The sequence below is a fragment of the Parasteatoda tepidariorum genome, chromosome 8 (assembly GCF_982258835.1).
Source record: "Parasteatoda tepidariorum strain Cologne lab strain chromosome 8, Ptep-v5.0, whole genome shotgun sequence".
NCBI lineage: Eukaryota > Metazoa > Arthropoda > Arachnida > Araneae > Theridiidae > Parasteatoda > Parasteatoda tepidariorum.
This window is the reverse complement of record NC_141762.1, coordinates 502,747-563,694: the sequence shown is the minus strand read 5'-3', so window position 1 is coordinate 563,694 and position 60,948 is coordinate 502,747. Positions and strand designations below refer to the sequence as shown.

The window sequence follows — 60,948 nt, the reverse complement described above, 5'->3', positions numbered from 1 at the left end:
GACATTGTACTTTCTCCGAATAATAATACCTTTTCACCCCCTTCTTTTTATGGATATGCATTTTTGACAGATTGGGGAGAAGCTACAGTGTGGAAATTATTAGCCGGATAGTTTAGGCAGGGAATGATCAAACGTTTGGACCTCTGGTGTTAATTTAACTCTTTGTGTATTTTACCGAAAATAATAACTAATTATTAAAAATTATTTTTTACTTAGAATTTTGCATCTCTTTCATTGGGTCTAATTCGAATCTGAATAATTCTCTATGTTCCATGAGACAATTTGGTATGCAAATTAATTTTACTTTAATAATTAATGTGCGTCTGCATTCTAAACTAAATATTACTAACTAAATTAACTTAACTGACTTTTATGTGCATCATATCTTATTATATATGCTAATGTTACCGTACTTTAAAAATGGTGGCAACTACTTGACACAAAAATAAGCGTAAAGGAACATTTCTACCAGCATTTCGCCACTCCAAGATCGAATTATGTTGAATATACCATATCTGGTGTTCTGGTAGTTACCACAAGTTTGGTATTAAGATACACTAAAATTTTTACAATGTATGAAATGAATTATTCTAAAGCACTGTACTCTCTGTGTCTTTAGCTTCACAAATTATAAAGATATTAAAAGTCGACTTGTTTCGCCCTCACAAAACTAGACGCCCTTTCAGAAGACTCACTGGAAGTGAATAAAGAAAACATAACAGTTTTGAAAAAGTATTAAATGGAAGTTCTTCATTTAATACTTATATCATTTAATATTCTAAAAGGAAAATACTACATTATTTGATGAACAAATTAAGACTCATATTAACTAAAATATTTAATTAAAAAAAGTAGTCTCATTTTTCTAAAAAAAAACATGCGTTATGCATGTTTAAAATCAATACTTAACTATATAGTTAACTATATAGGTAACTATATAGTTCCACATATGGAATTACAATAAGGGGAGGGGATAGATTATTAAAATTGTATTCGCTGTTTAATCGAAATCCAAAACAAATTTATTAAAATGTTTTTAAACATGAAAATTTATCGCTGTTTCTAGACTTTTCCATTAAGACATCTATTTGCTTATAAATTACTAATTTATTTAAAAAAAATTTCTGTTATCTTAGAACAACTGATAGTGTATCTATTTCATTCGCTAAAGAAATTCAACATAAAATCTTTTTATATTTAGGACTTGTACAATGAAAGCAGAAACCTCTATTTTAAATTACAGGAAATTATTATTATCAAGAATAATAAAATTCGTTTATCAAAGGATAGTTCCGTGCAAAAAATAACTTTTAATAAATATTTATTATTTTTCATTATTTTATTTAATAATGGTTGAAAAAATTTGAATAGTAAAGTGTAAAATTTTTTACATCAAAGTATACTTTGATGTAAATGTATGACATATATGTAATTTTACATGGTAAAATTCAAAATTTGAGCAAAATGGGTCAAATAGTTTCTGAGAAGTCAAATTTTTAAATATCTGATTTATTTAAGATTTAATTTCTCTAAAGCTTTTCAATCGATTTTGCTCAAATTTTACATTTTGCCCTGTAGAATTATGTTCTTTATGATGCTGCCTAAAAATTGTATACCTTGCAATTTAAAATTTTTTCGAACATTATTAAATGAAATAATACAAAAAATAACTAACAATATAGAAGTTAGTTTTTGCATGGAATTATCTTTGGATAAGCGAATTTTATAATTGTATGCTAATTTTTTTTGAAAACACGAATAAAATGTTCTTGAGATACAGCGATATACGTAAAAAGTAAAATTAACATTTTGGGGGCCAATTACATAAAGTGAGAATAATGACTTTTAAAATATCATGTTTATTTAATCTGACGTCACTTTAAGGGTCTTCATTAAAATGAAAAATTATAGAAACTTGTTTGTGGCAACATATTTTATTGTGGTGCTGGTTTTAGAATCGGGCAGAAGCGAACAGCTCACAGCGTTTAAGAGTTTAAATAGTGGTGGTTTTATTTCTCTCAATTATTAAAAATTTAAGTTTCGTAATATAATTTGTTGTTATAAGTATTAAAGTTATGACTGATTTTAATCCAAATGTTCTTGAAACTTTTATTAAAAGCTTTTCTTGTTCAGACCAAAATTTGGAAGAATTCGAGCATAGAGTTTTCTCTTTCATAGAAGGGCAGGTACAGCAAATATGCACTGAAATAGTATTATTTATCTTTTAAATTTTGTTAGACTTCTAGTCTATGAACTTTACATTCTTGTTGAATCTTTGGGGAGATTTCCGTATCGTGATCTGTGGGAATTATAAATCGACTATGTCAACCTTCATTTTATCATGAGGTACCTTTTCATAGATGAAGGTTGACATAGTCGATTTATAATTCCCCTCATTGGCGTCCTCCGGATGTGATAGCACTTGCCAATATTGATGGATGATCCACATTAAATAAAGAAAAAAGAACTGTTGATTTGCTTAAAAGTGTACTGCTCAAAGAAAAACAAAAAACCCTGTGAAGTAAATAAAGTCTCAGTCAATAAACAAAAAAAATATGAAGGGAAAAAAATAATGAACAAAATACTTCTAAGAAAAAGGAAGAAAAAATTATAATGAGCAAAATTGATATGAATAAAGATATAGCATGAATCAACTAATGGAATCTGTTCATCGAATTCTATCACAGATAAAATTCTGAAAGGGGAGTAATGTGGCTTAACTACCACTATAAATATTGAATACCAATTCACTAGTATATAAGACATGTTGTCTTATTCTATCTTGAGGTACTTTATGATAGATGAAGGTTGACATAGTCGATTTATAATACCCCTCACCCGAATTAGAAAATTTTTTTAAGCGTAACTTCACTTATTTTGAGTTGCTAATTTTATTGATAAACTGATGAGTTTTCTCCTAAAATTTTCAGTTTATATAATATTAAAGAGAACTAATATGTTGATGTTACTGCTGAATACTTATTTATTTTTTTAATTTTTAGTCGTTATAAAAGTTTATTGTGAAAATGATATGGTGTTATTTTTTCCTTTAAAGTTTTATAAAACTTAAATTATTTTCTTTTGACTTGAGAAACGTAGTTTTGAAAATTTTTATTCATTCTGTAATTTTCACCTTTTTTGTATATGTTAGAGAAGATTCATTGTAAGTCTATTTTTTCTTTCTGTCTTTAAACACAGCCAAAGATGCTTAATTTTGGCCCTGAATGTACAGTGGCACTCACGGAAATATAATACTGGGTTGCCACTGGCGACTAGTTGCAACTATTTTCGGCTTGAAGCGATTTTGGCAATTTTTTTGTCTGACAAGGCTGTAAAAGCAACTATTTTCAGGAAAAGGAGCCTATTGACACACTTTTTATGCTCCTAATGATGTTTTTTTTTATAAATCATAAATTGGGTTGACAACCTGCAGCTTGTGAGAGTTTCTGAACACTATGAATTTTTTTTTCCTTCAAGGATTAAAAAATGTTGAAAATTTTGAAGTGCTAAGAGTCATCACTTTTTAATGCGCTCAATTTGCGCAGATTCCATTGTAAGTCTATTTTTTCTCTTGACCGCCTTTTCAACGGTTATTGCTACAAAATTCTGCATGATTACGATGCGTACATTTTGAATTTAAATAATTACTTTTCACTATATATATATATATATATATATATATACATACACACACACACACACATATATATATATATATATATATATAATTGCTAAATAAATTTTTTTTAGAAAAAATATGTTTTTTAATAAAGTATTTTTTGAATGAATTCTAGTAATTAAAAGTATTTAATTTTCTGCAAATACAAAAATTTTTTGATATAAAAATTTAGTGCTAGGACACTAACATTATTATAAAAATTATCATATTTGCCACCAACTTGACTAAAGGATCATGGTATATAACAATTTAGTCATTTAATAAAATTTTAGTCATATTATTGAAATTTTTCTTCTTATTTAGGCAACTATTTTCTTGCTTTAGGCCACTAAAAGCAACTATTTTGTTCTTTTTTTTCTCTGTCAACCCTGAAAACATCTCAGAAGGTGATCAATCCAAAACGAATAATTTATAGCCACACTCAAATTAACCCTTATATAATTTTAAAAAAAATATTACAAAAATAAAAACTATTTGGCATCTCGACGATGGTAGTTTGTTTGAACCATACCGATATCATAATATCCTTATTTGTTTTAGAAAATAATAATAAAATTTCTAAGAAGATAAGTTTTATTAGACATTATAAATTCTGTCTGTATCTATTAAGAATCTATAGAAGCTTGCATTCCGGGTAGGGTTGGCATGTTATTTATTTACAATGTAAGGTTTTTACCCTCTTGGGGAAAAGCCTGTTTTTTCTGCAGTTTTTACCATCAATAAAAATGTTTCACCTATTGTTATATTGTTTCGTACCACGAAACATAATCCTTTTTTCCATCTTTGCCTTATTTCTGTGAATGTCTTAAAAAATTGCACATTTTAAGCAGTATTGAAACAAGAACTTGGAACATTTTAAAAATAATTTTATAAACGTTCAGGTTCAATATGTGATCATTTTAAGAAGTAATGTTCAAAATTTTTTTCCAAGACTCATTGTAGGCCTAATTTATATTATATAATATGTAATCAGGGTGCGTAGCGTTTGTAAAAAGTACTTAAAGGTGCTTTTTTGGGGATTTCGTTTTTAAAAGCTTTTAAAGGTGCTTTTTTTTCCGAATAATTTTTTTTCTTCCCTTCAGTGATATCTGGTGGATCCCATGCATTTCACAAAAAATGGGGAGTTTGGTACGTAATCATTCACGCGGACTTCTTTTCATACCCACGTTATGACTTGCGCATGCACGCACTTTTGAAACCGAAACCCGAGTGCTCCAATTCGGATAGAGAATATCAGATCCTTATGAAATGTTTTTCTTTTTAATTTATTTTAATTTTGTTCTTGTTTATTTTATTTTACTTTTTAACACTTTTTTTGACGTAAGGTGTAAGGGTACTTTAGTTCTGAGTTCAGGGTCAAGTTGAATTCACTCTGTGATGTGGGAAAGTACTGATTGTTTCGATTTACGCCCCTTTCTTTTTTCTTTTTTTTTTTTAACGCTAAAACTGTTTATAAAAAGTTTTTGTTTTTCAATAATATCATTGATTGAATATGAATTTTTTGAGTGCTTGAAAATTTTTGTTAAGTGCTTGAAAAGTTTTTAAAAAGTGCTTATTTTTGATTCAAAGATTTGGCTACGCACCCTGGTAATATTTTTTCCTATCAGGTATAAATAATAAACCACTACCTACCAATAAATATCATGTTTAAACAGTATTTACCCATTAAAAACCCAACTCGGTTAGAGAAACTTGTATTGGGATCAATGCCAAAATAATTGCCAAGTCTTTTTGACAGTAGGTCGCGAGAAACTATTAAAAAAAAAAACATCCCAGAAGAGAATCAATTTGAAGGGTATAACTCGTATCCAATGTCTGAATGTCTACATGTAAATTCGCAATCTTAAAATAAATTTGGCGTCTTAGCAATTGTTGTTGACATGACAAATTACCATACGAAAGTATCCTACATTGGAGCTATTTCTATTTCATTACCTAGTTTTCACCAGTTGAAATAACCATGAAAAAAATTATAAAAATGTAGTTAAAACAACAATAAATAATAGTTTAATACTAGACAAAATTATCTTGGGCTGTTAGTGCTAATTTTTTTTTGTTTTTGTTTCATTTTTCTGTTTTTACTTAAAATTTTTTTTTTACCATATTCAAACTTAAATGTTAAATTTACTTTTATTGTCTGCAAAGCATAAGTATAGAATATTTAATTCATTTAAATGAATTTATTTTTATAGAAATGGGTGTCCCGTCCCCTTGTTTTGTCACCTCTAATTTGTGCCCAATATGGTTGGAAGTGTGTGAATCCTAATCTTCTTGAATGTATTGCTTGTGGTGCTAAACTTTGCACACAAGAACCGAAAATAGAAATTTATGATGCTTGTAAGTATTTTTAAATGTTTTTATTATAGAACTTGTTTCATTTTTATATTATTTGTTTTTCCGTTTTAAGACAGATTGTTTTAGCTACTTGTTATTATCATACTTTTATAATGATTTTGAATATTGAAAATTATTATTGCCTATAATTGTTATTGCCTACAGCCTATTAGAGTGATTGTTTTCTGGGTATACCATAGAAATACTAGAAGTGTAATTTTTCAGAAAATCTCAAGACCATTGGTTCAATAACTTCAGAGAATCAAGAAACCTATAATTTGGCAAAATTTTCACGTAGTTCTGCAATCTAAAATAAAAATTTTTTCTGAATATCATTAACAAGACGTTTACACCCTAGCAGCAAAATAACTTCATTAGGCCAATATTCACGAATCTTGGCTATATAAGGAATCAAATTGCTGCTTATTTTCCGATATTGGCCCTAAATAAAATTTTCCGATTCATCCGATATTTTACAGCCACTTTTTAACCAATTTCACTCCCATATAGTCATTGGAGATGATCTCAGATGTATTGTCAAATTGATCTGATATTTTATATCTATTATTTAGCCAATGTAGGCCATTCTAGAATCAATATTAAAAAATCTAGGCATCCCGATATGGGTCACTCAGTGCATGTTCATATAGGACCTATGTTGAGCAGATATTGAGTATTTGAAACTGCACCAAAATCCTCTATTGTTATTCATAATCAAGCTATTTTATTATCATAAATTTTTGTATTCATCTGATTTGAAAGTTACACTTTGCTGTTCATATTGACGGGATTTAGAAATCCAATATTGCGATTTTTGTTCATGCCTTTGTAACATCGATTTTGATATTCATTTGTGATTTAACCGTTTGAGGCCGGTGGGATCCTTCTTAAGTATTTTTTTAAACTCCTTACAAGCAAATATATTTTAGTGTTTTTTAATTATAAAAAACAGTCTAATGGCTACTAAATTCTTTTTAGATTGTCTGAATTATATTTGTAAAGTATAAACTCCTAAAAAAGTAAATAAAATGATTTTTCATGCATATTCAAACATTTATCAATAACTGATTTTGTTAATTAAATTTCCATGATGAATAACTGTTTTTCTTAAATCTTCTTGTGTATTTTTGATGCTTTATGGGATGAAACCTAAATCATCTTAATAGGATTAATCATAATTTATATGCACCTGGGAAAACCTTAATGACGCCTGGTGGCTGAGCGGTAGCGCTTTGCGCTGTCGTGCCACAGGTCCCTGGTATGATCCTTGGGCCGGGCAAGGTTGACTCAGCCTTTCATCTCTTCAGTGGGCCGATAAATGAGTACCAAACATGCTTGGGAACTGAACACTGGGGGTTCCGAGTTCGGCTGACCACCTGACCGGAACATCTGCTTCTGCACATCAGAGCCCAAGGTCAAGAAAACTGAGATGAGCACAGTAGGCCGTGGCCATCTATGAACTGTCTCGCCGCTGAGTTTTTAGAGAAGGGAAAACCTTAAAATCTCAAGCTTACAAAATCAGGGAAAAGGAAAGTCTTTGTCTAAACTTTGGATGAAAAAAAGCTACAAATTATGAAGAAAAAAAAATTAAAACTTTTCAAGCTTTTTTTTATATTTTCTGGGAAGTAATTTTAAAGATCCTTTGAAACATAAGTTCTTTGGAGGCTACCAGATACTTGCTCGTTTGTGGTAGAAAATGCTTTAATTAGTGATTTTGTTTTAACTTTAATTTTTAAGAGTTTATAAAAATGTTTTATGCACCGATTATATTATGTTTTCTTTATGATGCATTTATTGCCTGTTGCTTTGGAGAGTCAGGGAATGACCCTGGTAAGGATTCTTTAGATATACATTGAGGATGGTGATTTTCTTTTTGTAATTTAAAATTATTTAACTTTACAGAAGGTTAATTTCAAATAAGTTAAAATGTGAAACTTATCCCACCCTTTTTTTTAAATAGATAAATCATGTTTAGACAAGATTGTAGCTGACTTAAAAGATGGTCATAAAGATGACTGTCCTTGGCCATTAGCACCCTCTCCAGGTATGTTATGAATATTCATGTCAATGTAATTGATATTTATGAGCTCTGAACTTTTTCCTTTTAGTTACCATTTAATTTTGATACTTGTTTGTAAACACAGCCTTTGATTTGAACTTCTGTCCTGTGATTTTTTTTTATACATATACCTTCATATTTTTATTATTTGAAGATTTTTTTTTAATATTATACATAATGTTAAAAAATTTTTCTTCTCTCTGATACTTTTTTTTTAATAACTCTAATTTTTTTCTTCTTATTTGTAATTTGCTTCTTAATCACCATTCCGTTTCTATATATTTGTGAAGTATTTGTTGTTGCTATATTGTTAAAGAGAGCAACAATACAGGTTGCTGTATTATTTAAATGTTAATAGTTTGCTTCTTAATCACCATTCAGTTTTAAATACAGTAAAACCTCGCTACAACAATATTTTGTGGACCAAATAAGAATATTGTTGTAGAGGGATATATTGTTATATCAAGGGCCCACATAATTCTGGGACGCAATAAGATTTTTCGAAATTTAATGTTATATATTCATTAACTATAAATATATTTATATATTATTGAAAAAATTAATTTGCAAAGTGTTTATTACGGTTAAGCATTAAAAACAATGGATATAAATACAGAAAATAAGATTGTAAACTTACCTTCAAAAAACATTTTTATTGAAAAAAATTGGATATTTTTGTTTGTTTATTCATTTTTCTGACTGTTAAGTCAACCAACAAAGTATGCATTGAGTCCAATGCCCGAAAGTAATTTTCATTTGTGAATAGAAGACTTGAGAAAAATGTCTTTTGAGATTTTACAGATTGAAGAGCTTCATGGGGTGACAATACGGACTGTGATACACATGGATCATCATCACCATCTTCTTCCTCATCATTATTTTCCATTTCATCTGTAATTTCAGAGAGAATCTCTTCATTAGTAACTCCTGCAAAAATCGTGAGATCGTCATCTGCAGTTAAATAGTCCTCCACGTTAACACCATATGTTTTGCCCATTTTCTCCTCAAGTTGGGATAAAGATTTTTGAAGATTCAAAACAAATTCTTGATCATCTGAAAGATCACTGTCTGTGGAATTTTCTTCACTATTAGAAACAATTTTATCTTCCAAGACACATAAACCGGCCTTTTTCCAACAATTTTGAATGGTTTTTTCTGTTACCTCCCACCAACTACCAGCAATAATATCACATGCGTCCTTAACATTCACAGTTTTAAAAGGATCTTCTACTTTATTTTCGATGTTGACAAGTATCGATTCAACCAAACGCTTCCTGTAGTATCCTTTGAAACACTTAATTATGCCCATGTCGAGTGGCTGCAAAATCGAAGTGCAGTTGGCCGGGAAATAAACAATTCCGACGTTGTGAAGTTTTGGAATTGAGGTGTGAGCGGTGCAGTTATCAATTAATAAAGCAATTTTTTTCTTCCTCTTTTTCATTTCTTTATCTAACATCAACAACCATTCAGAAAAAAACTTAGAAGTCACCAAAGCTTTTTTATTGGCTTTATATTCCACGGGAAGACTTTTCACATTCTTGAAACACCTCGGCTTCAATGATTTGCCGATAACAAGAGGTTGAATTTTGTGTGTCCCTGTGCTATTGGCACACAGAAGAACAGTCAATCTTTGCTTTGATTTTTTTCCGCCGTAACATTTTTCACCCTTAAATGCCAATGTTTGATCGGGAAGGAGTTGAAAAAACAACCCAGCTTCATCTGCGTTATAAACGTTTTCTGGTTTATACTTTTGAAGAATATCTGTCATCTTCTCTTGCTTCCATTCATTTGCTTCGTTAATCGGAGCAGATTTTTTCTCTCCATGAACTTCCTGGAAAGTTATTCCATGTTGATCCCGAAAACGCATTAGCCAACCATTACTAACTTTAAAAGTTTCGTTCCCTAGCGTTACTGCGAATTTACGTGCTTGTGTGCATAACAAAGGCCCATTTATCGGGATATTTGTTGCTGTCATATCTTGAAACCATTTTAAGACGGCAGCATCAATGTTTTCATTAGTTTCGACTTTTAGTCGTTTACGCTTTGGATTAATTAAATTTTAACTTACAGTATCTTTGATCTGTTTTCTTTTCTTTAGAAATGTTGCAACTTTAGATTGAGATAATCCGTATTTTCTAGCTGCATCAATCTGCTTTATTGCATCATCAATATCTTTAATAACGTTAAGTTTATCTTGAAATGAAAGTTGCTTTCTCCCTGCCATCTTATGCTAAACTACACTAGTGAAAAATATCCAATACACTGAAGACTCACCAAGCTGAAAATGTTAGCAGCACTAAATGCGAAAAGTTCTGATCGGAGAATTTGCGCTAGCTCATGAAAACACCAGGTGTAGTTTAAATTAGGGATTAAGTGACAGTGATGAACAATGACCAATGGTCAGTATAAATTTTTTTCTCCTCCTCAATTTTAATAAACGTGCTCCACCCACCTTCTACAGAAACAGTACCTTCTCAGGGTCGCAGGTGTTACTGTGATGTGTGTGGTCATTTATTTTACCACAACGTTAAATTTAATTTTGATTTTATTTCAATTTAATAGCTTTTCTTTTTTAATAAATACTCTATACAGATAATAAATTTATTTTAGTAATACATTTGCACTCTTGTTAAAGAAGTTTTAAGTTTTATCAATATTTGTAAATGTTTTATTGGTTTGTTATTTATTATTGACGTTTTAATTTTAGAATCATTTGTGAAGATGGTCCCTTTACCCAAAGAAGAGGCTTTGAGCCAGTTTGTGAATCGTCTAAAACCATTTCTCAATTCAGATAGTTCGATTCCTCAAGTAAAAGGGTCCATACCTTCAGTACTGGTAAAAAAATTAGTTCTAGTTTTTCATTTTGTACAAAGCAAAAAAAAAAAATTTTTTTTTTCATTTCCTATGCAAAAATTGTTTTTATATGATCACTAGATTAATTAAATGTGTAGATTATGGTTTTAAAATTAATAGCACGCTGTAAAATGATTATTTATTTAATGATAAATATTATTTGCTAATACTTGATCAATACTAAGTAATTAATTCATACCCGCTAACTACCCCGGAATATACTCCTGGCATTCCGCAAAGATATCAATTTTATCCGGAAAATAAACCCGATAACTAATTTGTTATTAGCTATCTGGGTTAATTGTCTTTTAACCCGGATAGCTAATTTTTACGGTTTTCCGCCTATGACGTCACAAAATTGTATTCCCCCCCTCTTTTATGTCAGCTCTCTCTCCTCCCAATGGTGTTTCTCGGCGCCGCGCTCTTGCCGTTGTACAGTGCTGACGTCACTTAACCTGCAGAGCTAAAACTGGCTTAGTTACATCAACATTAAAGGTGCGCGTGAGAAATGTTTCTTCTTCTCTTTTTGAGATAGTTTCTCGCAAGCAAATGGTGTTTACTTTTTCGTGCGGCCGATGCGTCCTAGTTGGAGTTGCTGATTGGAGATAGGATCATGTCTACCTAAACACATTCACAGATGTTTCTTTTGCAGATCCTGAAAACTTGTCTTTAATGCTTTTACTTGAGGGGGAAGTGGCACCATTCGTTCGATGGCATGATCCCTCCACATGCCATAAACAGTCATTTCGACCTCCATGAGCAATTGAATAATCACATTTGCAAATGTTGCTATTGCAATAGACATGATGTGATGATTTAGTGGAACAAGTAAAAACAGGCTATTCTACTGAATATTATTTCAAAGAGCAAAATTTGCTTCTTTTGACTATTTTCTGTCTCTGTTTTCTGTTCCAGCAGAACAACAAAGGGAAATGAAACAAGAGTTTGCTCTATACCAAATCGACACTCTAAACGAAGAGATTCTGAAACATGCTGCTAAGATGCAGTGTTAACTAAGCAAGATTTCTTATGTTGCTTTGACTGGAGAAAAAGATAAAATTTTTGATATTTATGTATAACAATATCACGAGGAGAGTTTTTGTTTAAGTAAAATTTATAATTTTTCATTTGCTTCATAATTATTCTGTCTACCATTCTTTCATAATTTTCTCATTTCATATTGTCAGTTTAAAATTAATTATACTTTATTGAAACTGATAAAAAGTGAATAATATAGTTCTGTCAATTTTTACCAACTATCAAAGATAATTTAATCATGATTTACAGGTTATCCGCGCACCTGGAAAGTCATAAAAATTCATGAATTTCAGTTTTGAACAAAATTTGTCATGATTTTAACTATTTTAAAAAAAAATAAATCATGAAAAGTCATGGATTTACAGGGTGGCCACCCACCTGGAAAACCTTGAAAACCTGGAATTATCAGGGAATTTTTTTATACTGAAAAAAAACCTGGAAATATCAGGGAAATTTGGATAAGAACCTGGAAAAATCAGGGAATTTTAAAGAAAAGCTGGAAATTTTTCTTTGATTTTTTTTAATTTCACTAATTTAAATTATTTGCTAATTTTCTTAATTTAAATTATTTCATCCATTATACCCACTTTTTTTTTAACGGAAATGTATCGCCAAACAGTTGAAATATCATCAACTTAGCGATACTTTGCATGCATCAAAATTTACTCCATTATAGTTCTGTTAAACTAGAATGCCATATAAAATTCTCCCACGGTTGCTAAGCAAATGTGGAAACCTTTGACCGCTATGGGAAGTTTGGAAAGATTCTGTTGGAAAAAGGGATTAGGATATTAGCTTCTGTTTTTAAATTCTGTCCTTGGGCTGAATCCATTTATGGCTCAAGTTTGTGCCGATGCTTTGGTAGTTATCTTTTTTTCTCTATTTTGACAAAACGTTTTTGTATTTTTAACTTTATATAATTCGCCAAATATTACTTGGTCACAATTTTATGATAATAGATTTTATATCGCACTCTTTTTCTGAAAGCTTTTCTACTCCCATTCAAAGAAATCTGTGAATTATTTTTTCTGAGCAAACCAACCAATCACACATTTTTTTACAATCGCTAACAGCAATGTTTGTCGACAAATTGTTGCATTAATGGCAATTTTTTCTATTTCATTTTAACCTCTTATAACATATTTTAATTTAAAAAAAAGGCTCCTTTGTTGGTTAATATATGATTTTTGATTCAAAATTTTGTACCAAAACATTAAAAAATAAATAAAAAATCTTGAAAATTGTCAAAATAAATTATTTTTTTCAAGATGATTTGTTAAAAAAATAACATTTTGAATAAAATATTTTATAATATAGACACTTTTCTTGTACACATCCTATACTTTATAAGAAAAAAGAAACAAAAACCTGGAAATTCTAAGATTTTTATCTGGAAGACCTGGAAAAATCAGGGAAATTTGAAATCTGATTTGAGTGGCCACCCTGATAGGTCGCCGAAAAATCTAATTTTTGAAATTGACCTCCCTCCCCCAATTTCATGGTGTTCTGAATATCTGAATTTCTAACAAAATCCCCACTCACAGTCATATTTGATTAAAATATAAAATGTTTTTATCGTGTTCTTTAAAAATTATGGTTTTCTTTCAAAAAATTGAAGAAAAAACATTTCTAGAGCAAATTATCTTTTAAACTTCTGTGATTTCAGAATGGGCAAATTTTTTTATTCCAAAATGAGAATGGAAAAATCAGGAGTATTTCTTTCCTTTCTGATGGACAAGAAAAGTATCTTTAGAATATAATTCTGCAGAAAAAAAAAAAAATTGCTTTTGTATTTTTTTCAGCTATTTTATTGCTTCAACTCTTTCTTTACTCTGTTTTTTAAATTTAAAATCTATAAATATGAAGATGCAGAGTATAACAGTTTTGGTTACACCTATCATTTCAATGAATGTTATTATAATACTTTTTTAAATTTATTGTTGTGTTTTTGTCGGAGAAAAATAGTAACTTCGTTAAGTCCTGAAAAATTCTTGGAATTAGTCGTGAAAAGTTATGAATTTGAAAATCTAAAATGTAGCAGATATCCTGGATTTAATAATCTAAGATGGTTTAAATATTATTCAATAACTACTAATTTTCCATTTTCAATATTTTTCTATTTAACATGTCCTTCTATTTATATAGTTTTTAAATTTATGCATAGAAATATAACTAAATTTGTTTTGCGTTATACTCCTGAAATGGCTCCAAAAACTCCTGATGTTTTTAATCCTTGCTCATGATAACCTTTCTACAAAGTTACCAGGTCTGTTAATTTGGCTGAATTTTATTTAAATGATACACTTCAAATTTTGTTGAAAATTACTCTCTTTAGTGCAATTTATGTACCAATAAAAATTGCACCAGAGAGGTATTAAACCGAAAGGTTATTGAATTTAATTGTGTAAACAATAACTTAATAAACAAAATTAGCTTATTCTTTTTTATTCTTTTTTATTCTTCTAGTCATGCTTATTTTAATTAAAATTTTTTTACCCTAATGCTATTGCTGCACATAAAAAATTAATTATATAAGTTTGAATTGCAATTAGCAAAGAAGAGAGCGACATCCCTTTATATTAGCTTAAAGGGCGTGTGATTGTCCCTAATACTTAATAATTTGGATAATAATACAGTGGTACCCCGGTTTTACGTTTTCCTTCGAATTTGCATTGAAAAATGCACCAACTGGTATAATGTAAATTTGGGGTGAAAAAAAATTAAAGTATATTTTTCAAAAATTGAAACTTTCGAGTTGAATTACTAAAAAAAAGTGCAATCTTAATGCTTTTTGTTTTTTTTGATACAATTATAAAAATAACCCTCTAAATACTTGCTATTGTTTAAAAATTTGCTTTATGATTTACTTCCACAAATGTTTCAGAGTTATGTTTTCAAACTCTTGATCAGTTGAGGGTATACAATCTTTTGTGTATCTTCATTGTTTCAATCACTATCATAGGAAACAAGTATTAAATCAGATATCGAAGGTATTGAAAAGTAATGGGATGTGTCTTGCGTCATTGACTTTGGAAGATTTTCAGACATGCAATTTTGTTCTGAAGGGCCAATATTCCGTTGGATACTGAGAAGCAATTAACCCTGAGAAACTTCATTAGACCCAGTTGTAGTGCATTTTAGTCAACACTGTTCAACACAGTAGAAATCAAATTCAGAATTTCCAGAACATTAAATTTTGCTTTAGAAGCTTCTTGCATGTCAGCGGAATCACGAAAAAGAAATGAATACCTAACCAGTTGTTTTGTGTAAAACTTGAATGAATGATTCCAAGATTTAGAGTTTAAAGTGTGCTTGAAAAAATTCAAATTGCAAATTTTGCAATTGAAGCTCCTATACTTTCTTTAACCTTTATTCCTGCGCTTTGTCCATCCCACCACATTTTTGATTTTAACATGAGGGGGAAAGACAAAAGGAAAATAAGATGGAATCTAAAATAAGAAGAGCTACAAACAGCTAGTAAACAAACAAAAAGAAAAAGGAAACTCAGAAAACGTTTGCTAGCTTCGTTGATAAAAAATGCTTTTGATCTGTTAGAAAAACGTATAAAGCCGGGTTTTTGTAAAACGGGTACTGTGAAATCCAGGATAATTTAACACCGGTATAGCCAATTCTCACGTACCAGCAGAAAATGACATAGGAAGCGAGATAACGTACTACTGTATTTCTTTGTTAATAATAATACTTTGTATATGCTTCTTCAATGCATATTTATTCCTGCTTAATATTTTCTTTTAAATATTATTTAATACTTCTGATTTATACTTAAAACTGTTAATGTAAGTATAATGTTATTAATGTCAACAGATTAATTATAGGTGCTTTCATATATTTTCATGGCTGTTAAAGATGTTGAGGCATGTAAAACGATATACAATAAAACATGTTGATGCATTAAGAAATGAAATGTTTTGTTTTTATAAATTTATAAAATGCTTTTCTTGATAAATGTAAATTGCCATTAGTAGGATCTCAAACAAGAAGATGTGTGTTCCATTTTCAAGCTTGCTAAAGTTACATCCAAGTATACGAATGAAATAGTAATGTCTGCTGTTTGTCTGGCCGCTACTGGTTGGACTTTATTCTTCAAAAGGTTTGATATAGTTTCTATTTTATTTTGTATAATTACTTCCATACCTTTTCCATTTCTTCAGCTTTGTATTTACTTTTTCATATCATAATTTTTCCCCGCCCACTGTTATCTGTTTTTAGTTATCATTTTTTTTTAATAAGGTTCTGTTTTGTTTTATTGTGAAAAATGCAAGGAGCATGATTAAATGTTTGTCTTTTGAACTAATGAATGTTAATAGTACTGATGCTAATGTAGCTCAACTGACTTGTAAAAAAGTGAAGTAATGAATCGTGTAACTTTTGTAACAAACTTCTATGAACAAATTTAAATTGAACAAAAATGTTAATTTCTTTTCTTATTAGTCCTCCAGTTAAATTTTTAATTTTCCAATTTAATATCAAAACAGGGTTGCAACTCCACAGGGAAAACCTGAAAAATACAGGGAATTTGAAAATCACCTAAAATAACAGGGAAAATGCAGGGAATTTTGATTTTTTCTTTACAAACTGGGAAAATACAGGGAATTTTGTTTCTTATTTTTGTCTTTTAAAAAATGGTGACCACTCAAAGCGTAATCTGTGGGATATTTAGCCATGATATTTCAGCTATACTAAACTATTTCATTTACCATAGCATTATTTAAGTATGTTCAGCTGTTTTCCCTCCGATTAAAACTAATAAATATAGTTAGCCCTATATAGCTCACACACGAGCACAGTAATTGTTGTTTCCTCTTAATATATTATATATAATATGTACAGGGAAAACACAGGGAATTTTTTTTCCAGATTTGAGTGGCAACCCTGAAAACTTATAAAATTTATTTATTGTGATGTTTGAATAACATTTAAGATGCAGTTATTACTTAAATGAGGATTTTGATGTACTTACAGTAGAAAGTCTGTAGTCTGTAGAAAGTCTGTAGAAAGTCCAGAATCGTTAGGACTTCGGCGAGTTCGGAAAACGGAATTTTCTGGATAATTGGTCTTTAAGGTAAATAAACGTCAAAACATCCTTGTTTCATGTAAAATAACAAATAGACTAGATGATTTCTCGATCCACTCAATTAGTGACAATCCTACAGTGATTCTGTGTGGTTTTGACGATCGTTTTTGTTCAGTTGTTATTAATTTCATTTGGCTTTTAAAATCTCTATGTTTTAATACGTTATTATTTCACTAGGCAAACTTTGAATCCGCATTTTTCATTAAATTATTAACGATTCACCCGCAATCCCACGTGGATTTATAATTGCATTTTTGTCGGTTATTGCTCTGGACTTGCATAGTTTTTTAATGCTACATTATCACACATGACAGGGTGCGTAGCGTTTGTAAAAAGTACTTAAAGGTGCTTTTTTGGAGATTTCGTTTTTAAAAGCTTTTAAAGGTGCATTTTTCATCTGGCGTTTTTAAAAAGTGCTTTTTTTCCCCGAATATTTTTTTTCCCTTCAGTGATATCTGGTGGATCCCATGCATTTCATGAAAAATGGGGTGTTTGCTACGTAATCATTCACGCGGACTTCATGTCGTACCCACTTTATGACTTGCACATGCACGCACACTTGAAACAGAAACCAGAGTGCTCCAATTCGGATGGAGAATATCAGATCCTTATGAAATGTTTTTTTTTATTTATTTTAATTTTATTATTATTTTATTTTACTTCTAGCACTTTTTTGACGTAGGGGGTACGGGTACTTTTGTTCTGAGTTCAGGGTCAAGTTGAATTCACTCGATGATGTGGATTGTTTCGATTTACGTCTGTTTCTTTTCTTTTTTTTTAAAGCTAAAACTGTTTATGAAAAGTTTTTGTTTTTCAATGATATCACTGATTGAATATGAATTTTTTGAGTGCTTGAAAATTTTTGTAAAGTGCTTGAAAAGTTTTTAAAAAGTGCTTATTTTTGATTCTAAGATTTGGCTACGCACCCTGCATGAGAAGATTCGAATCGCACATTTGTAGACTTACTTTTTAATGTACTCGATTTGTGACGATTTTACTGTCCACATCGTTTTGTGGATCGCATTTTCAACAGTTTAAAATTTCCATACAGTTTCTAAAATTTTGATTTCATTTTTAATATATTATTACAATCTCTATGTTTTAATACGTTATTATTTCATTAGACAAACTTTAAATCCTTCTTTTTTCATTAAATTATTAATGATTCACCCGCAATCCCACTTGGATTTACGATCGAATTTTTGTCAGTTATTGCTATGAACTTGCATAGTTTTTTAATGCTACATTATCATACATAAGAAGATCGAATCACACATTTGTAGACTTACTCTTTAATGCACTCGATTTGTGACGATTTTATTGTCCACATCATTTTGTCGATCGTATTCTCAATAGTTTGAAATTTCCATACAGTTTCTAAAATTTTGATTTCATTTTTAACATATTATTAGAATCTCTATGTTTTACTACAATATTATTTCATTAGGCAAACTTACAATACACAAGGTTATCTAAGTTTTTTTAAATTTTTTATTTTTAACTTTAGCTGTTTTGTGAATTAGATTTTTTTAAAATTTAAAATAGAACTTTGAACAATAATGGGTCTCTTAAAAACCTCACAATTTTTTCTATTAGGTGCCATCTAGTAAGGATATAGTGACTTTTATAGTTTTTAGTATCCTTCTCTTTTTAAGGTCTATTAGGAATTCTAAATATCATAGTTGTCTTGATGTTCCTGATAAAAATTTTTTTTCTTCTGTATTTGTTCTAATAAAATATTCCTGATTTTTGTTTGAGAACATCCCATTTTCAAGGAATACAAATGTGGAGTGTTGATAAAATAGATTGGAAGAATCCAAAAATTTGGATTTTTGATGCATCTTTTTTATTTTAATTCCTAATGCTAGTAGAAATCACAAAATTTGATAGTTCCAATTTAGAGAACTTCAACTAATTATATTGATAGATGATTCAAGCATATGGCCTTTCCTGCAGGTTTCATAGTTTAAATCTTTTTGGGAATTCAATCATTCTATGGAAAAGAAAATTATCCCGTCTACATTAGCAAATTTTTATGGTGATGAATATGGTGATGAATTTTTATGGTGATGATGATTTGTCTCTTTTACTTGATTTTAAAAATAAACGATTCCAATAAACAATACAGTATATTGGAATTGTTTATTTTGAGATTATTAAAACCCTACTTAAAAAAAAATTAATTAAGGACACCTTGAATTCTGTTACAAATTTTAATTATACAGGGTGTTTATAAAGTCCTGGACCCATTTTGATGTTTAATAACTAATAAAATAGTAAAGATAAATTAAAATTAATAACATAAATGGTTAGATAGACTCAAAAAGTTTCATGACCCTTGTCAATGAACTTCCATGTGTGCCCCCTTCGTCGCACAGAGAATATCAAGTCGATAGTCAATTTCACGCCAGGTAGCGGCAAGCATGTCGGCATCCACAGAGGCTATTGCGGTTGTAATTCTGGCTTTTAGGTCATCAATGTTTGACACGATCCTCCTGTAAACATTGTCCTTTATAAATCCCCAAAGAAAAAAGTCCAGCGGCATTATATCAGGTCATCTGGGTGGCCAAGGAATTGGACCTTCTCGCCCAATCCATCTTCCTGGAAAATGGTCATTCAAAGAACTACGGACGATGATACCCCAATGAGGTGGTGCACCATCTTGTTGCAAAAAGACATGTGGTTGAAGCTCTTCTAGTTGTGGAAATACGAAGTTTTCCAACATGTCTAAGTATACGACTGATGAGACCGTCTTTTCTATAAAAAAGAAAGGCCCAATGACTCGGTCGTGCATTAGTCCACACTGCACATAAACCTTTGGGGAATCCCTTTGTGTCTCACGGTATACATGGGGGTTTTCAGATCCCCATGTGTGCACATTATGGCGATTAACAATGACAGAAACATGAAAGGATGCTTCGTCGAAGAACATTATGTGCTTCACAAAATCAGCAGCATCTTCTATCCTTCCTACCATATCTGTTGCAAACGCCATCCTCCCAGGCCTATCGTCCGGTTCCAAACCTTGAACAATGTGAACTTTGTATGCATGCAGTCTTAATTGTTTCTTAATAACCTTGTATACCTTCAAAATTGGCATATCCAATTCTCTTGCCGCTGATCTCACAGATCTTCTAGGATTGTCTAAAAATGTCTGTCTGACACGCTCAACGTCAAAATCACTTGTGCTCTCCGTGCGACGAATATTCTCTGTGCGACGAAGGGGACACACGTAGAAGTTGATTGACAAGGGTCATGAAGCTTTTTGAGTCTATCTAACCATTTATGTTATTAATTTTAATCTATCTTTATTATTTTATGAGTTATTAAACATCAAAATGGGTTCGGGACTTTATAAACACCCTGTATATTGGTATGCAAACAAAATGAATTGATATTGATGATTTTCTTTTAACGTAACAGTACTTAAAAAATTTTCGATCCATGATTTGACACTATTGAGCTGTTCAGTATTGATAAAATTATATTAGAAGCTGTTAAAACTTCCTGTTCTAAGCAAAATAATTTTGAAATTAAAAATTGTATATTTCTTTATTATTTTGTGATAAAATTCACTTCAATAGATCGAATTATATTTAGTTGGCTGTTTGCTTTTTCTTTCATAAGCAGTTTGATACATGCATGCCAATCCAAAAAATGTCTTGATTTTTTCTTCTGCCCACTACAGAGCTTGTATTATATTGACGAACATTAAAAGTTTAGTTTGTTTATTATCATTGTTATACTTTTTACCTAATACATTATTTTGTGTTGTCCTTTCAGGAAATGCATTGATAACCCAAGATTTACATTTATTAGTTTCAATATTTTTGTTTCTTTAATTATTATTTTTTTAGAATGGATAAAGTGTTTAGTTTTTAAATCATAAAATGAGAATAAACCCTGTAGCTGGTTAAGGATAAACAGTTATTTATTTAAAAGTCCTTAAAATTGAGGGAAATTACTTTAGCCTTAATAAGTTTAAATTATAGTTTTATTAACTTATTGGTGTATCATAGTATTGACCAGTCCAACCACATAATATGTAAGATTGATAAGGAATTTGGTATTGATTTTAAATCATGTTACTTTAAATTTTTCGTACTTTTGAAGATTTTATTGGTGTTTTTTGTCTACCAGAATTATTCTTTTTTTTTTTCTTTCTCCAATTGATTCATTACATATTCACATATTTAGAATTGTTCCCCTAGATAATCAGAGAAAACTAGGGAATTTTTTCCAAATTAAGTATTAACCCTGCATTATTATTGTTCATTACCTGCATTATTAACCTTGTATTGTTATAATGTATTATTATTCTTTTTATATTGTAATGATCTATAATATCTATTATGTTTTTCTCTTAATCCAGAAATGGTGAAATGATGACCTATGTAAGGTGTGACAGTTGCCAACGTATGATTTGGGTTAAATCTTTCAATTTAGTAACTGATTTGTCCACTGAGGATGCTCCAAATACAAAGAATGGAACAAACTCTAGAAATAAGTCTTTTTCCAATGTAGTTAATAGGACATCTTCTGAAAAAGAATCTACTTCTAGTGTAAAATATGGGACAAACTCTGGAAACGAATCTTCTCCTGATGTAGATAATAATTTAAATTCTGAGAGAACTAACTCTAAAGAAATATCTACTTCAAATATAGAAAATGGGGCAAATTCAGAAAAAGAATCTTCTCATAAAAGAAATTCAGATACTTCTAATGAGAGACCTCTTAAACGAGTGAAGTTGGTATGTATTCTAAATTTAGATTAATTTGAATGCTAAGATCTACTGTTAGTTTTTAAATATTTATATAACAACAATCTTTTTCTTGAAAATCTAAAGACTATAAATAAAGATGGTGCTTAACACCATCCTTGTAAAATAGAAACTTCTAAGTGCTTAAGAGTTTATTGATTTGTAACAAGTGTTTATTGATTAATTAAGTGTTTATTGATTTAATGATTTGTAGTATGTAATTTTAAGTGAAAAAATTAAAAATTGAAGTGAAATCAGATGAACAGTTTTCGAGAAATGGAATTTTAAATATACGACTTTTTAAAGTAGGATGACTTAAAAACTATTTGACCAATTTTATTCAAAATTGATTTGAAATTGCATACTCAATTTCAAGAGATGCAAAAATTCGTGTTTGACTATACGAAATTTTTTGACTATCATTAAATAAATGAATAATTATTGAAATGAATTTTATCGATGAGTGCAAATATTTTTGTTTAACTTAAAAATTTGTCAAGATGTAATAAAATATGCCAAAAATGAAATTAACATTAAGGGCTCCAAACTTTAAACCACTCTCCTTGCTATTGAAACTCTATTTTCCATGTTTTGAAGATCAATAATATAAATTTGTTTAAAAAAATCATGTTAATACAGAGAAAATATGTTTTTGTGTTTTGTAACTTAAATTATCATTTGCTCTAATGAACTAGCATATTTAGGGTAAGGCCCTCAAACTGTTAAGATTGAGTTTTAATGCACGAAAATCTGATTATTTATCAAAAGTTATTCATGGTCTTTTTTTGGTGCATTGTATACATACACTGGGTGTAAGAAATTAAGAGAATTTGCAGACTTGGTCTCTAGAACTACTGGACCGATTTTAATGAAATTTCATATGTACATATATTGATACAATACAGTACAAATAACCATTCAACAATTGTAATGCATACACATGATCACAAGTAACACTCGTTGGAGTCAGACGTATGAAATTGCCACAGAACAATTCAGGCCAATTGCCACAAGAAATGATAGGCTGCTTTATTTAAAGTATGAAATCACGGTGCAAGTATATCTGTAAGAGCGGACCATACCCCCTATTGACCCACATTTTTGTTTTGTTTATTCTGGAACCTCTGTTTCACACCATCCGACTCCAGCGAGTGTTAAGCACCTTCATGCATGTGTATTACAATTGTTGAATGGTTATTTGTTTTGTATTGTATCAATGTATGTATATATCGAATTTCATTCAAATCGGTCCAGTAGTGCTAGAAATAATTGACCCAGTCTGCAAATTCTCTTAATTTCTTTCACTAGTGTGCATTATAGGTTGTGATGTTTTCATGTTTGTTGGAATTGTGTCTTAAAATTATGTATCAAAGTTATTTTTTTGTCACATCGTAGTTTAGCTGTGGCAAGAAAGAAATGTGTTTAAGAGAGCATTTAAATGTGTTTTTAGATGATATTGAATGGATTATTTTTTATACCTTTCTGTTTTTCAACAAATTTATTTTGTCTGTAGGATAAAAGAGACTTTGATCCTTTGGAGGAGCACCGACCATGGTGCCGTTGGGTGTCAAATACTGATGCAAAAGTTTTTCTTAAAGATAATGAAAAGACACCCGTAATTGGTTGGGAACTTTACAGGAAATCTTTATTAAGAAATATTCCAAACTTTCGAGATAATAATTCTGTAAGAAACCTTTCTATTATCTATTCAAACTGTTAATCTTCTTTGTTATGCTTTTATTTTAAAATAATGTTTCCAAACTTGTGTGTTTATTTTTTGGTTTTTTCTATGATGAGGGGATAGGAAAAGTGTTCCAAAAATTTGCCAGGAAGTTTGAAATGTTATAAGCATGTGCATCATAAAAAATAATAATTAGTCTGCATTATGTTAAAAACCAATTATAAAAAACTCTAATAATAGTTAAGTTCACTCAACCGATTAATTTATTTCATGACTATCATTTGCAAGTTATGTCTTTTCATATTTTGTTTCTTAATATTTTTTATCTTATAATTGAACAATACAATTACTTCTAAATCATAACTAATTTTTCTCTTTCAAAGTCATAATTGTGTGGATTAATTATTTAGAAAACTTTGAAATGTAAAATAAAACCATCTGTATAAACTTCTTTTCACAGCATAAACAACTTTTAAATTTTTTCCTCTCCTCATGAGTATCTATCTATACACCAACTTTTTTAAAAAAAAAGTTTACTAAGTCTATTAAGGATGTTAACTTTAATTTTTTAAAATTTTTTGATAAAAAAGAAAATATTGATAGGAAATTGAAGTTATTGTCGGTAATGGATTTTACAAGTTTGTGCAAAGGTTGATTCAATATCAGTGTACGTAATAATGTAAAGTTATAATTACTTTAAGGGAAAATTGATTTATTACAACATTCTTATCGTAATATCGAAAAATATCAATGCTCATAATATTTTAATAAAATCAAGTGAAAGCTATCTTGTCACTCCTGTTGACGGAAAAGATTCGTGACACGAAGGTTGGTAACTGCTTCTGAATTAGTTTGATTTAACTGTTCTAATTGTAGTTGTCAAAGAATTTGATTATGGGATAAAAAAAAAATCACCTTTAGGCTGAAAACCTAGAAAAAAAATCTTGCTATAGGCATGGAAAATAACCAATTTTACAATTAATGGCAACAGTAAGTTGTCAATGATGTTCAAAGTAAATAAGTCTGACATCTGCTCTGCTGCAACATGGTTGAATTTTTTTGGAATTATAAAATTCGAATAATTTGTGAAAAATAATTGTGTAATTTCTTGTTTCGAGTTTGTTCTTATATATAATATTTAAGTTTAATAATATTAAGTTTTGATAAGTTTTCTGTATAAATAAATTTTGGTTTTTAAGCGGAAGTAAATTATAAGGTGGATAACTATATGATTGTCTGATGTGACTCTTAAACTGGCATTGTCCCAATAATGGACTTCACAGCTTTAATTTAATCAACAAATAATCTCAGCATTCTAAATTTAAAATTCACATTATGATATATTTTTTAAGATCATGTTTGTATCCCTTTATCTAATTTTTTTATTATTCTTTATGAATCTTTAAAGTTTTAGTGAAGAATTAGTGAATTTTACACCCACAAATATTTTATACTACCTAAAATATACCTAAATTGACCCATTTGCAAACTGCTCGAGTATATGGTTTAGGTAAAATAAAAATAATGCAGTGTCTTAAACATGGTGTGTAGCATTTTTAAAAAATGCTTAAAGGTGCTTATTTTTGATTTTTTTTAAAGACTTTATAAAGGTGATTTTTTCATTGGGTGTTTTTAAAAAGTGCTTAATTTTCCCTTTTTGAAAATGAGACCTTTTTCTTTACCATGTCGAATTTTACGCAATAAGCAAAAGCGTGCTTTTTACATTGTTCTATCCAACATTTTCACACTTCATTCAACAACAATCCATTTCGGCGTACCGTCTGTCCATAGCATATGAAAGCTCCAATTATTTTACATGTTTGATGAAATACTTGCAAGTCTGCATGTGATTCTATTGAGCTGGGTTCTGTGAGATTATTGCACTCTCATGGCAACTCTGCTGCATTTTACAAGATACTCTTAATTTCAGGCTTCATTTTGTTTCCTCTGATATCGAGCTGAAAAATCACTCTATCATTTTATAACGGCTAATATAATCACGGAAAAAGTTTTTTTGTCAGAAACTAGTTATTTTATCATGATCATGTAAAGTCTTTGAAAATTATTTTGCATTTTGTTAATGTACACAGTGCTTATAAAGTATTTAAAAGGTGCTTTTGTTGAGAGATTTAGCTATGCACCCTGTTAAAATAATGGTGCGAGTCAATCTAGTTTCATTCGTCTGATGCCTCGTACCCAGAAACTATTAGCTCAGAACCATTGAATCTCGAGGCATTTGAGTCCATTGCAGCTCACCCAGACCCGAAGCGAAAAGTTAAATTTGGTTTATTTTAGCATTTGAACAACTCCACACTAAATATTCAAATTCAGGCATTTGAAAGTTCAAACACCTATGCGCTGTTCCTTTGGTCTTAATAAAATGTTACAATTTGCTGATCCATCAGACTGATTAAGTGACTTACCTATAGAGGCTGATTTTTATGGACAATAGTACATGTTAAATTCGACTTTCTGCAACTCATGGGTACTCATACCTACTATGTTTAGATGGATTCTACTGTTCATTTACTACCATAGCATTTCAGTTCACAACATTAGTACAGGAACTTTAGTACCGGTTTTTGAATATCACGTCAGAGAATTTTGGGATTTGGAAACAATAGGAATAAAAGTTAATGAAGAAAAAGTCTAGTCTGCACGTAACCTTGAAATACTAAAAGACAATCATAGAGTCGCGAATGTGCCTCGGAAACTTGATGTTATTTGTTCGTTAAATAGCTATAATAATGTTGCATTTAATGCTGCTGTAGAATGTTGAATGACAAAGAATTAGAAAATACTTATATTCGATACATGAAAGATTAAAATTAAAATGGATGGTGATCAAGTAGAAGTGGCTCCAAATGAATCAGATGAACAAAACATATATTTTCATCACTTCAGTATTAAAAAAATTGGTAATATTAAATGTTTTTGACGGATCTTCACACACACCTTGGGAAATCCTTCTCTAAATGAACTCAATTTGTTACCAGAAATAATGGAAACTTTATTAACTGCATCCAATAGCTGTTTCAGCAGATGGAAGTGTGGCTTTTCTTCAGTTAACATTAGCTGAAGCAGATCGGGACGTAACGAGATTTCTTTGGTTTAAAGGAAAACTCTGATGGAGAAATAATCAATCTTAGCAATTAAAGTTTTACTACCGTCTCAAGCGTTTGCCATGTGGTTTAACTTTCTACTTTCACCCACATTGCAGTAGTTGGCTTCACTAAATGCAACAACTTATTTATGTGCTTCAAAACATTTGAGAAATGTCTTTTCATGGACGAGTTTGCTATGAGTGTAGAAACAAACAAAGACGCTATTACTACCAAGAGGTGGCAGATTTTATGTTCCTCATAAGTCTTCCATTAGCAAAATAGGTTACTAATTCGCCAATTTAAAAAGGAAATGGATACAAAGAAACTTAACTTTTATTAATGATTGTCAAATTTTGGGCATCAACTAGAATACTGAAAATAATAAATTTTTTTAAAGAAATCAAAGAAAAATTTTTAAACCTAAACCAAAAACTAGCTACTAAACATTCTCTCTTAAAGTCAATATCAAAGTTTTATGATCCTTTAAGAATGTTTGCTCCAGTATCTGTCATTGGAAAGATATTATCCTAAGACGCATGGCTCAAAGGGATCCAATGGAATCCGCCATAAATCTCTGAGCAATGGCACGTATGCCAATAAAAATTACATTGCTTAAGTGATCTACACATAGCAAGAGATGGATTGGAACATCTGAAAACTCCAATGCTTCTTACATGTATTTTGTGATGCTTCTGAATGAGCTTATGGCTATATCCGTTTCAGTGAAGACTCTATGGTTAAGATAAGTTGTGGAAAGAATACACTTTCACCTTTAAAACGAATCACTCTTCCCATACTGGAATTATTAGAAGCTTTGACTGGTGCCGGTTTACTTCATAATTTTTTGCCAGGATACTAATTTTGATGTTAGTAAAGCAATTTTAATGTGACTTCGGCAGGGATTAAAGGAAATCCACATCGTTGAAAGTTACTTTCCTGACCCTCTTTCTGGAGGGGTACTACTTGCCAAATTAGAAGATCTTGTTCTATAGTGGCATGGTCCATTATTTTTGCTTGAATCATCAGGCAAGTGGCCGAAAGGCACCAAAAATATTAAGTATCTACTCCTTCAGACATGAAATCAAAATATAGAAGTATATGAAATCTCTTTAAACGAAAACATCATTGATTATTCAAGATTCAGTTCTTATAACAATCTTCTCAGAGAAGCTATTTATGCAACACTACAGAGAATCTGTGTATTGTTGCATGATGCTTTCACTTAACTCACAACGCACATACAGGGAATACTAAAGAATTAAACTTGAAAAAATGTTCAAAGATGATTGTGCTTCGGAAAAAATTCGAATTTTTCGCTAACCGTGGTCCGGCAGTTTCCCGAAATTCCAATGTCTAGAAGCTTCGAGAAATCATCGATCGCATTTGTGTCTGAAAATTCTTGTGTATTTTGTATAGAAATATTAGAACTATAATTTATACTTGGCATCTCTTTCATTCGTAAATATTTTTTCTTTTAGAATAATAAATGTGATTAGACATAAAAGGAAACTTATACATAATTATTCATTTAAATTATGCTGCATATAATTTATTTAGAATTTCATGTTTTTAAAATATCAATGATTTAAATTTTTGAAGACATTAATTTTTTGAGATGCGTAACTAATAATTTTACTCGAGAAATTTTCAGGATTTTTGAATTGAGCTCACAATCACCCCTGAAAGTTAGAAGTGATCTTGTAAGTGCGTCTCAGCAAAATAGCTTTCTGAAAGACATATGAGCTCCAGAAAACAATTTTTCGTTGCTTGCTAATTCTAAAATAAGTCTATTTAATCCCTGAAACTATAATCTCGGATAATGCAACAACTTTCCATGCAACCAGTGAGGAACTCTGTGAATGCTTGAACTGCACCAGAGATACAACTTTTTTATACAGACTATTATATAAATTGTTATACAATGGTCTGCAAGCAAACATGCAAGCAAAAAACTGATACAAAGTCTCCTCAAGTGGCTTATTGGGGAGGTTAGTGGGGAAGAAGGGTTGGAACTGTGAAAAGATGTTTGTGCAAAACAATAGAAAAACCATGTTTGAAAAAAGAAAATTTGATCAAAGCTCTAGTAGAAATTGAAGCGACCATTAACAAGCGTCCACTACTGCACAAATACGGAATTGATGATCAAATTGAGGCCTTGACGTCATTACTCCCTCATAGATCAAAATTTCTGACCAACAATAAGGTGAGACAAATACCATTATTGAAAGTTTGGAAGTATCTACAAGCTCTACTACATTCATTTTAATGTGGATGGTCAAAAGAATATTTGATAGATTTGAAAAGTTATCCCTAAGTTAGAAGCATGAGAAAGCTACCTACGATAGAAGATAGGGATGTAGTACTTCTCCAAAAAATCTTGGTCCTTGCCAAATGTGGAAAAATGCTTTTGTTTTCTAACTAATATCTGGGTGAGACAGAGTTGTGAGAGCCATCCATTTGAGGTGTGGGGACAAGATCTTATCACATCCTCTACAACTGGCCATTTCCTTCGAGATAGACCAGGGTGGGGAGGATGTTGAGAACCAAGAATTTTAAGTTCACATAAACATGCACTGACTGTTCTTTGCTTTTAAGAAAACTGAAAAATACATTCTTTTTTTTTCTTCCTGTTGTACTTTGTATTCAATAAATGGTTGTGTTCCATCTTAACTTCAATATTTCAGTCTAATAACAGAGTTTAACCTAAAGAAATACAGTCAGACCTCGATATAAGGTCACCCTAAGGGACATTGCAAAAGTGACCTTATAAGCGGGGTGACCTTTTAACCAATTCATTAGCAGTTTGTAACTAAGCACGTAAATAGCACACATTATAACTTTTTAAAAATGGCAATACAAACGAAAACGATCGATGATAAATTAATTATTTAAGTCAATAAACTTTAACAGAATTAGTAAAGAATTAAAGAAAGTTAGATTTTTAGAAAAAAATTTTAATTTAAAATAAAGCTGTTTACAAATTTCCTCAAAGTGTTCATACATCTTACTTTATTTAAAATAATCATTTATGCAGGTCTGTCTTGTTTTTGGTTTCATTTTTCGAACAATGTTTTCTAGATTTTGTAACTTCTCAAAATGTTCCTCAGCTCCCTCATGGTTTGTAAAAAAATTTCGTCTGATATTTATTGCATTGAAGGCTTCCACTTGGGTTACAGCTACAGTCTCAGGATCACTGTCATTGTCCTCACTGTCCACAACTTGTGAAACAATTTCAGAAATTGTAGCTTGTTCATTGGCTGCAACATTTTCCTAAAACTTGAGAGAGGTAACTGCCTTGTAAGGAAGTTAAATAAGATTTTGTTTGAAAGGAGCTTCCCTCGCCTCAGATAAAAATGACCTTATAAGCGATAATGATTTTTAAAACTTGACTATATATCCGATAATCTGTAGCAAAGAATTCCTATTCAGTGAGCCAGGACTTTGGAAAAGTGACCTTATATGTGGATGACCTTATATCGAGGTCTGACTGTATTTTGAAGATTCTTGCTATAGACAGTTTTTTCTTTCTGATTCGTGTTATCAATGCTATTTCTGAGGTATTTAAACTCTATGACTAAGATATATCTAATGATACGAGAAACAATGACTGAAAATTGTACCTTTCTATGAATGCTTCAAAATGGTTGATCTTTCTAAGTGCAGCGAATTGTGTAAAAAAGAACTTCTCATCAGGAGGAAACTATTTACAATGAGTCATAAAATGGATTTCTAATTGTCATGTGCATTACAGTAATTTTAAATTGTATTAAGACTATTGGATGGCCATTCTTAGTGTCTGTAATGCCATGTCGCTGTGAAAAAAATACAACAAAAAGTGTTTTCAATGTAAAAAGTGTCTGCGCCAAAATTGCTTTGTATCAAACAGGTTGTGTAGCATTTTTAAAAAGTGCACAAAGGTGCTTATTTTTCATTTACGTTTCTTAAAACCCTTAAATGTGCCTTTTTTATTCGAGGTTGGTAAAAAGTGCTTAATTTTCTGTCTTTTAAAAAAAGATTTTTTCCTTTGCCGTGTCGATTGTCAATTGCAAAAAATGCATGATTTCCCCAATTTTTTTCAGCAATATTTATCAGAAACTAGTTATTTTATCATGATTATGTAAATTTTTTTGAATTTTATTGATTTAATGTTTATAAATTAAGAACTTTAAACAATATTAAAAAAAATCTTCATTACTGTACAAGATCCTAATTATAATTTTTTTTTTTCGGAAAGTCATAAAGAATATTTTTTGAGTACTTAAAAAGTATTACTTTTTATTGAAAAATCTGGCTACGCACCTTGTCAAAGCTAACAGATCATTGATTTTCAATTAGATCATATTTATCTTGGTAAAATTAATATTAATGGTTTTTTGAAGGTTAATGATGCAATTAATTTTTCTTTCAATAATATTAAATAAAAAAAACTTAAGTTTATTTTTATGCAATTATTATTAATCTTTCTAATAAATAATAATTATTATTACAATATATTTAATAATCATTATATATTATTATAATTTTATTAATTATATTTATTTAATTTCTCAAGGCTCTCACCGGTTAGGGAGAATAGGAAAAACCTTAAATTGTCAGAGAATTTTATTTTGGTTCTAGAAAGCAAGGATTAATCAGGAAAAGTTGAATTTTTTTACAAAAATCTAGAAAATTCCTAAATCATACCTGTAAAATAACCAGTAAATTTCATTTTTAAAATTGATTGAAAACTCTGATTATATTTTAAATTGTTTTTGTTGTGTTATGTTTTCATTGCTGTTAAAAAGAAATATGCTATGTAAATGTTAATGAGTTTTGCAATTTCTTAGGAGGCTACCCCTACAAAAGAACATTTTCGAAGCATACAAGATCTTCTAGATAGTTGGACTAGCCCTTCTTCATTATAGGATCATAATAGTTATAAAATTCTACACTTTTTTGTATCTTTAAAGGACCATCTTAAAAGTGTGTCATCTTTTCGTATAATGACCATGTCATATTTATTTTTTTATATTTTACAGACATTTTTGTTGTTGTTTTGTATAGAAAATTTTTATTTATTGTGCTAAGAATGGCATATAATTTAAAATTGTTTTGTTCTATAACATAAGTGCTAATCTTCCCAAAATGTCAGGAGTCGTTAGTATTAATTTTTTTTGTTATATTTCCTCTTGATTTTGTTTATCTAAAGTCAGAAACTTATTAATATAGTAACTTTTTTATTTTAAAATTACATTTTTAGAAATGAAATGAGAGAATTTATGTTTTTAAACAATTAGTTTATTTATGTACCATTTGTAATATTAGTACTAAAGTGTAATTTTTTAATATTTTCTTTTCTTTTGTTACTGTAACCTTATTCATATTCAAACTGAAGAATTTCTTCTTTTTACTTTATTAATTATATTACAGAGCTTGTAAAAATTATTTTTTTGCCATGGAGATTGTTTAAAGTTCCATTAAGTTTCCATTCTAAAAAAATAAATTACCAATTTCGCCCATTTATTGTGAATTATTAAATTTGCTTATACTGTTCTATAAGATTTTGGAGTATCTTAATTCTTAATTTATAACCTCTGTTCTAGGAATTCCCCAATTATTTTTAGTAGTATTTTGAATATTTATAAATTGCTGGATTTTTGTTTTTAGAAATCAAAAATATAACACCATTGTAATGGTTGTATGGTACGATCTTAAGAATGCATAGTTAAGAAGAAACCCTGAATAAATACTTTACATGAGCATTTGCATAATAATACCAATGTAAAATGTTTGCATCCCTATAAAAAATTGCTCTAACGTGAAAAAAATTACTTTTGTTTACTATCCGTTATAGAACCTGTTAAAATTGTTCTTCACATTTTAATTTTTGTTAAAATAATTCTTCTTATTTCAATTCTGAGTATGATAATTTAATCACTTAAATTTGCTCGTTACAATTAAAATGTCTTATGCAATTTTAATGTTTTCATTTTGAAATCTTAGCAAATTTTCCTTCTTTTTTTCCCTTGTTAAATTCTACTATAAATTATATATATATATTTTTAAAACAACAATGCTTGTTAGGTATTAAAAGGGAATAAAATCAGTTTTTTGCAATCACAGGAATTTATTTGTCATAGTTTTACAAATTTATGAAGGAAAATTATGGTCGTGTCATATTAAGTAATCATGTGTTTCTAAAAATGGCTGAACAAATAAAAATGTACTGCATTTATATTGGCTATATTTTTTTCTGCATTCTAAAAAACTTTTTTCTATATTTCTTTTTATTTTATATTCTTACAAAAAAATCCTTTATCAACAATTTGATGGACATACAAAGTTATATTTAGAGCAAACAATATTCATGGATGTGCAGTAAAGTCCAGTGTTTCTTCCTCATAATAAATAAGGAAAAGGTGCTTTAAAAAAAAGCATTCTTTCATTTCCACTAATTAGTTGAACTGTCTCAAAATCATAAACAAAAGTTTTTTTCTTCTACTTTATACAAAAGTGTTGATTTCTAATATTTTAAACCGGAAATTTTTAATATTTAATACTGGATGGCTACAAAAAACTGGGAAAAGTAAGGGAATTTTTTCAGTCTGGGAAGAAACAGGGAATTTCAATAAAATAGCCTATATGAATAAATTTGATTTAGAGTTATCTTAAAATCCAATATTCTATTTCAGCAGAAATCGGTTTTGTAATGTTTTTTTTTTAAAATTGTTTATTTTCAACTCTAGTAGCACGTATTATTGTTTTGTAATATATTTATGTATAAGAACGTAACATAATTGAAAAATTAATAATAAAATTTATGCATATCTGTGAAAATCAGGGAAATTCAATAAATATTAGTCTGGAAAATTAGGGGATTTTTTTTTCTGAGTGTGGCTAACCTGAAAAAAAAAATCATTAATTTCTCATAAGTCAAGCAGAGCTTAATAACACTAGAAGCGCTGTTGAGGTCATTTTTTATATTTTTTTTTGGCCAATTCTTATGCTATTTTTAAAGATACGTGTGAGCTTCGAAGTTTATATTTTTTAAACTTTTTTAACACTAAACATACCAACACTTAATGTATATCTATTTCTACAATAGCCGGTCAAATGACCAGACTTCATGTTTCTTGATTGAATGTATGAAATATGGATGTTAGGAAGGAAATAAGCTATACAGGGTGTTTCCATTGTACATTTTCCGCAAACATATTTCTTCTATTTATTATTATTTCTATAATTCTTATAATTATTCTTTTATTTATAAGAATTATAATTCCTATAATTATTCTTATAACTAATATTATTTCTTCTAAGAGCTTGTGCTGTCTTGATCGTTTCAACATTTTTCTGGGTAAAAACTAACAGGTTAGTTACAAATGAAGTAAAGATATCAAAATAAAATACAGGCTACTTACCAAAAGATTTAGTTTTTGTCCCTTTTTCTTACTCAAAAATGCCAATCTAAAATTTTAGCTACTTTCTTGAAATTTGAATTCACAGTTATTTTGTTTGAACTCAATACGCAACAGTCTTTTCTGAAATGTGCAACTAATTGAATGCGATACACAGAACATGCATTACATCGTAATTTCTAATCCGATAACCTCATAAAGCAATAAATTGTTCTCCCGGTCAAATGACCGGTTGTGGTATTCAAAACAAACAGAATACAAAAAAATAGTAATAGAATAATAACTGTATATAGTTGTTAGAAAAAGTCATGAAGTCAGATATGCAAAAAACGATTAGATGATAAGCGCATTTTCAATGCAACAGTTCTTAAACGGTCCTTTGACCGGTTATGGTATGTTTAGTGTTAAATTGTTTCTAAGTATACCATATTGAAATTTCATGCCTTTCTGATTATTAAAATAAATAGTTATGGAACTACTTAAAACGGCCAAAAGGGGTCATTTTGAACCCCTGAAAAACATTTATTTATGAAGTTTTATGTCTGTTTTTGATTTTGCAGAACTGCAAACGTTCGGCAGAGGAATAGTGTAACAGAAATTAGGATCCACCATGTTAAAAAATTTCATGCGCAACAGTTTTCATGACATCTCTGATTCCGATTACTGAAGTAGCTTAGTTTACTAAGCTACTTCATTACTTATGAATTATAATTTCGTTACTGCTTGTAAAATAAAACCATGTATACATTCTTATTATAACATGGTGCGTAGCGTTTTAAAAGGGGCTTATTTTCGTTTCCTAAAAGCCCTTCAAAGATGTTTTTTTTTATTGGGTATTTTTAAAGTGTTTCAATTTGAATTTTCCTTTTCGAAAATGATTTTTTTTCTTTACCATGTCGATTTTCGCAATGTATTATGCAAAAGCGTGGTTTTAAAATTGTTCTATTCAACGTTTTCACACTGCATTTCGGCGTACCGTCGGTCCGTAGCGTATGAAAGCTGCAATCATTTGACATGTTTGAAGAAATATTACTTGCGGGTCCGCACGTGCTTGTACTAAGATGGGTTCCGTGAGATTCTTGCACTCTCATGTGCAACTCGGCTACATTTTGCAAGACATTCAAAATTTCAGGCTTCATTTTCTACCCTCTGAAATCGAATTGAAAAATCGATGCTTTCATGGTTGCTAATATAATCAAGAAAGGCGTTTTTTGTCAGAAGTTAGTTATTTTATCCTGATCAAGTAAATTCTTTGAAAATTATTTTGCATTTTGTTCATGTATATAGTGCTTAAAAATATTTTCAAGTGCTTGATAAGTACTTAAAAGTTGCTTTTTTTTTCGTTGAAAGATTTGGCTACACACCCTGTATAAGTTATAATCCTGGACAAAATAGTATTGTTGGGTAACAATTATTGTCTCCTAAATATTAATGGAAAGTTATTGTATGATGTTCAAGCCACGTAACTTTGACTTCAACTGATATGAAGTCCAAAAAATAATATTTTTAATGGCTATTTTTATTTGTGTAAGTTGAAAAGCGAGCAAATGAATTAAGACCTGGGAAAAGTATAGTGCTCTTAACTATGGAACCGCACTTAAATTCCAGGCGCTGCAGAATTACTGTCTTGTACCTCGGTGAAATTTGCAGATGAATTTTTTTTGTGCCCCCCCCCCTATATGATAGGGATACTACCTTTGAAAAAAAGAAAATGTCCTTCTAGTTTCAATGCCATTTGGTCATGACATTCATCTTTCGAATAGCAAAATGTAAACTAAATACTTACTAGGTGCAAAAGAAACATTCCATAATTCAGAATATTATTTATGCGAACGTGTTTGTAAACGATAGCACAGAGTAAAAGCCATCAACATGGTGCGTAGCGTTTTTGAAAAGTGCTTAAAGGTGCTTATTTTCGTTTTTTTAAAAGCCCGTTTTTTCATTGAGTGTTTTTAAAAATTGCTTATTTTTCTCTTTTCGAAAATGAAATTTTTTTTCCTTACCATGTCGCTTTTCGCCACGTATTATGCAAAAGCGTGCTTTTCACATTGTTCAACGTTTTCACAATTCATTTAACCACAATCTATTTCGGCTCACCGCCGGTCCATAGCGTATGAAAGCGCCAATCATTTTACATTGAGCAGCGATGGCTCAGGGGATAGAGCGTTCCCATTCCAATGAGGCGAACCGTATTCGAATCCCAATCTATACGAATTCCGCACCCGGCTTGCACCGACCTCAGTGCTGACGTGGAATATATTCAGTGGTAGACGGATCATGGGTAAGAGTCCCCTTGCCATCAGGCTAACCTTGTGAGGTTCTCGTGGTCTTCCTCTCTATGTAACGCAAATACGGATTAGTTCCATAAGTCCTCCACGAAGGCGAAATTTCTCCCAATATTCGATCCAGGAGTTCCCTTGTCTTCTGGATTGGGTTCAAAATTACGAGGCTACCTAGTTGAACATTAGTAGTGTAAACCCATAAAATTGGGTCGGCTGTTCAACGACGGTTATAATGTATAATAAAAAATCATTTTACATGTTTGATGAAATACTTGCTAGTCCGCGTGTGCGTCTACTGAGCTGGGTTCGGTGAGATTATTGCACACTCATGTGCAACTCTGCTGAATTTTGCAAGATATTATCGTTTTCAGGTTTCATTTCCCACCCTCTGATATCGAGAACTAAAAAATCTCTTGATCATTTTGTAATGGCTAATATAATCAAGAAAAGAGTTCTTTGTCAGAAACTAGTTATTTCATCATGATCATGTAAAGTCTTTGAAAATTATTTTCCATTTTGTTAAAGTATATAGTGCTTACAAGTATTTTTTGAGTGCTTAAAAAGTACTTAAAAGGTTCTTATTTTTTGTTGAAAGATTTGGCTGATCAAGCACTGTCACTTACTAATGCCTTTTAACACCACAAGGCACAGAATAAAATAAATACTAGCTTTGAGAAATGCTAGAAATTAATTTGTCAATGTTTTGATATCGCGCGTATATTTTGTATACGCTAATGCCTTACATTATATATTTGAGTACAAAACTTAGATCAGCTAAGTCATCCTTGGTCTCAATATGAAGAAAAGAAAAGTTTTTAATAACAAAAATTCAGTTTAAAAAAGTTAAATAAATTTGGTTGGCAAAGTCCATTTAAAAGACTGATTTTAACGTTTTAGTTATGCTGCCATTCGTTTCGTTTTGGCGAAAAAACCCTTACGACTGAAATTCATTGGCCTGCATTATATTATTAATAACGCAAGCCAATGAATTTCAGTCGTAAAGGTTAAATATTTGTACGATTTGATTTCGCAATTTTTGTGCAGGCGCAAATATAGTATATAATATTTAGTTAGCTTTAATAAATAATGAAAAACTTTGATTCTCCTAATGCGTAACTCGCGGATTGTAAACTGTTGAAGACCGAACTTAAAAATTATGCTTATTTGTTGACACAAATCTTATTTAATTTTTAAATTGCTTTTTTAAGAAGTTTTTCTAGTGATAGTGAAGTAAAAATTGCAAAGTAAGAAGAAATTTCTTTAGCAACACTTCATTGATTATCAGATAGTTAATATATATGTATATGGTTAAATTGATTAGGTATAATGGTGAGCAAAATTTTTTTAAATCAAACTATTAATTTTGAAAACACTCGAAACATGTAAGTGAAATCCTCCCGGAAAAGTTGAAAATTATAATTTATACCTCCTTAAAATTTAATTCCTAAAAAATCTTTCAGAGTAGCTTTTGGTGTTCCTTCATTATGCTATACATTAAAAATTGCAGGCACTAATTTATGATTCGGGCAAACTAGGAATTTCATTTGGCAAAGTGGAAATTTTCCCCCTTTCAAAAATGTAAATTTGCGGCGCCTCAGACTAGCATGTATAAATGTGGCTTATTGAGCCTACAGATTGTGTAAAAGGTAAGCTTTTTTAACAACCGTAAATCATAAGTTGTTTTTATTCTTTTAAATGTCTTTCAACCATCATGAAACTTTTACTCGAAACCCGAAATAAAAATTTACGAAACCGAAAAAAATAAAGTTTACTAAATTTACTAAAGATTTCTAAGAAAAGAGGTAAATATTTACAATTTTACGACTTTTTAAACCACCTTCATTCACACCTTTTCCATAAAAAAGGAAGAAAAAGTGAAATCGCAGCAGACGATAATAATGACAGTATTTGACCACAGTAACATCCACGTCTTTATTGCGAAAATTTTCCCTCCATTATTTTCCCGTTTACTCGTATCCAGAAACGATAAGGAACGATTGCAGTTTTCCAGTTTTGAATGACTGCCATAAAAGTGGCAATTGAAATTCGAAACCTTGTAGATAGAAGCCTCCATAAAAGTGAGACTCGAACGTTTCTGGTGTTCGAAAACGATGGCTAATGAGTCGTGGGAGTAGTGTGAAATGCACACATCGTTTTCTGTTCCGAGAATTTTTGGAAGAGAAAACTGTCTTCGAACAGGAATTCGAAAATGAGCCGAATGTTTAGAAGATCGGATTCGTAGATTTTTAGAAAATGCATTTTTATTTGATGCTTTGTGGGCATGAAGGAAAACTGATTAAGGCTTTTTTTTCACTAAATGTGAAAATGAGGTTATATATCTATATATATATATGTAATACAAAAGTAATAAAAATACTTTTGTATTAATAAAAGCATTAAAACTTTTCGTGTTCATGAAATGCAGATATTCTATTTTGGGACTTCAAGGCTGAAAACATGCCAATTAATTATAATTAGATTTATGTTTCAAAAGAGGAGTTATTTTAAGATCTTTCACTTCCATATAAGGAAAGATTAAACGATTTTCTATGAGTAATAAATAATTTTAATGAGGCGTAGGAATACAATTAATGCAATATGACTGCCCTGTTTACACATTGTAAGTATCGTATAAAACCCAAGAGCAATGATTTTTGCGTGTCTTTTTGGTGTATAATGTTTACCAACTAAACTTCGTCAGATCTGACTGAAACTCTCCCTCTCCGGCTGGAGAGGGTTGAAACTTCTATTTCACCATCGTTTAGTAAAATAAAAGATTATGCCGAAACTGGACTCCTTAATCATGCTGTTTTGACTTTCAATTAACTAAAAAATATCGGTGTGGCTCCACCGTTATTTCATATATATATAAATTTTTTTTGAGGCTCTCTTGTCCCATATATATATATTTTTTTAAATTTTTTTTTTTGTGTTTACTATGCTGTTTTTATTACAACTGTAAATATTTAACAGTTATTCATGATTCTTAATTTGAAGTTATACCTATTTTTAACCTACACTCTTCATGCTAATTTTGAAAATGGTGCAAAACGTTAATATGTAGAAAACCCACAATTTTATTAAAATTGATTTAGTTATATATTGTTCATGAGCATTTGATTTTAAATTTGCTGAACTGGAAACAAGTTTTAACGTTCGCTGCCAGGTTAAATTTACTGGAGAACCTCTATTTATTGCGTGAGTTATTGCATTTTTTTGACAGATGCTTTAATATCGTTGATGTCAAATCTGCAATCACTCTCCAACTTACAATTTTTTGTTGTTGTAAAATTACTTTTCTAGTCTATTTTTTGCCGAAATGAACAAAATTAAAAAAAAAGTTATTTAAAGCGGAGAGCCACGTAAATGTTACGACAGAAGTCTAGGAGGGTTAGAGCACATCATCTTGATTAAAATTACGTAGGAATGATTGTCCAATAGATTATATTGGTTAAAATTGCATAGGAATAGCCCTGAAATATACTCCACCAGAGGCGTTAGAGGCGCATTACAAACTGTTTATTCGTGCACTTCTGAATTGTTAATAATAGGGAAACGGCCTTTGCCGCGTAGGACCACATTTACGGGTACGAGTTCCTATGCAATTTTAATCAAGATACGTACCATAACTTCCGTAGTAACATTTATTTGGACCTCTGTTATATATAAAGTATACATTGTACTTTTCATATAAAGTATACATTGTACTTTTCATATAAAGTATACATTATACTTGTACATTTCAAGAAAAAATAGACTAAAAATGTCGTGCCGCTTTAGGAGCAAAATTAATTTCAGATTCCCCACACTCAAGATTTGCATAAATGCAACCAAAAATTTGTTCCCTGGTGTTATTTCCAATCTTTTAATGCGATGTGAATTATTTTACTTTAATAGCGGAATATTTATTCTTCGGCCAAGGTAAACAGCAATTAAACAATAAATCGTTATTTATCAGCAATAAGAAATCATTAAATAAATAAATCATTAAATAAATAAATCATTAAATAAATAAAATCATTAAATAAATAAATCATTAAATAAATAAATCATTAAATTTTGTTTCTTCTCGGATTTAATAATCGCTGAGGCATTTACAAGATTCCTTGTGGGTGCGACTTTAGCTACGTCGGGTAAACTAAACGCGCTTTGAAATTTGGACACGATAGATATGAGAAATCATCAATTGTTTGAATTTTAGTCATAAATTCAATATCGACAATGCCAAAATCATTTCCACCTCACCCGCAACTGCTCTTCTCGCTGCTCTGGAATCTTGTTTTATTTATAAGAATGCCGAGTCCCTTGTTAACGACATTAATTCCTCACCACAGTGCGTGGAAATGCATATTACCTTAATTGCCCCTCTCGGCCACTGCGGTTTTTCTTGTTCTGTTTTTTCCTTTTTCGACCACTGTGGTTTTTCTAGTTTTGTTTCTCATCTTTTTTTTCCTTTATTCGTTGGCAGCATTACGTTTTTATTTATTTCAAATCGCATTTGTTCCATCACATTCACGCCTGGCAAGTCTTAAAAATGATCGCCTATTTTTGTAGAATTTGAATCATGTCGACGCTTATTTCCGATTTGTTCACTTCTGAAGTGAATGAAGTTTTTAATCGGGTAATAAGAAATCATGTACAAAACTGAAAGGAATACACCCTCGCAATTGATAAGTAGTAGTAGTAGTTCATTTACGTAGCACTAGAGCTGCACAATGGGCTATTGGCGACGGCCTGGGAAAAACATCCCTTAGGATGATCCGAAGACCTGCCATCACAATTTTGATCCTCTTCAGAGGGGATAGCAACCCCGCTTCGTTAGCCCAACGACCTGCACGCGAAGTCGAGCACTTTACGGTAGAACAGTTTAACGAGGACCAATACCGCACACTCTCGGTCCCTACGCAGACTGATACAAGTAGTCACCCACCCGCACACTGACCGCAGCAAGTGATGCTTGACTTCAGTGATCAGCTAGGAATCGTGTCTTAACGATCAGTCCACTGCGGGACCACAATTGATAAAGCTAATATATTTCCAACTGTATTTTTTTGTATTATTATTTGCTGACTTTAACGTTATTAGATTAGGCAAAACGCGTTTTTGGAAGTTTATCGCGTCGAAATAAATATTAGTTATAATCAGCATCATTAGGAACGGTGCTATTGCTCGAGGGCAACTGGAGTTATTAAAGAGAGACACGCAGATGGGCTCTTTATTATAGATTACATCAAGCATAAATGGCTTATGTAACTTATCTGACTGATCTACATTCGGACGAACTCAAACAGAAAAAAAAAAAAAATCTATTCACACATATCGCCGAGACATTAAAATCGAGAACAAATTTCAAAAAATATCATTTCGCTGAAGTCTTAAACATTTGCTTAGTTGGAGTGAAATAAAGGGTTTTGTGCTCCCCATTGTCGACACTGGAAAAAAGAAGCTTATTTATTCCAGGTTGGTGCCTAAATAGAAAAGCGCCGTAAAGAATCGAACCTAATGAAGCTTACGCAGAAACAAAACCTCGCGTCTTCTACCCCTTTTCACGCGTGGGTTATTCTGATCTAGAGGACCCGAAATAAGAAAAAGGGGGGCCCGTGTAATTGCCTAGGGCCTTCGGAATGAATGTTAAAGCCCTGTGTCCATCTTCTTGTATCGTCAGGGCGTGAAATTCATTGTCACCAGCGGGCGCTGACTCACGCCTTAGGGTCAGAACCATCAATTCGATATTTTCCGCCCCATATAGTTGAGATAAGAGAAGAACAAAAACATTTGCAGCGCTTCGGTTTCTTACCTTTTTGCACTTTTTGACTCATTGGTTTTCATTTTATTGTGAGAAATAAAAGAAAGGATTTTGCTTTAACGAACGAGTTCTGGGAACATTTGATTGGATAACTGATATTGAGTAATGAAATGAAAATGGATTTTGGTTTTTAAGAATTAGGAAGAGATTAAAAATTAAACACATGACATAATTTAACCCTTTAAATCAATTTTCTTTAGAAATGTTATGTTAAAATATTTTTGGGATTGGAGAAGCGAAATTCATTTAGCTTTTTACTTAAAATTAATTTGAATTTTGGGAAAAATGTTTTGCCTGGAAGATGGGTGCTATTTTTAAAATTTTACCTGCTATATACCTTGAATTTCTAACCATAAACTTGAACTTTTATGCTATTTTTAGAGTTCTTGACAAAAATTATTCACAGGTTGGGTTCAAATTGATATTTTAGTGTGAAGAACACAGTTATCGTAAGCCAATGAATGACTACTGAAGGATATCTACCGAAGAATGGGGTACTTAAAATAACGAAACCTGTTAGATTGTCTGCATATGTATTTCCTTCTTGTCGAGAAATGAGGTACTTAAAACTTCGAAACCTATTATTTACCGGGAAATTCAAAGAAGAGCTTTCAGATGTTTATTAGAAACCCATCCATATTTAATAAAGTAATCAAACAGTTTTTTTTAAATTTAATTTTTTTTTTTTTATATACATATCGCTGGTTTAAAACTAAAACGACACTTCTGCAACGCATTATGTTTGCAGAAGTGTCGTTTTAATTTTGAACTAGCGATATGTAGATAAGTTGTATGTACAAACGTGTATATAGAAATATATACATTGTTATTACGAAGTTTACGTAATCATAAACTATGTTGCATTGTATTAACATACATACATACATAAATTATATGTATCCATGCGTACGTACTTTGTACATGTATATATACATAGTATGTACACATGAACATAAATTATAAGTGCATGAATGTTCTTACATAGATACAAATATACATAAATACATTGTATATACTACATACAATGTATGTTATACATACTTATGAATTGTACATACGTAAGATGTACATGGCGCAAAAAAAAAAAAAAAAAAAAAAACGGAACACCCTGAATAACTTTTTGTTTAATGATTGAATCTTCACGTTCTGGGACTCAATCTTAATGGCTCGGGGACGGGGGACCCTAAAAATGCTAATTAATAAGTGGATACGATATAGTAAGATAAGTTACGAAATCAGACACAAAAACGTACTTTCTTTAAATAAACATACCTTACTTCCGACGGATTTGGATTTCTGACCTCCAGAATATAGGGGGTGGCCGCTAATTGGGTTAGAGAGCTAACCAAAGTATGGACCCATTAATGTTAATTTTACTTTTTGCGTATTTCTCTATATCTCAAAAACTTTTTAAGCGAATTAAAATAATTTTTTGCACATAATTATATGATTCGCTTTTATCCGAAGATAATTTCAAGCAAAAAGTAATTTTTTTTCTTCATTTTTTACAATAAAGATCTGAAAAATATTGAAAGGTAAGGTATGCATATCCTTACATTATTTTAAATGATATAATTTTATGTGGCGAAATGCAAAATTTGAGCAAAATCGCGTGAATAGTTTTTGAGTGATTGAATCTTAAATATCTGACTTTTTTCAAATTCAATTTCTCAGGAACTATTCAACTGATTTTGCACAAATTCTGCTATCAGAACCGTTTTTTAAAAGAAATTTGTTTTATTTGTATTTATCATTACTTGTAATTACGACTTCAAGTACTTATTACGATGTATTTTTTAATCGTTGCTAATTATAATTGTAGTCGATTCTAGTTGTTTTGTCAGTAACCATTTTTTATTAGAAGTTCTAGTTACTTGAAACTGTGTACTTGTAATCGTTTGGATTACTACTAGTTTATAGCTATGTACTTTTTATTTGTAAGTAATTAAAATTGAAGGTAATTCTGCACCCATTTCTATTGAGCAGTATTTCTAAGAGTTATTCATTTTGAATTTATTCTTGGCTATGAATAAGGAATAAAGACTAGAAAAGAAATAACGAATTATTTATTCTTTATTCAAAAGATTTCTGACTAATGAATAACGTTTTATTCGTTATTCAGTAAGGTTTGGAATAATTATTCATTAGCTTTATAGCCGGCTGCTTGTGATACTTTTGACTATTGAATACAAACCTCGTGACATTATTTCAAAAAATCTGTTAGATGTTAAACTTCTTATAATGAACTAAACAAGGTTAGAAAGGAAATAAGAAACGTTATTTCATATTCAGTATCTATTTATTCGCAGCAGAATTTTCACTCCTTTAATATTGCAACGAGTTTTAAAAGCTGATGAGTTAGCTAACAGAAGAAAATTTTCATTTATTATAAAGTTCAAAATAACTAACCCTTAAGAGCATTTTTTACATTACTCGAATGTAAAAAATGGGATGCTAATAACGTATGATTTAAATTTTCGCTATAACTAAAGGGATTATTTATACGTACATTAAAAAAAAATTTATTTATATTAAAGAAGTTTAAAAAAAAAATCTTTTCATTTTTAAAATTTATTGGCAGTTCTTACTAGCCTCTAAAAATTGTTTTTTAAATTTTTTTATGCAAACATTTATTAAGTTTAAAAAAAAAGTTAACCATTAATTAAGCCTGTAACACCGTGTATTCTTAGAAGTTTGGTAGAACTATTTTTAATTAGCGAGTAATTTGTTCTCGGATCAATAAACCTTCATTTTTTCCCTTTTCAAGCTTTTGCAATACTTTAAAATCATATTTGCTTGTCTTTAACTTTAGCTCGTTGGATATGTTGACACCTTTAAAAAAAAAAGAAAATGTTTCCAGTGTAATGGAATTTCATTCTAAGGACAAAAAGAATAGCGGTGGTGAAAGGGGAAAAAAAAAGTGTTTGGCGAAAAATACCCGGCATTCCGATAAGTGTTCGAAGTTGCTGTCAGCAACTGGGCTCTTTATATTGATATTTACTTCTTTAAACTCTTGAAAAGCTTAATTAAATAGGAATTCAAGTTTGCCGAGGAATTTTTATACCTTATAAATTGCTTAAAGCAATTGGTTTACTTGTTACTTTGTTTTAGAAGTCTCGTCAATAGCGGTTTTATTAGAAAAAGAAACTAGTGGAATACCTTAAGCTATTTAATTTTTTTAAAAATCTATTTTATATTTCTTTTGTTGAATTAAACGAAATAACGCAGATTTTCTTCACTTTTTCACATTTTACGTGAAATCGAAAATTAATATTTTTTTCTTTCTTGTCTTAAGTAATTTATTCTTCTTTAATTGTTATTCCTTGCTGTGATTCATAGAAATGTGGGGGAAATATGTATTGGTGTACTGTAATAGCTGCTCTTGATATATATTATCTTCATCAGAAATGAATTTAAAAAAAGAAGTTTATACGTTGATATCAATTAATATTTAAACAAAATCACTCCATTTGTAGACATTATCTTCTTTTATTACTTGACTATGGAATTATTCCTACTGCAATTAATGCTTTAGTTGAGAGGTTGGAGAAAGTGGTTCGGAGGTCGGGTGATTTTTATCCTCCGATCTAAATTGTAATGATGTAGTATGCGCATGGGTTATTGTCTCCGCATAATCATTAAGGATTACCCATTCAATGACCCATTCGTATTGCTCAAATGCACCATTAAAACCCAAACCAAATTTATTAAAATTAATCTATAATTGAAAACATTGATTTAATTATTGATATCTATGACACTGAAAAAATATTGGGGAGGGTTTGGGAGTCATCCTTAATGATGATCCTACTACAATATTTAGCATTACACCACCCTAATTTAGGTTGTGGAGCAGATGGTAGTCATCCCCCCCCCCCATCTTCGCCACACGCTTCACAACGGCCCAACGGTGTGCGGACTTTCATCTAACTGCCAGAGTCATAACATTCGAGTGAATTTTGAGTCACTTAGAGCATAATTAGAAAAAAAGTAATCCGATCAGATACTATATAGGTGTGGTGGGAATGGCAATGTCAACCTTCATCTATGAAAAGGTATCCCATCTTGGAATCGAGTTAACATGTCTTATATACTAGTGAATTGGAATTGTATTTTTGTAGTGGTAGATACACTACATAGGTATACGAGAAATCAAATTCGGGGAAAGCTCTAAAATTCGAAAAAAAAATCCATCCTATCGAGTGATTGAAAATTTATGATTCCAATTGTTATTTATTCGTTTACATATAAATCCGCATGTTCAAATGGTTTATAAACTTTCACAGAAGTGCAACATAAAAGAGAATGAAGATGATGCATCCAGAGTTGCAGTGCACCACTTGTGTTTTGGGTTCGTTCGGTGGGACGATATATTCTTTGGTCTGAAGCCCCTAACTTGTAGCATGCATTTTGTCAGTTTAACTCTCAGATCAAACATTGAAATTAGAGAATTGAGTGCATCAGAATTAATCCTCTGAGTTAAGTTTAAAATACAAATTTTTAATCGCCGACGAAATTTAGTCATGAAACTAACTCACAACGAAATAATATCTTGTTAAAAAATGATTGTATAAACTTTTAAAGGAACAAACAACATAACGACAAGGTGCCTTAAAATGACCGATTTCGTCAAATAATTCGAATTTCTGTTTTTTGCATTTTTGAAAAGAATGAACTCTAAGGATTCCAAAAATGCTTTGCTTTTAAAATTTCGTTTATTAGAAGCAAAGTTATAGCTGATTTTGAAACCGGAAGTGAGATTCCGAAACACCGGTAGTGCACTAAAAACGTCAAAACTAATTGTAAACAATGTAGTTTTGAGCAAATAAGAATTTTTTTTTGCTTGTACCGCTATTAAAAATATTAATATTTGTTAATTTTTTTTATATAATATTAATTAAACGCATCTGGCAACAAATTATGTATAAACTTTTTGAAGGAAGTGAAATTGAATGTCATCAATTTTGATATTTATATTTTCTGTTTGCTATGATTAATTCAGCGTTCAAATTTGCCACTTTCTTATTAAAAAAAGCTTTAATATTAAATTGACGGTAGTTTTAGTTGTTATTTAAGTACTTTTTATTGTTATTTAAGTACTTTTATTTCATTGTTTAGTTATAGTAAACAAATATGCTAACATAGTAAATCTTTTTTCAAAATTATGTACTGTAAAATTTTGTGTTTTCATAAGAAAGGCATATCTTATAATGTTTATTTTAAAATAATACAGTTTTGGTTTGAAATAAAGTTAAAAATAATAATAGTGTAGTATGAAGTTAATATTTTTAATCATGTAGTTGTGTATACAAAATACAGCGAAAATTAACGCGTCATTTTTGCCTGTTTTTTGAAAAAATATAAATATTTAACTATACTACATTATAAAATGACTTAGGTATTGTTTGCCAATTGATTCTAACAACCTAAAACTGTTTCAGAAGGAGTTTGGTATAATTTGCTGGGAATTATTGCATACATGACTAACATTTTGAAAAAAAGAAAATCGCGCGCTCGAGTTACTGTTTGTCGCTCAATAGAAAATTGGTCATAAAAAAAAGATAATGAATTAAAATGCAAACTGTAAGATGCAAGAGCTACACAAAGGGCTGAACTACAAATATTATTAAATTAAAGCTTGTTGAATAAGTCTATGTAACTATATTTGCTTAAGTAAATCTTTAAAAGCGTTTTCTGAAAAACTGTATTTTTCAATATTTTGATTCACGCCAGACACTCATACTCCAAAACTAATGGAAGTTTTCTTATGAAATTTGGTAACAATGTTATAAACTATGTATACTGTGTTTTGAACTAAAACTAAGTTTCACTTTAAATATTTGGTCATGTTACAGGTATATAAACATAAAAAACTATTGAAAAAAAAAGAAAAAATTGCTGTTTTTCTAGATTTTAGCACTTAATTTGGGTAATTTTTAAAATTTTCATAAACCTTTAGTTCAGAACACAGATAAGGGTCAAAATAATCTGTACAAAGAAAGAAATTGTATTTTATTCATTTAAATTAAGTGCATGGTGTCTGGCGTAAGCTCTAAATTTCGCTCATTTTAGGCTTAATTTTTCAAATATTTTAAAAACTATGCGATATTCAAAAATATTTCTTCTTGTTTATATCATTTTATGTCACACATAAACCAATACCACATATGTTTTTAAAAAAAATTTCATCGTACCCAGGCAGTCGCCTTAAAAGAAATTATAAAAACTTTTAATAAATCACCAGCCTGGCACGATTCTTTCATCTCAATAAAAATGTAACCACTGGAAATAAAATCTCAACAAACAGTACTAAATTAACTATATCATAAAGGTTTTTTATTTTTACCGATATTTTGTGCCTCCTCGTAACATGCATGTTCTTTTTTTTTCAAAATTTTTCTTTATCGAACGTAGGTAAGAAATCAATGAAACTTAATCTAACAATGACCAATAATCTGACACACAACAATCAGTAAAATGGCATAAATACGTTAAAAAAGTTCATATTTAGTTTAGTTTAGAAGCATTAAAGAATATCTTTAAATTCTAACTTTAAAACGTATTTTAAAGGATATAAATTTACCAAAGAATAATGAAGGTTATTGAACATACTTGGAAAAAAAATTTCAATTTAAACGTAAAATGATTTTGTTAAACTTTTCGTTAGTTTCTTTTCTACATTTTTTCAGTCCGAAACTGGAAAAGAAAAAAAATATTCAACCCTTCCTACAGCACAAAAATAGAGATTCACAGCAATTTTTCCCTTTTTTTTTTTTTGTAATCCTTGCGACTTCTACAGAACAAATTACATCGAAATTCTTTTGGAGTATTAAATTTAATTACGGAGTATTATAATCATTAGAGTTCAATTTTACTATCCTCTAAGACGCAACAGCAGCAATTATTCGAAAGGAAAAGAATGTTTCGTTTATTCGAAAATGTCAAACTGAGGAATTTACCTTCGATTTCATAGGCTAATTTCCTTTTCAGAACTGACTCCAAAAGAATTTAACCCCCCCCCCCCCAAGATATCTTTTCAGATCGATATTTAGAAACTGTAAACTTGCTCCGATCTCTAAAGATGAAGGAATAAAGCGTCTTCTTAGGGGTTTGTTTCAAATCCTGTATTTTTTTTTAACGAAATTAATAAAAAAATATTGTTAAAGAAGAACCATCAAAAGGGTTAAAAACGTTATGACGTGTGTCTCAGCGAAATATGAATTTTTTCTTTACATTAAAAAATCGTAGGATCTGCTTCCACTTACGCTAGCTCTGAAATTCAACTTAAAGTTTCATTCTGTTTTGCAGTTCGAAAATTAAAAGACTTTTCACTAACTTGAAGTAACGAAGATATGTAAGAAAACATACAAGGGGAATCTTGGAATAAAAAAATTTAACGGTTGATAATTAGTTCGAGAATATTAACAATTAAACTTACAGTAAAAAAAAAAAAAAAAAAAAAAAACTTAACGTGAGTTATTTTTTCTCAAAATTCCTATTTGTTTGAGGAAAGTTATTGTAATTAAGTGCTTTTCCTAATTTTTTTCTTCTTTTGAATAGTTAATAATTTATAGTTATGCAATAATTCCTCTCACGAGGTTTTCACATTGTAAGCTCGAGCTTGATTTGATATCAAAAGTTACAAACAATAATAATAATAGAGAGACTATTTTATGTACTTTAAGATTTATATCGGAATTTTTAAAATTATGAAAAAAAAGACTTAAATGAGATAAGAAGCTCTTCGAATTCAAGCTTATTATATGATATAAGGTTATAATTATATATTGTTAACAAGTAAAATTACTTGTCATTTATTACTTCTTATTTTGTCGCACATTCTGCATTTCTAAGTTTAAATATTTTCTTTTCATATTTCTTTAAATAAATTTTCTTTAGATATTTCAATTTTTTAAGATATGTTCCTCTTTTCGTTCATGCTCAGCTTCATTTGATTAAATGAAACAAAAATACGAATTATTAATAATAACTATATTCATACTATTACCAATAGCTGCCATCTCTTCCGGAAGATTTTATTTTCATGTTTAAAGTGTTTACGAAACTCATATTATTCCTTAAAACGTTTTCAATCACAGTAATAATTATAAAATTTTTTAATATAACTTAATTAAAAATAAATAAATTGTGAGGCGATTACAGGTTACCCATTGGCAAAATGGTTGTTGTTTAATTTTTTTTACCCTCTTTATTTGTGATATTCACCTGAATTAGTATTGAAAACGATCCACTTCGAACTGTAGGTTAAAATTTCTGATTCTTAATTAAAACAAAAATATCGTTCAAATGATGAAATTTTCTTTTATTCACAACTCAAGAATTATTTATGGGATCTCTCTGGTCCCCTATCTCAAAAATAAACTCACCAACTTAATGCATAACAAAATTAAAAGTGAAAAAGAGAATTCTAAAAAAAATATCGAACAGCAGCGGTCGCCATAGCAACGCATGCAATGACGACGCATGCGCACTGTTTACTATTACTCTTGAGCACAGTTGAAACGTGTAATAACGGCCAAGTAAGGTGAGCGCGCCATCAAACCCAAAATAAAACCCATTTTGACAATGGATAAAATACATAGGAAACTATACCTCAATTATTTGAATAGCAATGTAAGATGCGTAAATGAGAGTGCTTGTAGGAAATTGTACTTTTTGTACATAAAACGCTTATAACTTCCAATTTATTAGTCCGATCATCTCGAGATTCATTTAATTCTGAGTAAAAAAATATGTATGCATCACTCGCCTGTCAAGGAGAATTTCAGTTTTCACCCTTAAAACCTCCTCATTTTCCTCAATAAAGGAGAGAGTTGGAATTTTCAGTTATTATTTATAATAACACAACGAAGCTTTTCGCGACAAAAATATCTTCGATGAAAAAGTCTAATTTTACTAAACTAAATACACCTAATTGCTTTTCAAATTCAGGCCATCGTTTATTTCGTACAAAATATTATAACATAAAATTACAATATTATACTTTTTTCTATAAACAAAATGACCTTTTCTGTTTGAAATATCGACTTAAAAAAATTAGGAATAAAGAGCAATCACGGGGTTGAGTGGATTCTTATTGCAAGTATGTAATTGCCAACCTGCATGATTGTTTAGGTGTTTCTTTCTTAGATGGAGCTACATGTATAAATCTTGATAGTTTTTTTAATATTGTATAAAGAATTATTCAATCTATTCTATAATTCAAATATATGTATATAAGATGTATTGGTCAGTTTTATTTAAAAATGCTGGCAAAGTAGCTTCGTTTTTAAGAAAATTCTTTCTATTTAAAATATAACTTTATTACATCGACTTCTTAAAATCTTTTCCAATGGCTACGTAAGTTGGGCAGCTATTAAATTATATGAATCCAATTCGTATGAGTGCGTTTTTAAACTTGTTCTCATTTCAGTTAAAAAATAAGCTCAATGTGGTGGAGGAATATTTAGAGATCAAATATATTTAAATTTATGGGATCAAATATATCGTCACTATAAATTTAATGGAGGTGAAATATCGGGTATGAAGTGCCTTCTACACTAATCCGTTTCTCATCAAAATTCATTCAGCAAATCTCTATTTTTGAGAACACGTGACAGAGATATACATTTAAAGTTTGCAAGAGAAATAATAAGCAAATATTTTCTTTCATTATAAAATGCGTTATTATCAGAGAAAAATAGAAATACGCAAAACAAAATTTGCGAAAAGAGAGTAAACCTCGTTTCTTCAGTCACCAATCTTAGTTTAATTTAGTCTTTTGCGCTTTCTTTTGTGGTTGAAAGTGATTTTTATTTCTTTTTACCGCAAGAAATGGCTCTCGCACATTTTTACAATGATGAATAATTAAACTCACCTATATCAGCATAACAAATTAACCCAATTAATTATAATCTATTTTTTTAAATTTAATTAAACGCTTTAAAATGAATGTTTCGTTTAATTATTTGTTTATTATATTATAAAGTATTCATATAATAATAAATTATTCTGCAACGGCTTATGATGAAGATAGTTAGTCATAGTTTTACATTTATTAAATAGTAAATGAGGTTAATTTCTTTTCGTGCAAGTGTTTTTTTTTCTCTTTTTCTTTACATTTAAAAAGTAAATTTTATGTAAAGTTATGTTTAGTCAACGTATGCAATTAAAATAACTTTCTAGGGCTAAGGAGATTAGAAGAGCTAGTTCACTCCGCTCTTAAAGCTGAAGCTACGATTTCCCTCCTCATGACGTCACTGTGTCCACAGATCTCGGAAGATCGCACGCGAAGATATTATGATAACTTTGCATCTTTCTCTTTGTAAAAATAAGTTAGACTTTTTCTGGTTATTAGCTTTCAAACTTTACGTAATTAACACATTATTTCCATTCAGAAACATAGTTTAAAAAAACTTTCTTGTCCATTATATTAAAAAAATACCATTTTAAACTTATAAAAATATTTTACTAGTTGGCGAAAATGTCACTATAAATACTTTATTTTAAAAAGTTCAGTTTTAGCTTTAATTATTAACAAAAATGAAAGCATATATCGACACTTTTTTATCTACATATTATTTTATAACAATAAGTTGAGTTAAATTTAGAATCCCCGATTTTAAAATATGCCGTTAATAGCTATTTGTTCATACTTAATCATTAGGAAACATCAATCTTAAACGCTAATTACTGAAACAAAATAATAATTTAGGTTCATAATGACATTAGAAATTTTACAATTATTTATAGATATTTAAATTTAAGATGATATAATTTATAGATATTTAAATTCAGGAGAATATAATTTTTAAAAGAATCATAAATATTTAGAATAACTACATTAAAAAAATAAGTTATGAAATTAGGAGAATTTCAACTGTACACTATATATTTTATTTATATTTTTTACTTACGTTTTAATTTTCTTTGACTTTATCCATTTTTTAATTTTTTTCACATGCCTTTCTTTTTGAAGTAACGAGGCGGTTTCTATTTAGATAACGAATTTTTATAAAAGTTCTTAACGATAGAAAAAACGTATTGCTGTTTTATATTAACTGTGTCATTTCGGAATCCATTCTTTACATAGTTGTTCATTTACTTTAGGGAACACGGTTAAAATTATATTTTTTCCTTTTGTTTTTCTATCAGAATTTTTGCAAGTTGCAATCGCGCAAACTGGCATTTCGTTAATAGTTTTAAAATTTTGTAAATTCACTGCAAAAACTGAGGAAAGTCATTATAGAAAATAACAAATGTCTTGGAATATGTCACAGAAAGAAATGCTCCAATATCAGTTAGAGCTAGTAAGCCTGAACGCTCTGTTCTTGAAGTAAAAGTGTGAGCTTTGCGCCAAAGTGACGTCACTGGAGAAAATCGGAGGATTGGCGCTGCGGGAGTTTCTTCAAAGGAGTGAACCTGCCCTTCTATTCTCTTTAGCCCTGGTTTCTCTCCCGTAAAATCAGACATAAATATTTTCTCATTGTACTTTCACTTTTGTTGTAATTTAGTTTGTTGTAATGTATATTTGCATGTAAATTTTTTGTATTTATTCTTTCTCAACTGTATATTTTAGTTCTTTAATATTATTCTCTATTTTTTATGTTTTTGGTGAAGATTAACAATAATTAATGGATCGGGATTATTATTAATAGCTATTCTCAATTTATTTTCCCATTTGCAACTGATCAGCTGTTCAGCTTTATATTTTTTTTTTGACTATATTCTTTTTCATTCAAGATTTAAATAATTAAACTTTCCCTAGCTGATCAACATCATGTAAATTCTCGATTTTTTTTCTACTTATGGTTTCTCGATTTTTTTTCTACTTTGGTACTACCCGATTTTTTTTCTATGTTTCGTTGGATTTAAATATAAATGTTTTCGTTTCACATTGCGTAAATTTTCATAACTGTTTATTATAATGCGTAATTTTGAAAAAACATTTCATTTTTTTTCACAGCCTAAAGAGATCTTGATGTATATATATATATTTTTTTATTGTTTGCAAATTTGTGCAATTGTTTAGCATCCTGCGTGTTCTCAGACAGAAAAAATGTCTTTAGTATCTCAGCCTTCATAGTTTCAACCGACTAGTGATTCATATTTAATTTACTCATTTCCAAAATTTCACAGCATATATATATATATATATATATATATATATATATATATATATATATATAATGGAACTAACCCGCATTTGCGTTACATAGAGAGGAAGACCACGAGAACCTCTCACGGTTGGCCTCACGGCAAGGGGACTCTAACCCATGATCCGTTTACCACTGAGGATATTTCACGTCAGCACTGTGAAAGCCGGATGCGGATTCGTATCGACCAGCCATCACCGGGATTCGAACCCGGTTCATCTCATTGGAAGGCGAACACTCTATCTCCTGAGCCATCACGGCTCATGATGATGATATATTTGTCCAATTTTCTTTTCTTTCATTTTATATAGTACCACTACATTTAAATTTTTATGTTATTCTTTCACACTTCGTAAATTTTCTTAGCCGTTCATCACTATGCGTGTTTTCGAAAATACGTTACATTTTTTCACGGAACAGAGAGAGTTAAATGTACATATTTTGTTTTATTATTTGTAAATTTGATTTTCACAACTGGATATGAGGGTTGCTATTTATATTTCTGGCCTTGGCAACAGTAAGTGTTGCTATGCGACAGGCGATCGCAGAGGATTTTAATCGAAAGTTTGATATTTTTAAACATAAATTCAGCAGACGATATACCACTATAGCTTCATTTGTGTTGTTGACAGTAAATTGAAAAGTTGTTCTCTTTCAAAAAATGGAATTGAATCGTGAGCATTTTCGTGCCATTATTTTTCATAACTTTCGGCGTGGATTGTCAAGACAAGAGTGCTTCGATGAACTTAATTCTTTATTCAGCGATAAAGCGCCATCCTACAGCACTGTAAAAAATTGGTATAACGAATTTAATCGTGGTCGATGTTCGATCCAGGACGAATCCCGTGCAGGTCGTCCAAAATCCGTTGTTGTGCCAGAAAAGATCGATGCTGTGCCTGAACTGATAAAGCAAGATCGTCATGTGACATACCGTGAGATAGAGGCGTCTTTGGACATTAGTATGACTAGCATCAATAAAATATTGCATGAACATTTGAGCTTAAAAAAAATTTGTTCGCGTTGGATCCCGCATAATATGACAAACGTTAAAAAAAAAGGCTCGTGTCGATTGGTGCAAGGAAATGTTGGAAAAATACGTTCAAGGTACATCAAAGGCTGTGTATAACATCTACACAGGTGACGAATCGTGGATCTATGCATATGAGCCGGAAACAAAACAGCAATCAACTGTATGGGTCTTCCAAGACGAGGCAAAACCAACAAAAGTTGTTCGAGGAAGAAGCACATCGAAACAAATTACATGTTTCTTTGGCATTAACGGTCATGTGGCAACAGTGGCGTTTCAGCAACGCAGGACGGTCAATTCTGAATGGTACACGACCATTTGTTTGCCAGAAGTCATCGGAGAAATTCGAAAAAAGCAGAAGAACAGGTGAATCATTCTTCATCATGGCAATGCGAGCTCTCACACATCGACTCAAACAAAGGCATTTCTGACGGAGCGAAAGATCGAACTGATGGGTCATCCGCCGTACAGCCCTGATTTGGCACCCAATGACTTCTTCTTATTCCCACACATCACAAATAAATTACGTGGACAACGATTTTCGACCTCCGAAGAAGCGGTTGATGCATTCAAAACGCATGTTTTGGAGTTACCTCAATCGGACTGGAAATAGTGCTTTGAAAATTGGTTCAAACGCATGCACAAGTGTATTGATCATCATGGAGAATATTTTGAAAAACAATAAAAACCAATTTCGATCCTACATATTTGTTTTTTCATTATTAGGCCGGTAATATAAATAGCAACCCTCGTAGCATTGTACTGATTGTCACGTCAAAATGTTGAATTCACGGAGTCAACAACTTTTAATTTATATTTTAATTTTCCTACTCGAAAAATGTTCACTATTTTTCAGAATCGTATGATGATCCCTTCCTCAGATTTTTACCCATTGGCAAAATAGGTCTTGGTTTGGATTTCATGGCGTCCTCACTTTTCAACTACAATAATCAAGAGTAATAGTAAACAGTGCATGCGTTGCTATGGCGACCGCTGCGGTTTGATAACTTTTTTAGAATTCTGCTTTTTCACTTTTAATTTTGTTATGCATTAAGTGGGTGAGCTTATTTTTGAGATAGAGGACCAGAGAGATCCCATAAATACTTCTTGGGTAGTGAATAAAACAGAATTTCATCATTTGAACGATATTTTTACTTTTATTGTTTTAATTAAGAATCAGAAATTCTGACGTACAGTTCAAACTGGATCGTTTTCAATACTAATTCAGGTGAATTTCACAAATAAAGAGGCTTCCAAACTGATTGACATGGTCCCAAAAGTTAGAGTTGAAGCAAGAAAAAAAAAAGATGCCAAGGCCTAAACTTACTGAGGCTGAAAAAAGCCAAAGTCAAAGAGCGTAGACTGGAATACCTTAGGTGTTACTCACAAACGGAAAAATGAAAGGATTCCGTTCGCAAGCACAAGCACGAATCCTGTCCCTCACAAAAGTACCAAAGTAGTTGAGAGAATTGAACCCTACCGAAGAGCGAATGGTGACTCTCCGAACCCCTTTCATGTAAATACTGGAACTGGATGTTGATCACCAGTTAGGGATAAAAGGATCCATTGTCAGCGTACCCACTAACTTGCACAAGACCGTAGACTGTCTTCCACGCAATATAAATGATTCATTCATTATTCATGTAAAATTGAAAAAAAAAAGCCTAACTTTCAAATTATATTTCATGTATGAACTTGTGAATCCTAAACTGGTGTATGATACAGCTTACAATCTCCATCAAACACCATTGTATCAGTCCGAAAATGTTAATATTGATCTCGATTAGCTGTTCAATGTCTTGTCAGTCATCAAAGGAATTCACACTGAATGTGTCTAAGCTGCATTTAAATATGTCTGCGAAATTGTGTACCGAGCAGTTCAGGATTAACAGTTAAAAGATGTCCAAGATAAAAACACAATAAAGTTTCCTTTCAAAAAAAAAAAAAAAAAATTGACAATAACCATTTTGCCAATGTGTAACCTGTGGTCGCCTTGCGAAGATCACAATTTTCTTCATTTTGTAGTGAATCATATTTTTTTAATTTTAGTTTATATAGTATTGCTAGATTTAAATATTAATGTTATATATTCACCTTTCTTAAATTTTCATAACTGTTCGTCCTAATGTGTATTTTGGAAAATACGTTCCATTTTTTTCACAATGCTAACAGATTTAAATGTAAATTTTTTCAATTGCAAATTTACTTTTCGCAATTGTACAGCAACATGCATATTCTCGAAAAGGCATATGCATATACAAACGTATGCAACATGCATATGCATATCCTCGAATTTTTTGTAACTTTTTCAGTTATTTTAGTTACATTTTATTTTCCAATTTTCACGTTTCCGCACCTATTCAGCAACATGCGTTCTTAAGTTTACTTTATAAGTATTCCAAATAATTACTGTTAAAAAGATATTTAATAAATTTTATTTAAATCTGTGTCCATTTAACTCATACAATAAATTTAATAACGCACAAGTTATTCAGACGGCAAATCATTTGAGGAGGCATAGTGAGTGGTTAAATATTTTTAGAAAAAATTATTATTACACAAATTTTATTAGTAGCTTATAATAAAATAGTTTTTATCTTTCAAAAGGACAGCCCGCCTTGTGTTGAGAAATGTTTTTTTATATATTTCAAGAAGTTTTGACGGCTGTTTAAAATATTTACTTTGAAGAAATGAGTGTTTACTTCAAATTTTAACCACCACAAGATGCTCATTAATTACCGTGGTGTTATTTAATGTACCTATTTTACCATTAACTCAGTTTTTGATATCATTTTTTTTTGTCTGTAGTAAAATAAGAGCTTTGCACTTGTTTTAGCCCCCTTTTTTGTCAACCGATATATAATGGTAATTGAACATTGTAATGTAATGAAATTTTACATGACAAAATACAAAATTTGAGCAAAATCGGTCAAATAGTTCCTGGGAAATCGAATTTTAAAAATACGAATTTTTAAAATTCAACTTTTCAGGAACTTTTCGATCGATGCTACTCAAATTTTGTATTTTGCATCTTTGTTATTTATATTATTTTATTTTCTACTTTTTATGTTTTTCGTCTTGATTTTTCCAGAATCTAAAGATCAGAATAATTATAAATGAAAGTTTTGTGCTCGTTGAATGTTATAAATGAAAGTTTAAAAATAGCATGTTTTAAATTTACCTTTCGTTATTTGTTTATTATTATTTTTATTACTTACAAAGTAATGTGCGTGTGTAAATTCTGACATATTTTTACAAACTTAACTGTGTTACAAAAAAGTTTACATTCTATTATATAAATGAGAAATATCTCAAAATTATAGTTCGAGAACAATTTTGTCATTGAATTTCGACCCCCAAAATTACTCATTTGTGACCTTTTTTTTCCCTTCGAAATATGACATTTTTAAGTTACTATTTTGCTCATATTTAACTGAAAAGCATTGTTTAAGCAAGAAAAACGTGCTGGAAAAAGTTGAGCAGTCGTAAACTTTGTAACCTTTCGTGTCTTTTCATTCCTATGTCTGTGTAATGAAAAGAGAAGAAGGAAAATTATTAAAAAAAATAATTAAAAAAATGCATGTTTTACTTAATGTGTTCTATTTTCGTTTCAATTTTTTTAGTGCTTCTCACACAATTGTATTGATTGTATTGATATATATATATATATATATATATATATATATATATATATATATATATATATATATATATATATATATATATATATATATATATATATATATATATATATATATATATATATATAATTACTTAAAATTTTTATCGACCAAATATGTATTTTTTAATTTTATTTTATTCGATTCAAAAGCTGTAAGCACAACTTCAAATATTTTCACTCTTCGCGAATTTTGTTAACTGTTTAATTATTCTACATTTAAACCTAAACCGCTTTTTGCTACACGCCGGTTGGTTACTGCTTTCTTTTTTTATTTTCATGCTCTTTTTCAACAAATATTTTTTTTTGCGATATCGACACATATAAAGAATAATTTTCATCTTAGGATAAATATTCTTTATTCAGAAATATCTCATCAATTATTCCAATAGATGGGTCTTGAGGAGGACTATTGTATTTTCCCATTTATAGTTTTCTCTTTATATTATTTTTTATTATCTTATTATTTTTGTCTCTCTCTCTCTCTCTCTCTCTCTCTCTCTCTCTCTCTATATATATATATATATATATATATATATATATATATATATATATATATATATATATATATATATATATATATATATATATATATATATATATATATATATATATATATATAAGTTCAAAATGAAGATAAAACAAAGAAAAATTATAGACACATGAAAAAAAGGGGGGGGGGGGAAATAATAATTAAAAAAATAACAAACAACTGATTAAAAAACAAAGAAAAAAAAGGATGAAATTTTATTTAAAAAAACCGGAAAAAAAAAGATATAATCTTTTCATCAGCCCACACGATTATATCCGCAAAAAAGAGTGCTTTCCGATATTGTATCAATATAGCCAAAGCAAAATATATTAATACAATAGAGTGAGGAGCACTCAAAACATTTTTTTACAAAAATTACAACAAATAAAATAGAACACAATAAGTAAAAATAACACGTAAAAACAGAAAATAAAATAAAATAAAAAGAAAAAACAGTATAAAACATAAACTATAAAGTGAGTAGCAAAATCAGGTGTACTTACATGAACGGGAAATTTTTCAAGAATGATTTAAAAATGTTTTCGCAACAAGATTGCCAGATTACAAAATATGAAAACAAAAGCGCAAATTGAGTGCAACTAGAGGGTTTTAAAGTGCCGTTCTTACTGCATTGCTGAAGTGATTTGTTATTCTGTGCATTTATTTGTTAGTTATCAAGGATGGGCCCGAAATACATGTGCGTAAGGTAATATTATACTGGATAATTTAAAAAAAAATGACCATAAATAGTTTTAGAAAATGGATGTTTATTTAAGAAAAAATATAAAATATAAAATAGAAACATAAATTGCCTGTTTTGCAAATAATTTTAGCCACGGATTTGCCCGAAATGGATTTGCAAATGGAAAAATCAATAAAGAAATTTTTAGTAAATAATTTTACCCACGGATTTGCCTGAAATGGATTTGCACATGGAAAAATTGTATAAATTAATAAAGAAATTTTTAGTAAATAATTTTACCCACGGATTTGCCCGAAATATATTTGCACATGGAAATATTGTATAAATTAATAAAGAAATTTTTAGTAAATATATCAACAAAAATATACGATTAATTCAATGATTTTATATAAAATTTTATTACTTTAGTTGGGTATCCATTGTTTGTTATAAAATTTTGAAAGAGTTTAACGATTTGTTTTTTGGATAAATAAATATTACTACATATTCTTTTAATTCTGTTCATTTCATTAAAAGTGGTACTTAAATAGATGCTCCTAGAAACATTAGAATTCCAAGTAATTAGTTTATTAATATTAAAATCATTTCTTTTATCGTATAAATCAACAAAGTAGATATTTTCAGCTTTTATAATACCCCAATCCAAAAAATTGAAATTAATATTATCATCATGATTACGAAGTAAGATTAATTCCTCAGGGTAAATATCATTTAATAAAATAGTAAAATCTTAGAAATGAAAGATAATTAAGTCATCAATATAT

The 60,948-nt window shown here is 30.0% G+C and overlaps 1 protein-coding gene across 2 annotated transcripts; it reads left to right on the top strand.

Moving 5' to 3' along the window:
* The first annotated feature begins 1,958 nt into the window (after positions 1-1,958).
* Positions 1,959-32,817, top strand: LOC107446522 (zinc finger C3HC-type protein 1-like). 2 transcript variants are annotated; one of them, XM_043040724.3, is made up of 8 exons: positions 1,961-2,186; positions 5,872-6,016; positions 7,974-8,057; positions 10,780-10,907; positions 15,950-16,074; positions 21,431-21,809; positions 23,332-23,502; positions 31,430-32,817. In XM_043040724.3, the coding sequence occupies exons 1-8, from the start codon at positions 2,076-2,078 to the stop codon at positions 31,505-31,507; spliced, it is 1,221 nt and encodes a 406-aa protein (XP_042896658.2). In that variant the 5' UTR covers positions 1,961-2,075; the 3' UTR covers positions 31,508-32,817. The 2 variants fall into 2 exon arrangements, with proteins under 2 accessions (XP_071036902.2, XP_042896658.2); XM_071180801.2 differs by lacking the exon at positions 23,332-23,502 and having other exon boundaries at positions 1,959-2,186; positions 31,430-32,140.
* Positions 32,818-60,948: the final 28,131 nt, after the last annotated feature.

What these genes read in the sequence shown, in the direction of transcription:
- LOC107446522 (XM_043040724.3), top strand. Translation starts at nt 2,076, where the DNA reads ATGACTGATTTTAATCCAAATGTTCTTGAAACTTTTATTAAAAGCTTT. An exon ending in GCCATTAGCACCCTCTCCAG is followed by an intron (nt 8,058 to 10,779) that starts GTATGTTATGAA and finishes TTTTAATTTTAG; the next exon opens with AATCATTTGTGAAGATGGTC. An exon ending in TGGACTTTATTCTTCAAAAG is followed by an intron (nt 16,075 to 21,430) that starts GTTTGATATAGT and finishes CTCTTAATCCAG; the next exon opens with AAATGGTGAAATGATGACCT.